Consider the following 72,089-nt stretch of genomic DNA (forward strand, 5'->3'; position numbering starts at 1 on the left):
CTGTGCAAGTTCTTTTTCAGTTAACACCACGAGACACTCCGTCTCCTTCACTACCTGTCTTTAACTCGCTTATTAAAAGTCCAGCCTCGCTAAGCCTCATGTAAAGAGAATGATGAACAGTAGCCGCTTCTTAGGTTGAATCAGAGCTGGATTCTAAGAGGTTTGAAAATATCCCCTGTAAGAGGAACACTTCTGTATGTATTGCTATATAATGAGCTTCTGGAGACGAGGCTGTCAAATTAAACACTCAGGTTTTGATGCCTAAATACATACACGTAAAAATACCTCATCCTGTGTTATGAGACTGTTTCCTGCCAGCTATAATATTGACTATCCCAACTACCTGCATCGTCATATATTCCACTAATTCCAGTGCCAGAGCTGTCAGATCTCACAGGCTACAAAATTCAGCTTCCAAGAAAATCAAGTAAATCTAGCCATTTGGGGCAAGAAGTGGACACACTTGACCCTGACTCTACAGGACTCTTCAGGGTGAAGAGACAGCTGCTCTGATGCAAACCAGATAATCTGGAGAAAAAGGGGTACCACTTAAACCAGGATAATATGGCACAGCCAGAAACTCTGTCCCCAAAAAAACCAGCCCCTCTAAAACCATGGGACATCAAACCCTTCCCGTGCTGCATGGTCAAGAAACTGCTGTCAGATTGGGTTGATGTCAAGTTTATTCAAAGTCATGGAAAGGCAAAATGGAGAGGAACTTATAAAGAATTAAAGGGTGGAGGTTAACTAATGCCAGGCAGTGAGGCTGGAGTGATAATAAATCTTGTCAGTCTGACTTTACATAATTTTTGTGATCGAGTCACAAGTCTGGCAGGTGAAGTCAAGTGGTGACATTGTCTTCTTAAACCCCTGCAAGATGTGATCCTGCTGAAAGGTGATATTGAGAGAGAAAATTGGTGCTACATAGTCAGTGTGTCTGTGTCATAAAGAAATTAAAAAATGATTAATTGGTATTTTGAAATAAAGTAGTAGATGAGGAACGTCCTTTGGTTGTGTTTTCTAGTGGATCCTCTGGGATCTCGTTTTTTTCAGTGCTGCTCAATAACTGTAACACATTATCTGGAAGAAACAGAAAAGTCATTATTCATAAAACTTGCAGATTGGACTGGAGATCTCATTAAATGAACGTATTTTAAAAGTATCCACTCAGCTAAAACCAGATGAGTTTGTGTACATTTGGGAACACAGAATTCGTACCACACTTCCAAAGAGGTTGTTTGCATTAAGGAAGGCAAAAATGGGCTTGAAAACAGCGATGTTGCAAATGTGTACATCTGAGCTGTAGAATTAAAGTGGAGAAAAGTCAAATAGGTGATAAAAGGTGCCATCAATTCTATATTCAGCATTAAGGCATAGGCTCACTAATGGATCCTGCTTCTAATTTAGCAAAGAGAAGGAAAATTAGAAATGAATGTCAAAAGTGTTACAAGCATGAAATCCTAAAAGCAGGCTCTACGGCAAAAGCCTTAAGGAGCTGTTTATTTATTTTGCTCAGAGGGTGACTGGGATGTGAGCTAATTATGGTGTGTGAATGTCTGCAGGGAGGTGATATTTGTTGTGCTTCCTGGTTTTTTGTTTCACAGGCAAAGGCGGAGTGTGAGCCAGTTGCAGGAAGCTGAAGCTAGACGTTAAGTGGGTATTTTTAATGTTGAGGGTAATTAACAATTGGAATAATAGATGTGGGAACATGGTAGATCCTCCAAGGCTGGAGCTTTTAATTAAGATTTGGAGGATGTGAAAAAAGGCTAACGCCAGTGTTGCCATGCTGCTCACTTTCAATTTTCTCTATAATCAGTGGAGATATGAGACTTTTCTGCAGGGAGAGTCAGAGCAGCAGCCAAGCCTGTTCCTTGTCTCCCTTTGCTGGCTGCAGAGGGTTTCCAGAGAAATCAGCTTTATTCAGTGGTACCCTCTGGTATAATGCGTTACAAAACGCGTATTATTTCCAGGATGCTTGAAGAGCTCAAAGGAGCAGCAGCTCCTGGGAGGCTGTTTGGCCAGGCTGGTGTGGGAGGTCAAACTGAGAGATTAGAGCACCCTCTTCTGCTCCAAACATTTAAAGCAAAGCAATGGAGCTGTGGCTTAACCTCCCCATGGGAAACGCTGTAGCTGTATGGATGTGTGCGCCGCTCACTTCAGTGAGTACGGAAGAGCGTTGGGGTTTGATCTGGCGGCTGTGCAAATAACACAGCCTTCCAAAGAAATCTTTGCTCTGTGGTGTGGTTGTTGCAGTAATGATGAACTTAAGATGTGAGAAAAAAAGCGCGAGGTTTGGAGCCATATGCAAGGTTTTAAAATTTAATATTAATTCCAACCAGAACTACTTTAATAACACTTTTTTTTTGGCCTCAGCTGCTTGATTTACCTTGCTGCTTTACTAGTGAGGCAAATCAGACAGTGCCAGGACCTGAGCTGGTTTTGCAGAAGTAGGAGTGTTATTCCCAGTCCTGAATACCCGAAGCATGGGACAGACATGGCAGACCTATTTGCGATAAACAGATTTCCTTATGGAGGGTGGGTTCCTGCCACGGTTATTACTTGATTGCAGGACGGTCTTTTCTTTCACTGTCCATCAAGAAGAAAAGGGAGAAAGTGATAAAAGTTTCAACCCACTTGGCTATGGGGAAGTTGTTAAGGGTCAGAGTAATTACTCTAATAAATAGATCTCCAAGTCGAACATTTTTTAATCTTTCATTGTTGGGTGCCTGAACCACATTTTTTTCAACATGGGAGATTTTAATGCTATAAACATCCTCTAGAAGTGAGTCACTGGAGTTCTGCAGCTGCTCCAGGAGGCAGCACTGTTGTCAATAGTGAAAGAAATGAGATAGCAGGGAGCATATGATATATGGATAAAGATGTAGGTATATTTATATATGGATAAATCAAACTTCTAAGTTCAGTTCAAAAAAAATCTGACTCCTAACTGCAAAACCTGTATTTAATTTCACGTTTTGATTAAAACCTAGAGTCAAAATTTAATGCACTGCTAGCATACAGAGCAGTGTTCTGAGTTTAGGCTTGATGTTAGCATGCTTTTTAGGCACTTTCCAAATGCAAAGCTATTTGGGGATTCCTGATAACTATCTGGAGCTGCACCAGTTTTCAATGAAGCATGTGTCCAGGAACCTTCCCGGGAAAACAAGGAAATGAATGAATGGAAGGAAATTAAATAAATTAATGGAGAGAGCTGCTCTCCCCACTGCATCTGAAAGACTTTGTGGCTTCCCTCAATCATTAGTCATGCAGAACTGCTCCTGAACACACACCAATGAGATGTGTATAATTTATATGATGTATTTGAATTTAATACTGCTAAAAGGTTGAATTGCAAATGATTCCCTCAGGACCACAAGTGCTGGACCTGTGACCTCAGCTAAATCACTGCAAGGGACTTCCTAGGACAGGTGTGGAGACATTTGAGGTATTTCCAGATTTGACAGTTTTATTGCCAGGTCCACTGGGTAAGAAAGGTGCCTGGGAGTGTGGAGAGGGTTATTGGAGGGCTCCTCTGTAGGGAGATATTTAGAGGATCCAGGGAAATAACCAAGATGACTTCAATGCAAGTGTAAAAAGCTCTGTGTCTGTCATGACGGGTACAAGGAAGAAACAGGGAAGAGGGGAATGTAACACTTCAGCAAATATTCTTCTTGCCCCAAACCTAAAATACCTCTTATGTCTGCTGCTTACAAGGCAGAAGAGGAGCTATCCCTGCTGCCGTGCAGAAAGACTTAAGGAGCTGTTCTGCAGGGGCAGATCCCAGGAGCTAAATCCCACTAATCCAAGGACAGAGCTTTAAGATGCCATCCCTACAATTGCTAAGTTAGATATGAATACGTCTCTGCACTGAGGCAGTTCAGAGTGAGACAGCCTTGGAGCTGCACAAGACCTTCATTAAGGAAATAAAGGCTTGGGAGAATGTACCCCAGATTGTGAAATCCTGGAGAAGAAGGATGGCCCTCACCAAAAGGGATATCAGAAGCTTTCAACACGGCGTGGAGGGTCACAGAGCACCCACCCAGTTGGAGTGATCCATGCAAGCAAGAAGTTGAAGGAGGTAGGCACCCAAGCACTCTTGCAGGTGAAGTTGACCATGCATCGCCTATCCTGGAGGTGGGACCCACATCTGAGGGCAGCCACTGCCACGGGTGAGAAGCTGCTCTGCTGGTGGGTGCATTCTGAAGGTCTCTCTCCATCAGGCTAGACGACCCGTGGGTTCATTTACAGTACAGGCTGCATTGCGGTGCTCCACGCTGCATGTCTTGGTGACTGAAGATCCAGGATAAAAATACTTCTCCGGTAATGAACAGGTAAGCTTGTGTAAGGGGCCTGCTATTTTTAGAGTGGAAACCTGCTTGGATCAGCAAATTTGCTAAGCCACGGGGTGACACTGCAAATGGCAGGGAGACTGCTGTGGGTTTGCAATTTCTGTGCTTGGCTGTGAAGGGTGAGGTTCTTATTCCAGAAAAAATAGCTATGGCTCCTAGTCTTTAACCAAGAGTACTTTAAGCCAAGAATGAACATGAAGCTTTTGCCCTGACAGTTATTTAACAGTTCTTTATCTAAATTCAAATCATAATCCTCCTTTCCCTCATTTTGTGATTACCTGTTTATCCACCTTTCATTTTGGCAGGTTTAAGAGAGTCTGGCATGAGCTGTCCTTGAAAAACCTTTTCAGAAAGTTTTACAATCATAGGCACATTCATATATTTCACTAAATGTATGTATATACGGGTCTATATGTGTTTGTGTATGTTTGTATGGGCTCTGATTCATATTCAAAACTCACTGAGAATTCTGGATTAACTAAAGTTGCTCTCTTAGCGCGCTTCACCTTTTTATTTTCTTACATGTATATTTGTCTGTGTGATTTGGGAATTAACCTTGCGAAGAACCAAACGCATAGTATATCCATAGGTTTTGTTTAATGCTGCAAACAAAGCAGACTCACTCTTCACTGCCTGATTTCACAGTATATTGCAAAGCTTTTTAAAATGTTGATGTAAGTGTGCACTTAAGGGCCATGGTACAACTAGCTGATGCTGGTGGATGCTTGTCTGCATGGTGCAGGGACTTGTGTGGTGCATGCCCACGTGTCTGTGCAGGGTTTTGGCACCTCATAGACCTGCACCTTGAGAACTGTTGTGTAATTTGGGCTGACTCAGCTGCATCTACATGGACGGAACAAATACGTATACAGGAAGGGAAATGTAATCTGCTTTTCTTCCAGCAGCTGGTAATGCACTGTCTGGCTTCCTGAAGACCTCGGCGCAGATCTACCCCCCTGTAAAACAATGCCATTTCTCCTACCGTGTCCTAACAGCTTGTTCTGGGTGCTGTCAAGGCACATTAGATTGCATCAGTTCAACACTGGACATTCATTCAAGACATTTTTCCAGGCTGTCTGGTGGCTGCTCTTGGGAATAATCCTACTTGGCTATCCAACACATGGTTCCGTTTTTAAAATTGGACTGGTCGGGCCCTGGAACTGTGACCTCTTCTTTTCCAAAGCCTTTCCTCATGTGGCTGCCAGGTTAGCACTGGGACGACTAAGCAAAGATCCTTCACTAGATCTTGGCCACAGACTGGATTATGTGGTCCTGCAAGAAGAATGTGAGACATCAAGAGCTCTGGTTAGATTCATTGACTTTGAAAAGCTTTCTTCAGCTTTCATAGGCCCTCTGAACCCAGGCTTCTGTGAGGTAGCTACACTTTTAGGGCAAAACTGGAATAAAGCCATCTTCTCATGGATGTGCATCAATTATAAACTGGATTCCACCATCCACCACCCTACATTTGCAAGGACCCTGCCCTCTCCAACCAGAGTTTTGTTTACAATAATGAAATATTTTAACTGGGCTCATGTTGGCATCATTGCTTCCAACGAGGATATTTGGATGGACACAGCCAGCAAGTTAGCAAGTGCACTCAGGAACCAAGGGCTTCCTGTCGGCATTGTTACATCCCTGCATGAAGGAGAAAAAGGCATGGAGGACACCTGGAATGAAATTAAAGGAATTGATGGCATTAGAAGTAAGTGCTTTGAGGATTTTTTTTTTTTTCTCCAGGGTAGGACTGCATTGTTATCCAATGGGCATAGCTTAGAGAATCAAATTTTTGAAGTCAAACAGACTTTTATCTTTGACCCTAATGGAGCCAGGGCTTCACATGATCACATAAAATAATGCTTGGCATTTTGTATGTGATGGAGATAGATAGGGCAAAACATTCTTCTACAACATGAAAGATTGGGTTCGGCTTGTCTGAAAAAATATTTAGTAGATGGGTGTCTGTGCTTGACCCTGTGAAGTGTAAGGAGGGGTTTATAGGAAGGGTTTATATTTATGGTCTTTTGGATTATGGATTATCAAAAATCTCATGCTTCTATGCTGTGTCCTTGCAACTTGTGTTCAGTGAAGGTATCAGAAGTGAAATCCAGTGTTATACACCACATACTAAAGCAGTGGAAGTGGCCTTGTTGGTGTACAACATGTAATAGAGAATGACCTTTTTTTTCTTGAAAAAATGCGGGAGAAATGTAATGTTTTTCTGGTTCAGAGCCTTGTTAGGAAGTCTGTGATGGAGCTCTAATCCTAGATGTACACCTCTGTGGTCAGCACTGTGAATCCAGATGAGGACGCATTTTAGCAAAGACCTTGACTTTTATGCCAAAGACTAACAAGGGTAGCAAAGTGCTGTCCAACCTGGAGTTTTATCAATGCTCAAATCTATGCTTGAGACCAAATTTGCCTTGGGTGGGTTCATCTCATCACCACTGGAGTTCTCCATGTGAGTTAGAGGTGGTGGACTCTTTTCATAGTCAGTGTGGAGAACCAGACCCTCTTCAAACATGTTTCACCTGACCAGCTTAAGCTCTCTGCTGTAGTATGGGATGAATCACTGCCTAGAAGTGCCCATTTCTCTCCTGCAATTCAGCAACTTGAAAATGCTCTTGTTCATTTCAGCTTCTACTTTATCGAGCATACTTTCCTAAGGAGAGACCACAGCTACTCTAGACATCCTGCTTCTTCCTGGTTTAGTAGGAAGCAGGTCTCCTTTGCATCTTTACTCCCCATCATTGCCCTGCTTTGCTCTTCTCACTGGCTGAGATTTGAAATGCTGTCTTTGATGAAAGATCAGTAGTGCTTCCTTTCATGAAGGGCCAGTGAGCACTGTGGAAAGACTGTTAAATCTGAAACACATTAGTGTTTCAGATCTCCCCACCAGACAAGGGGACAGTGTCCCCGTGGCATTTTGTAGGCAAAGGCACAGGCTCTGTGATGGCCAAGCATGGACCAGATGTTGAAACATCACAGTGCCCAACCTAAAAAGCTGTATATATGGTGACAGGGTGAACGGGTGGAACTTGGGCACTGCTAATGACTGTATGATGTCTGTCAGCTCAGGGCATACAAAGGGAAAGCTCAAATCTCTCAGCCAATGGCAGCACAAGACCATGACTTCCCATCATATTATACTGTGCCTCACTTTTGCCAAAATTTCTCTTTGCTTCTCCTACTGTATGGCTCCAGGGATGGGTAATGCCCACCAACTCCTTTGATAGATATTGCAGACCTCCAGAGGCTGAATGAAATGAGTGTAGCTCCCAACTTGCTCAGAACATCACTCTGGTGGGAGACCATTAGAGCCTGACCTGATACAGCAGTTCAGACAGCTCTTTCCATATTTTGTGTTGAAAATGCCATGTGGATTAAGAACACTGCAATCCTTGTGTTTCAGTTATACTCCTGTGCATGCATTCTATGCTCATTGGAGGGGAGAAGCAAGCCACCTTACTCACAAAAGCTCTGGAAATGGGACTAGCAGATGGAAGATACGTCTTCATTCCATACGACACTTTACTGTACAGTCTTCCTTACCAAAACAACTCATTCAAGATCTTTGATAACGACAGCAAGCTCCAGGAAGCATATGATGCTGTGCTGACTATCACGCTGGCATCTGGAGAAAGGACTTTCTACGATGCATTCAGGGAAGCTAAAGAAAGTGGTGAAATAACCAGGGATTTGGAAGTAACCCAGGTAAATATTATTTCCCTCAGGCTTTTCTGGGAGCTGGTAATGGGAAACATGAGAGAAGCAATAGTTAAAAAGTAGAGCTGAGAGACAACCCAGAATACATGCTTTTGTTCTGAGAAAAATATGGTGAAAACTGGATGTGTTTTGCATTCGTTTGGAAAGGGTATTTCTCCTGAATGTCTAGCAATCTAACTCAGATCAGCTGCAGGACTATGTTAAGATTTCAAGTGAATGGGGTTGCATAGAATCATAGAATGGCTTATGCTGGAAGGGACCTTAAAGATCATCCAGTTCCAACTCCTTGCCATGGGCAGGGACACCTTACACTAGACCAGGTTGCTCCAAGCCACATCCAGCCTAGCCCTGGACAATTCCAGGGATGGGGCATCCACAGCTTCTCTGGGCAGCCTGTTCCAGCGCCTTACCACCCTCTCTGGGAAGTACTTTTTCCTGATATCCAATCTAAACCTCCCCACTTTCAATTTAAACCCGTTACCCCTTGTCTTATCCCTATGGGACCTTGTTTACTCTGAGGCTCCCAGATTTGGTTTGCTTCATGCTAACTGCTGTAGGCCCAAGCTGAAGCAGTGTCCCCTAAGGTGAGTAAAGTCCACGGAGTTTTTAAGGCACCAGAATAAGATGTCCACATGCCTAAGAATTTGGGGGGATGCAGCAGGCAAATGAAATACTGGATGCTTCTAGAGGAAAATGCTTAGTATCATTGTTGCCCCATTCTTTTCAGCACTAGAGTCAAAGTTATTATTTGTCAGCACAATTATTTATATGTCACCAGTAACCTATAAAAAGGCCAAGTCAGTGGCAACCTTGTAAACATTGCAAGAAGAATTGGGGTATCTGCCATACTGGTGGAGAGAGGCAGGATTCAGATGAGCTAATCTTCATATCTTACTATGAACTTTCAAAAAATTGTAAGTACTTTTAAGGCATGATTTATCAGATCTGTATGGATGCCTACTTAGGAGATTAATCATGTCCTGAAAGCATTAATTTCTTTCCCTCCATTATAATGAGATCTCAGATTAACCATATTGAGTGTAGTGTTCTTCACTGTAAATGTCTACATCTGGTCAACAAATCCCAACACAGATGTCAGGTCAGATGCCATTCCATGGCTCCCAACAGCACACCTCATTTCATCACCAGTGCATGGCTATAATCTCTTTTCACCTGCCAAGTGTGAATGACCATGTGATTGCAAAAGCTGCCATGCGTGTTTTTAGGCAGCATAAATATATGGGTTCCTAAGTCAAATCTGGCACAAAAGGGAGCAATGGAAGGAGAAAAGGCTCTGGTACCCCAGAGAATGAGTTTGCTATGGCTCTGCTTTGTGGTTTTTACGTCTTAGGAATAAACAGTGTTTTGACAGGGGGGATCAATCCTTTGGGCATGACATTTTTCCTACCTGGGTAGGGAGGTGAGCCTCTGGTTTTGATCATCTCTTTGTGGAAAGTGTTTTAGCACAGTCCTCTAAGGCAGACTGTGATAAAATGCCAGCTGAAGATCAGGCTCAGAGTCTTGGCTCTTCCTATGATAAAGCAATTTTACATGGTTTAAAAAATATTTTAAAATAGTATTTTGGAAAGCAAGCGTAAGAAAAGACAGATATTCAAAATCACATTAAAACTCCAAAGTCCACAAAGTCCAGAGCTACCTTCAACCCAAAATTCTTCAAACACATTGCTCTGTGAGCCTTAATGCTCAGGTGTCTCCGTTCTTGAGATTACAGCTTGGCCAGTGGGACATCTTTTGCTACAGATCTCAAACCAGAGATTGGCAGCAGTATAACTGAACTCAATTTTTGCTGTATTTTTAGGTTTCTCCACTTTTTGGAACAATCTATGATGCCATTTACTTCATGGCAATGGCTATTGACAGTGCTCGGAAGAAAGGAGTCAGAATCTCAGGAGCTAACATGGCTGAACACACAAAAAACTTCAGTTTCCCTGGATTTAGTCACCAAGTAGAAACAGACAACTGTGGGAATGGGCTGAACAACTATGTGATATTGGACACAGATGGTCATGGGAACCAGCTCATCCCAACCCACTTGCTGGACATGTCTTCGGATTCTGTGAAGTCCCTAGGCCAGGCCATCCACTTTCCCAGCGGAGCTCCACCTCAGCCAGACTCCAGCTGTTGGTTTGATCCAGATGTTCTCTGCTCTGGAGGTAAGAAAGACAAAAAAACCACTGTGTCAAATGGCATTGGGTCCATGCTTCTTATTTATTTCATCTTTTCTCTTACTCCAGGGGAAAGCCCCCCAAAGAGAAAACTCTAAACTCAAAAACTTCATATAAATATGACCAGTCATCATCTGTTTCTAATGAGTGCTATACGTACTATTGATCCACAAGACTTGCTTGTTAAGTCAATAAGGTTGTTGCCACTGTTGGGTGCTGAAAAGAGTTTTCCAGGTCCTACAGTCAACATCTACCTGTACTGATAACAATCAATATATGCCAGAGGCTCCAGCTAGCACAGTGTCCATGTCCTTCGGAGGGACAGGGCACTAAGAGGATTTGTGTTGAAGACAGCCTAAGAGAGCTGCACAACAGCAGATGCTCTCACCATCTCTCCTGGTTAACCCCAGCTCCTTTACCCAGTTAGCTACACAGCTTTAAGGATGATCAGAGCTCACCTCATCAAGAAATTATAAACATTACTCAAAATAATTTGAGTTACTGTAGACAACAGAGGTAGTAATCAAAGACTCAGGGGCAGAGATCCCTGTGCTGCTTCTTAGGTTTGTGAGACTGAGCACTGTTTTTGCTTATTGTTTTTAATCTGAGGCAACTGTGGTGCAATTTGAAGACAAAATCTCAGGGTAGGATACTTAGCCTCCACTTGACATATTTACTTATAAAACTAAGCATTTACTCCTGCTACTCCAGGATATGACTTAAACAGACAAAATTAACCACATCTACAAAATATTGCATTCAGCAGCTGAGAAAAACATTTCCCTTGGCTCAACCATAACTGGTTTAAATCAGTGTTGCTCCATGGAAATTGGAGATAAACTGATCTTATGGCAGCTGGCAAGCTATAGACGAGTCAAGTATCATGCTACCATATATCTAATTTTGCACTGCCACCAAGAACAGCATAGCAATTTAACATCCCATTTCAGTCTATGGAAAAATCTCACTGATTTTCAGAGAGATCAGATTTTATGTTCACACCTTTACAAAAGCATAAAGCTCTAAGCATTTGTCAGCGAAGCAGTAATTTATTACTGCAATTAATATTTCAGAGACTGAATTTTATGAGTAGAATTAAATCCAGGCTTCAGTCTGGCTTTTGTATGGAGTTAGGGTTGGAGAGGGACTGGATGTGAAGCTGCCAGGCTGCTGTGGCTCCTGATCCTGGGCCACCAGGACCAGGCTGAGCAGGTGCTCTCAGTACGCATGCATACACACACGGTGCACACACAGCCAATTACTGCCAGACTAGCACACACAGGACAGCATTACCCACAACCAGCATTAACACAACATGGGACGACAGAAACGGCCTGATCCTGCTCTTAAGCACCACTTAATCAGGCTCCAAGCTTGCCACCAGATGTCATAATCCCAGCTCCTGCACACACAAAATGCATCCTCTGGTAAGTCGCCCAAATCTGTAATTCCCCCAGAGCCATCCCTCAAACCCTCTGGTCTTTGCAAGAGATGGTCTTCAGACGTCTGGTCTCTCATGGATTGCAGGCTCCAGAAATTCTTATCTTACCTGTTGGTTAGGTTGACGTGAAGTCTACTAATGTCACACGCAGGCAGACAGCACACTCATGCAGGAAAGAAAAAATTAGGAATAGGGGTTAAGAAGAAGGTAGGACAGATGGTGATGATAGGGTGAAGGGTTTGGCTGGAAAAATGTGCAGCATACTTATGCATAGTCATCATCCCAATCCTCTCCAGTATCCCGCACTTGAGCCTCTCCAGCTCACCCCCATCCCTCCCTTCCCCCATTTTTTTCCCTTCCTCATCCTGTAAGAAGTTTCATATACTCTCCCAGTCCCCTTAAAAAATCCCGTAATGAGTTTAACAACACAATCCCACAAGCCCCTCAAGTATGCCATAAATTTGCTATTCCCCATGAGCACAGGATAACCTTCATTCACTTCTGATTATCTATAAAGTTCTGGTTGAGCTTTCTCAAGGCTCTGCAATGTTCCCACAATGGCCCATCCATCAGTGAGATGAGCACGCTGGTCTTTGGTATTGCTTTCACTATCTCCTGTTCCTTAGGGTTTGTTTATCTGGGTGTTTATTTTTCACTTTTTTTGTCCTTTTACTATCTCTTGTTCACCCCAGTGAATTTTGTGCTCCAGCTTGTTCTTGCTCTCAGCTTATCAGATGCCATTTCAGTGAATTAAATTGGATTGGATGTTTTACAGATGTGTAAGTATCCTCATGTCAAGATGGGTCCATACTTTGAGCAAAGGGCATGATCAGGGACAGACCCTTTGCTATTCCTTGGTTTTCTGCACTGCCTTTCAAGTACCACATTGCCTCAGAGTCCTCAGAAGTATGGTCAAGCACTTGAGGGTTATAAAATGCAACACCAGTAAGCGGAATAATATCTCTGAGGCTATTTCTCAAAGATTTGTTCAGACAACAGAGTCTCTGGGACCTACCTGAAGAAGCTCAGGAGACAGCACCAGTAAAAATAAAAAAGACCTAACACCCTAATTAAATACAGAAGAGACAGTTAACAAACTCCACATTATTCCTACCACATTGTGGTCTTGGTTACAGATACTTTCTGAAAGTGTTAGGTGGCCATGCGGAAATGTGAGATGGGACTTCCATACCCCTGCACTTCATCACCGGTTTGTCCAGAAGGCATTTTGTCCTTTGTTGGTCAAGAAAACCAGTCCATGCCCCTGTGACTGGGCTATTCTGGAGCACCTCTGCTGTGATGAAAGGCTGAGAGAATTGGGCTTGTTCAGCCTGGAGAAGAGAAAGCTCCGGGGAGACCTTATAGCACCTTCCAGTATGTGAAGGGGGCTACAAGGAAGCTGGGGGGGAGTTTTTACAAGGGACTGTAGTGACAGGACAAAGGGGAACAAGATTGAAATTGAATTGAAAGTGGGGAGGTTCAGATTGGACATCAGGAAGAAGTTCTTCACGGGAAGGGTGGTGAAGCACTGGCACAGGTTGCCCAGAGAAGCTGCGGATTCCCCATCCCTGGAAGTGTTCAAGGCCAGGCTGGATGAGGGCTTGAGCAGCCTGGTCTATGGAAGGTGTCCCTGTCCATAGCAGGGAGTTGGAACTGGATGATCTTTACAGTCCTTTCCAACCCAAACCATTCTATGATTCTATGATTCTATTCAAAGCTCATTCTCTCTTCAGTAACAAGTTTCCCAGCAAGTCACCACAAGTTCAAGGCACTAGGTCTCCTGAAAATCTGTTTCTAAGATGATCCAATCACTCCTTTTCCATGGAGCTAGCATTGTGCAAGACCTTTTGAGGTGTGTTCTGGCTTCACACTCACATCAGTCCTGGAAGGAGACACATATTTTGCAGCTCCCTTGACTCCTAGGGATGAACATCACATTTCTGTTACCTGATCTTATGTGGACCAGACTCTCTGATTTTTTCTATGCATGAAGAACAAACCCTGGCCTTCTGGCCAGCTTGGTGTGGTCTTGCTTGTTCCTGTATTCAATGTGACTAGCTCCTGGAGAAAGCTGGCAGTGTCTCCACTGCAGTTTGGTGGAGTTAAACCTTGGTCTACATCCACCCTGTCTGCAAGGTGGAGAAATGGGTGTGAAGTATCCACTCTCCTGTGCCCAGATTTCAAAGAATCATGGGATGGTTTGGGTTGGGAGGGACCTTAAAGATCGTCTAGTTCCAACCCCCCTGCCATGGGCAGGGACACCTTCCACTAGACCAGGTTGCTCCAAGCCTCATCCAGCCTGGCCTTGGACACTTCCAGGGATGGGGCATCCACAGCTTCTCTGGGAAACTTGTCCCAGGCTATGCATGAGGACAACCGGGAAGTGGGGCCCTGCGCTGAAGCAGAAAGTCCAAATCCAGCAGGAAAATTTCAGCTAAATACTCTGTCTTTTTTTTGAAAATGACACCAACTTCCAAAAACGCCTGCAGCTTTCACTGGGAAACTCTAGGTTTCAGTGTTTCCAAAAGGGCCTGTGATTTAGGGGGAAGCGTAACATGAGAGTTATGAACCTTTTATCAACCCAGATTTCTTCATGCTTGTTTGTGTTTAAGGATGTCTGTATAGAGACAGAATAAACAGAAATAAACAGAAGACAGAAGAGAGAGAGACAGCAAACACTTCCCACTGGAATTTAGTTCATCCACTCATGTCAGCTTTCCTTAGCTCTCTAGCAAAGATACTCATCAGTGAAATGTCCCCAGTACTTTTTGTCGATGGGCCTGTTGAGGCAAACATCAGCCTTCTCCTTCTCTTCTGCCCTTTGCAGCATTCAAAATCTGTAGCAGGGAGTGAAAAATCCCAGATGGGCTGGTGACTCACACTGGCTGTCAGTGTGGTACCACATGATAAAGCTTTTGCAGTGTTTCAGTTCCTGGAGAGAAGAGGGTCAAATGTTCAAAAGTTACAAACTTTGCAGAAGCTGCCTTTAAAACTTCCCTTTAATTCTTCCCTATTATTTACTTGAAGAAAAACAATTTTTCTATGGATCCAGGACTCTAGATCTGGTATAGGAAAAAGTGCATGTAAATAAGTAATTGAAGTAGTTGCAGTCTCATGTAAATAGTAAGTATTTGTGTATTCACAAATTAACATCACATTAAAATTGCCGTCTAACGTTCTCCTGGCTGAATATTCAACTCTGTACTCTAATGGTCTGATACTGATATTTTCAATATTACTGCCTAAATCAAAGGGCTTTTCTACTTCACTGATTCTTTTCCCCTCTTTGCACAGGGATTGAGCCTACGGTCATGATTTTGGGAGTAATGCTGATATTCGCCCTGGTGCTTTGTGCTGTGGGCCTGGCTTCTCTCATCAGGTGAGAACTGCAGTACGTACTTGGTTCGGTGCCGCTTCTAGCTCCCGTGGGAGACTTGCATTTTAACCAGCAGTTTGGGGCATGAGAACACACAGCAGGTTTGAGTGTAGTCTTTGCTCTCCATCCACGTATCTCTTCACTTTACTAAGTGACAGTGGCTTGAGCACTGTGGGTGTGGATTCTGCAGTTTTAGGAGCCATTTTACCCTTATTCCAGTTCAGGTTTGGAAGAACATGGCAGTCTGTTCCTGGAAGGATTAACTGGTTGATGGCTCTGGAGCCTTAGGAGGGTGACTGTCACTTTGGAAGTGCAAAGTGTGCCATACCAACCAATGACAGAAATCTGATTTAAGAACGTTGTGGTGGAGACTGAGTGGGCTGAGATGTTGAATGTCTTTTTTCTTATTCTAGATCATTCTTTCCTGGATTTCTGTCCCTAATATAATCATGTTTCCTGTGAAGCACCTAAGCTGACACTCTTTACTTTTCCATGTACTAAAAATAGAGAAAGTATCTCTGGATAGAGTTTGGAACAATTAATTAGGATAACTCTTTATTACCAAGCTGAATTACTCCCTGTTTTATAGGCCAGTTTCCTGGTCATTTGCATTGCATATATATTGGTCTAGACATGGGATCTTTGGAGCAGATGAAGTACTCTGCTGGGGAAGGGACAGTTGCTAATAATTGCATATGTCACACTTGTGTCCTGACTCTATATCCAAGGTGGACGTGAGCCAGCATGGATTGGTTGGTCCAGGAGCTATGGGTTACTCTTTGACAAGGACACTATGGCCATAATCTAAAGTAATCCAGCCCCTGGAGTAACCTGTCTCTCATTAGTGATGTCTGTGTGGTGCATGCCTGGAATTAGAGTGAAATTAGAGTGAAATTAGAAGGCATGTTTAATCAGGAGCAATAAGTTCAGCAGAGCAGGGTTCCTGGATTGTTCCATCCACCTTTGCCTCTCAAATCATCCCAAAACAAGGTGGGTTTTTTTCCACTCCTGAATCATCCCTCCAAACCCAGATGATATAAGGCCACCCAGCAAGCAACAACCCAAACAGTTCACCCCCTTACAACACACAGCTGTTTCTCATACCTTATAACTACAGGCAACAAGGAAGTTGCCTCCATCCACCCGCTCTTTAAAGCCCTGCTCTATTCCTTGGCCACCAGCCTCTACAATTACATAAATAAAAGACAACCTTTCTGCCTACTCTACTTGTAAGCTGTTCCACAAGTACCAGATTGTGTTTGGGAAGGTTCAGTCATGAGTAAAGATGTATGGCCATCTGCAAGGGGAAAAAAAACTGCCTAGCGTGACTCAGAAAATGATTTATGTTAGGGAAGGGCATGTCTGGAACTAAATTTTAAACCACAGCATGGTCTGAGTTCAAACGTGGGAGCTCTGGTCTTGGCCCTGCCGGGGATCTGCTGCATGACCTTAAATGAGTCACTTCACTCTCTGTGCTTTGCTTCCAGCAGAGGGGTGCTTTCCTCCATGCTTGGGGGAGAGGATGTGATTGACTAAACAAGTTTCTCAGGAGGATAGGTGAAAAGTACCTAATTGATGAGATTTTTGCATCAAGCTGAATTGGGTGATTTGGGACAAGTGGTTAGAGAAAGACTATAGAAACTCACTTCGGGTGATATCTGTGGTCATATGGCCAAGGCTCCCTCTGAACTTCAGAAACCTGTCTCTGCTCTTCTAAAACATCTGGAGTGATACGTGCTATGGAAATCATGGTGATCTGTGGATATTTTGCAAAGTGGATTCCTTCTACCATACAGTTAGCAAAAGGCAGCCTATTGTCCACCTCGTCAGGAAAAGTCCCATGTGTGTGCAGATCAGATATCTGCTGTAGTGTAAAAGATCATTGAACAAAAAATGTGGCAGTGGGAGCAACTGGAGGAGCTTTCCTTTCCTTTTTCCTACTTGATGAAATTTTTCCTGTCCCATAAATACAGTGTGCTTTGTGCTTAGTGTTAGAACTTGACATTCATTGAAACAGTGAGTTCAGAAGTGTTGTGTGTGACTTCTGCCTCTTCCCTGAGTCTCTAAAATGGACATGTGTTGGATATTAGTGTCAGACGAATCCCAGCTAAAAACTAACAATGAAACTCGGGAATGTTTCGTATTGGTTTGCACGAAGCAGACATAAACCTGTTTGAACTATGCTGTGAATACGTAGTTCTTGACAGTGCAGCATTTCTTGCTGTGGTCCCTTCTGCCTTGTCACTCAGGAGAAGCTAGGAGAGTAGTAGGATGCAGTCAAACAACAGGGTCTTTACTGATCTGACAACTATACTGAATTTTCTCTCTCCCCTGTGGCAATTCTGCAAGTCTAGTAGCCTATCACGGAGTGCAGAGAGTCATCCCTTGGAAAATGGGCAGCAGCATCCTGTGGAGATGCCAGAAGCACATTTGTCCCATGTAACACAGTGTGTGGTAGACATCCCGTCTGGCTCAGGTCCTGGAAAAAGTAGATCTGAATCAGCGCAATCTTCTTGATCTAATTACTGCTGACCAAGAGGAACAGCACTGGCTCAGCAGTACTGCTTCCGAGATCTCCACGCTGCACTGCACTACACCATGCACACCAAACTGCTTCTCCCCTGTAGCTTTTGCCCCCGTATGAGCTTGCTGTCATTACAAGGGGGTATCTTGGTCTGTGCACCATGCTACAACACAGAGATCGACCCAGCATATTTTGTTGGTAAATTTGTGCCCAGGCAACTTTTATAAATTACCTGTGGTTCAGTTTCAGTCCCTAAGAAAGGCTGGCGTGCCTGAGAACTGTTTGCACACCAGCCAGATTGGCTGGTAGAATAAAACCTTGTATTCTTTCCTTACAGAGGATGATTTAGGATATGAAAAATAAAACCAAGAAAAACACGTTAAACTTCACCTACATATCCGATTAATATTTGTAACGAGATTCATGCAAGGTGTCTATTTGTGGTGAGACATTATAGCTTTTGTAGCCTGTGAATTGGATAACCCTTAACTTTGTGGATTTCAGTCCAAGTCAGGGCTTCATCAGCTGTCTACTGCTTTCACCCATGTCCATCCCCACTGCCACACCACATGCTGCCCTTTTCTAATACTGCAGGGAAGCCAGATGAGGGGTACTCAGAGGTGGTGTAAACTGGTTACCTACTTAAAAATTATAACTGTGACCTCCAAATCTTGCAGGCATAGTATTTTGAACAGCCAGCTATTCAAGGGACCTAACAAGATAATACTGACCTTGGATGACCTTGTCTTCATCAACCCAGAGCTGCATAAAAAGGTAAGTCCTTCCACTCATGAAAGTAATCGGGTGGGACACTCAAAGAAAAATTTGCTGTGCTGTATTTTCATACCCATTGAGATCTGGAAATGTCATTCACTTCTCCATGTCGCATTTTCCTCTGCATATCAAAAAATTTCCTATATGCTGAGTGTTTTTGAGTCTCAGATTAGATGCACATGCAGTGTCAGAGCTGTTATGATGTAAATTAGTATCCTTGGTTGTGTTTATTCTAACAATCAGGGCTTATTCTTGGTTCTTGAGGTTGGATGGCTGGAGTGGAGGTTTACATCCAAAGGTGGTAATTGTCTTGTACCTTCTTTCCTTGCTTTCCAGAGGCTGACCTTGGACAGTCTGACTGATGCAAACAGCGTAGCAGCTGACGGCAGAAGCCTGAAGTCTGTTACCCGCTCCTCTTCCTTGAAAAGTGCAGGTGCCACCCATGAAACCTCTAACGTGGCTTTGTATGAGGTAAGTAAGGACCTTGTGTAACCTCGTCCCATCACTTCAGTTCACTCAGCTGCTCAAGTGGAGGAAGTACAGTACAGTAGATCCCATGATGTGAATACTGCTAACAGACCATGAGGGTAAAAATAAGTTACTCCCGAGCAGGAACTTACCAGTGTTTAAGGTGTCTCTACACCAACCCTCACCCTGACACTTGGAGTCATGTGAGGTGGTGGTATTCAACATCCCTATATAGTGTTGCCAGGTCTGGTCCCTGTTAGAGATGTCCCCACCTAAAGGCACAGTGAAGAACCATTCTTACAAATTAAAGCCTTTATGTGGTGACATCTGTAATAAAGATCTTTCTTACAAGACAGGATCCAAATATGCAGAATAAAGGCTGTCAAATTCCCTTTTGTGACAATAGGATGGTGTGGAGTTTAGGCAGAGGCGATGGCTGAGAAAACTCACCCCATCCATCAGTTCTTTCCTAAAAACACAGCTCTTTGAAAAAATGGCACTGCGATTTTTCCTGAAAAGGAACAAACTAAACAGAATCATTAATGCCAGAGAAAATCTCTGGACAGAGTTACTTTCCTATTTAATGAATTTATCATTGTTTGTACAATACACCTTCTAGATGTGAAGTTGTGATTCAAGTGAAGGTCCCACCTTGCCCCATTTTTTGAGGGTTTCCAGTGGATATCATTATTTGTATACAGTATAGAAAGAATCTACTGCCAAGAACATTGAAAATCCCCAGCCACTGTCAAAGTCAAGGATCTGGAATTCAAACCTAGGTGCCAGTGTTAACTGTTGCTCAGAGACTTGCTCTGTCATTCACCCACCTGTATTGTGGACAGGGAGACTGGGTATGGCTGAAAAAGTTTGAGTCGGGAGCAGTTCACAACCTGCGGCAAAGCTCCACCAGCATCTTGAGGAAGGTAGGAACAGGGGATGGGGATGTGGAGGGAAGGTTTCTTGGGGGACCTTTGTGACTGCAGGGAATTTTTATTCTCCTTGACATCTGTTTATCCATTGAATCTTGCGTCATGGCTGTCAATTAGTCTCGCCCTGTGAAATATGGTGGAATGGACCATGCACGATTGCATCTGACAAACTTACCAATGACCCGTGTGCAATGATTTGCAAAAATCCACTCTGGACCTGACACTTCCAAGCTGATGAAATGCTGAACATAGAATGAGCCCTCTAAGCAATGCTGTCTGCAAAGCAGAGTGGTTTGGAGGAAATCAGCCCTGTCTGTGTCAGGACAGGGTGATGCACTGGTAGCTGTTTTCATGTGTTCCCTATTGGCTGCCTAACAGTGTGGCACAGACACAGCTGTACATTTCTCTGAGGTTTGTTTTGTGTCTCCAGTTAAAAATGCCTTAGACGTTTATTTTTAATCTTCACTTTATTATTATTACTAAATGACAAGCAAACACATTTATTTTCCAAATTCAAGGCCATTAGCTGTTTGCAGCTATAGGAGTGGCATTTTTATGCACATAACAACTGTAGCAGGGCACGTCTCCAAAGGCACCATTGATGGATGAATTTGGATCCCACAGGCATGGTATTACTTTCCAGATCAGACTAGAGCTGGAGCAAAACTCCACACACAGAACTCAGTTTACCTCAACAAAGCCATTTTGTCTTAGTGAGAGATTGAATCCAGCTTGTCTAAAGACAGACTTCTGTTAAATTTGATTTTGCTATCTTATTTTCGATATCTTGCTTTTTTTGTCTTAATGGATAGATTAAGGAGGGCAAAGCTTAAAAAGAGTGTAAGATAGCTGCAAGTAAGCAGCAGAGAGGTTGTTTGCTTTCCCATCCTTGTGTGAAAGACTCTTTGGGAGTACAGGAATGGTAAGGACATCTAATGATATAAAGAAGCTGCTGAGCAGATGTCTGGCTGACTTGGTCCTTGTGATTCACTGTCTTGTTTCAGATGAAAGATCTGCGTCATGAAAATGTGAATCTGTTCCTGGGCTTTTTCTTTGACTGTGGCATCTTTGCCATAGTGACAGAGTACTGCTCCCGAGGAAGCCTGGAGGACTTGCTGAGAAATGAAGATATGAAGCTGGATTGGATGTTCAAGTCCTCCCTTGTGATGGATCTAATTAAAGTAAATCCATTGCTCCCGCTGAGGCGTAACCTGCATGTGATTTTTATATTGACAGTGATATTTTAGCCAGAACTTCGGGATTTTTATAGTAATACAAGGAAAACCAATGTGAATGTAATTATACTGGTATACAGGGTCTTTAATGGAGAGCTCTTATTCCTGTTTTGTTACCACCTGAGAAGCACTCTTTGGGATAATAGAACTACATCCATGCAGCAGGATGAGAGGTTAAAACTACACATCAGGCTAGAACCAATCACCAAAAGTAATTAATTCTGTGACTAATTCCTACTTTTCAAGGGCCCTTGCTTCTCCTAAGTCAGAAGTGCATCCAGCATAGAACCAAATGGTAGACATCCCCTGTCACAGGATGGCTACACATATGGTCACTTTAGGAGAGTGTTCACACACTTGCAATCATGTCCCATGTGTTCCCATCCCCTAGTGGCAAGCTACCTTTCTGGGGCAGGTGGCCTGCAAAGGGTAGACTTCCAGAACCATTCACACAGCCCATTATGGGCTGTATGATGCCCACCTTCTGATCCTCCTTGAGGGAGATGCGTTGTTACCCAGCTCTTAATGGCTACCCTTGACCCAACCATTAGGTACCACCTGTATCCACATTCTTAACCTTGTCTAAAAGTATAAATCCTGAGTCCAGTGAGTCGTAAGGTTCCAGGGGGAGACATGTGATGTTCCTAAAGTTGCCAGTCCTTTCCAGTATTACTTCAGGGTGCAGATAGCTCAATTCTTGTTCCTAATCCATTTCTGAACTTTTCCTACTGTTTTTTGGGCTGATCAGCACTGCATTTGACAGACAGTCGATGCTGTATTTGTTGACATCCAAGGTGACAGTTTGGCTTGGTGTCTCTGAATGCTGACAGATCATATAATTCTTCAGCCACAGCCTCAATCTTTTCTGTGTTCTATAGGGAATTAGGTATTTGCATCACAGAGATTTTGCCCATGGACGTCTCAAGTCTCGTAACTGTGTTGTGGATGGACGGTTTGTGTTGAAGATCACTGACTATGGTTATAACGAGCTCTTAGAAGCACAGAAATGCCCGTATATTCAACCACCCCCAGAAGGTAGGTGTCATAAGTAAATATTTTGGGGAAATATTTGTCCATGTACATGACAGATGCTTCTCCTAATGCAATTGTGGGCCAGTGGCCATATAAGGATTTTTGTACTCAGTCTCATCACATCTAGTTACCTCTACAGAATGCATTGTTACAAGAAAGAATAAGCAAAGTTTTTTCAGGCTTCCTGAAAGCAAAGTGAATAGGAGAGTGTCAAGGTAATGGAAAGAATTTTTATTGTAAACAGTGACAAAACTTAAGCTGGAATCACAGAATCATGGAATGGTTTGGGTTAGAAGGGGTCTTAAAGATCATCCAGTCCCACCCTCCGCCATGAGCAAGGACTCGTTCCACTAGACCAGGTTGCTCCAAGCCTCATCCAGCCTGGCCTTGAACACTTCCAGGCATGGGGCATCCACAACTTCTCTAGGCAACCTGTTCCAGTGCCTCACCACCCTCTCCATGAAGAATTTCTTGATATCTAACTAAATCTCCCTGCTTTCAATTTAAATGCATTACCTCTTGTCCTGTCACTCCCTGCCCTTGTAAAAAGTCCCCCTCCCAGCTTCCTTGTAGCCCCCTTCAGGTACTGGAAGGTGCTATAAGGTCTCCCCGGAGCCTTCTCTTTTCCGTGCTGAACAAGCCCAATTCCCTCAGCCTTTCTTCATAGCAGAGAGGCTCCAGCCTTCTGATCATCTTCATGGCCCTTCTCTGGACTCACTCCAACCTCTCACTACAACTCACTAGTTATAGTTGAAGAAGGATTTAGTTGCTCCTGAAATCTGATCAATCCTGAATTTCTGTGACCAGTGGAATTGGCTTCACATCCTTAGCCTCAACCTTGTATTTGAAGTTTTACACTAATGCAAATGCAAAGACCCTTGCTTTGTAAAATTAGGCCATCTGAAACACAAGGGGATACAGGTCTCTCTGAAATAGGTCCTCTACATGCCAATCACCAAAGGGTGCCAATGAGATTCCCACCACTTAGGCACAGCATCCCATGGGACCAGGTTTTGGGACTTTATGGGATATCTTTCACTTGGCCATTGTCTTCAGTTTCCTATGATATCTCATTTTATTTTTGGTCTCTCTGGCTTGTTTTGGTTGTCATTGTCATATGATCATTGTAATATGATTTGGTTTCTACACATTTCCAATGTCTCAGACAGGGCAGTTGCCAGAAGACCTTCTCCTCCTCCCTTCCAAAAGTTATATAGATTGCAGTAGCTGTAATGTTCCTTATTCCCATTACTCAGAGTGCATGGTTACCTGGGTAACAACATCCCGGTTTGAAGAAGATTAATTTCTTGATGAGGCTGAGTATGTTTTACAACTGTGTCTTTCATCACTTGAACTACTGGATTATGAAGACTGATCATACTTCAGACTGCCACAAACTGCTTTTACACAAACTACTTTCATCTAAGAAGAAGTACAGAAAATATTTTATTAACTGCTGCTTTGTAAATGTGCAACAACAGTAACAAGAAATCCAGGCTTCAGCACCAACATTTTGTCTGAGTTCTATTTTCAAACAAAAAAAGGTGTTAATGCTTTTGTCATTGGTGAGAAGACTTCTTAGGCAGATGTTCAAGACTGGTGTTTTAGCATGTAAATTGCTAGCATAGCAATATTTTTTAAAAAGATAGATTGTAAATTTGGAAAATTTAATTTTTTTGTCAGGGTTTAAGTTTAGTATTTCTAACACACCACAAGAAACAGAAGTCTTGATCCAACTTTTCCTCAAATAACTGAAGTGTTCTTTTAAGCAGTTAATTTGAAATAGTCTGAGCTCAAGTGTAACAAACGTGATGCTCTTGAATGTTTTAGAATTGCTCTGGACAGCTCCTGAGTTACTGAGGGACCCGGACATGCGCAGAAAAGGCACGTTCAAAGGGGACATTTACAGCTTTGCAATCATCCTACAAGAAGTGGTTGTTCGGGGTCCACCCTACTGCATGTCAGAATTCTCTGCTGAAGGTAGGCAATGATTTCAGTACATTCTTAAGGCTTTACACAGAGCACTCACAAAAGGTCTGGCCAAGCCCCTTGGGTAAAATGTTTGTCTGGGAATAATATCTCAAACTTATGACCTTTCTCAGTGACAGAAGGCTGTTTTCAACAAAATATCCATATTAAACATAAAATTAGTAGTTCTGATCTCAGCTGCAGTACATGAGTCATCATTGCTATCAATGGGGTTGGTGCTCTGGGTACCCCCAAGATGCTTCAGAGCTGGCTGGCAGTCAGGCCACTGCAGCACCTCCAGATCCCTGTCAAAACTTCGACTTTTCTTCCTGGTGTGGAGTGAAATCTGTTGGCAGAATTTCCCATACCTTGGAAACTCCCTTGCTTTCCACTCATTGTCCCTTTTTTGTATAACATGGGGGTTGAGGTTTTTGAGCTGAACCCCTCCCTAACATCCTATTTTGTCCATCTGCTCATCTATTTTTCCTTAATTACTTCACCATTGAAAGAAGTTCTCTCTCTTCAGCTGAGATCAAAGTGATCTCATCATGACCCTGGTGACATATTGAAAGTGACTTGTATCAAAATAACTCTTTGGGAACTGCTTGTAGTGCAATTCTTGTTATTTCAAACTGTGTTGTGCACGCACAGGAGGAGCAAACACACTGCAGTCAGGGTCAGGTCACAAGCACTTGAACAGGGAGGGAGTGAAAACAATCCAAAAATTAACTGATTTCAGTGAAAGACCATTCTCAACACGTTTTAAGCTGCACAGTCACCGAGTGGGGTATAACTGCTCAGCATCTGCCAGTTCAGTGCCTGGAAAAATGGGGTCCTACCCTTGCTGTGCCCCAAGCTGCTGCAACAATACAATGGCAATGATGATTACGATGTAACCTGCCCTGTAATTCAGCTCTGGACCATTGATGTAGACTATGATGTAATTAGCAGGTGTCCCCCCATCTACTTCCCCCCGGGGGAACCTCCAGCAAATGTTGAACATAGTGCACCCCAGTTTCCTGACCTGAAAAAATGATGACTACTCATTGCTTCCTAATCCTCAGGGAGCTTGTAATCCTGGTGTGAACTTTAAAACCACCTGGGGAAGGCACTTCCCCTTGGCTGCCCCTGGAAATATTTGGGCCAGGTGCTTTGTTTAGTTCATTTGGTGGAGTTTGATGGGATGGGCCAAAGAGCTTTAAATTGTCAACACTGAAAAGCTTTGGGTATTCGCAGTAACAGCTGTGGAAATGCAAGGTTCCTGCCAGAGGGAGGGTGGTTTTCACTCCAGATGACTCCCCCTGTGCTACTGACTCTGATGAAACCTTCACTTTGGGGTTTTTTTTAAGGAGGAAGATACAATTCTACCTTACAAAAAACACCCACATTTTCTCCAGGATATTCTTACTAAGAAATATATATAAATTGAGGCTGGGTTTGGATTCTGATATCCATCTGTGTTTCAGCTGTCAATGAAATCTGCAGCTCTGCTCCTTCGCTGTAGGGCTGTTTTATCTAAAAACTGCAGGTTCACGGGCTGACTTCTCAGAGTCCAAAAGCCCACGTTCAGTTCCTTATTAGTCTTATTTCACCTCTGGGTAGGGAGACACTTGCCAGATGTTTTTCTGAACCCAAGCTCTCCCCCTTAAACTACTTTCCACTGTCTCCATTCCCATCAGTCTCCTATGTACGGGTTTCCAGTTAATAGTGGAGCATCAGAGGCTGGTATCTTTCCTGTCTGGGCTTGGCCATAGCCAGCTGCTCCCTTAGAGGATCACAGATCCCAGTGGAGAGAGTCAGAGGTAATTGTATCAAATACAAACCTGCAGGCTTACACATCCATCTGTCACACAACCTGCCCCCATTCGGACACTTTATTGCTCATAACCTGATTTTCCAGGGACAAGAAGGAAAATTAATCTTTTCTATTTAAATCCTCCAAGAGGCTCCTAACAGAGGAAAGCAGAAGTGCCCATATTTATTTGGCACAGCCTTTGGGTAGCGAGGAATAACAGTGATGGCTGAAGAATTGAGCAAGGGACAGGTGAAAAGGTCCGTGTCCTTAGACTCCACCAAGACCCTCCATCTCACAGTGTGCTTCCCATTCTTCTCTTTGTCACAGAAATTATAAAGAAAGTGAAGAAGCCCCCTCCCCTGTGCCGCCCAAGCATAGCCCCTGAGTTGGCCCCCCTGGAGTGCATCCAGGTGATGAAGCAATGCTGGGGTGAAGCCCCCGAACGACGTCCAACCTTTGAGGAGGTATTTCATAAGGTCAGTGAATAAAGCAGCAGGTGCAGTCATTCCTTTTTACTTGGCAGGAAAGTGTGGGCTTTTTCTTTAAGTGAGACCTTAAATTATGATGGAAGAATTCCCAGAGCTCTAGTCATGCCTTTGCTATTGGCTTATTTTATGGTTCTTGTTGTCTGGCTTACACCTTATCCTGAACTCCGGCTACCATGGCACCACCATGTGAGGTGTGAAGCAGAGTGGACATGGGCTTGGTGCCTTCACATTTGCAATTTATCCACATGGATGGGCTCATGGAAAGTAGAGATCTCTAAATTACAATGGCACCTTCAGATTAACATGTTGTTCGATCTTCTAAAATATTTAAAAGGTTATTAATTTAAAAGGAAAATTCACCAAAGGTTGTTAAACACAAAGATACAACATTTGACATTGGTATAGGAGGTCTTTCATCGGCAAATTGGTGGAGGTTGGGGGCATATCTCAGGTTAATATGACCGAACCTGAGCCCTGTTTGAACAGCTCTCCCAGACATCTGGTACTGGCGGGTCTGGTGCTGGCAAAATAAACCCCTTGTCTTATCCACCAGTACTGTTCCTATGTTCTTATAGGTCAAACTAGATAAACCAGTATCCGTAATTTTCAGTTTTCGGTTCTATGAAACTGGAGAAATTTACTCGTGTGACTCCATTGTTGAGTCTAAGGCAACATCTGAAGGAACAGATTATCCAAATGGTCCAGAGGCTCAGCTTCAGGTAAAGAGGAGAGAGCACAACTTAATGAAGAGTTGGGGTTGGGCACGGCTGAACACATAACTGCCAGTGTGCAAAGTTAGATTTAAGACCAGTAAGACATAAGCAGGTTTTAAGTGTTGCTAATGCCCTGAAACTTGCACCTCTGAATACAAAGGGTTGCAAGTTACCCTAAAGGTAACATAGGATACATGAGGATTCAGATTTGAGGCATGGTAGGACTCCATAACAGCTCACATACATGCTGCCGACTCATGGAAGGTTGTGTTTCACTTAACCCTCACTGAAAGTTCATAGAGGAGCAACATGCTCCTGAGTAGCTTCTATAGTTAGTGATGCAAATTCACCCTCTAGTTTGCCTTTATTGTTGATATCTTGCCACTGACAAAGCCAGTCTTTAGCACTGTGCCTTTAAAAACAAGTATTTGCTTTTCGTACCTTTCCAACCTTAGAGTGCTACAGTGGTGTCATGAGATGGAGAAATAACTCTCTAGTTTGATTTTCCAGTTCAAAACCATCAACAAAGGGAAAAAGACCAATATCATTGACTCAATGCTGAGGATGCTTGAGCAGTATTCGAGCAACCTGGAAGATTTAATCAGAGAGCGAACCGAAGAGCTGGAGATTGAAAAACAGAAGACAGAAAAACTACTGTCGCAAATGCTGCCCCCGTAAGTACTAGTACTTTAGATAGTAAAAAAGCCCCTTGGCAATATATAGCTAGATGGGACAAAAGAGTTTCACAGAAGTCAGTGAGTCTGCAGAGCTAACTTAAAATTTTGGCAAGCGCCATCCAATCAAAGTCATAAACTTTCATCAGTGTTTGTTACAGACATGGAGAACCTTCTATTTAGAATCATAGAATCACAGGATGGTTTGACTTGGAAGGGACCTTAAAGTCCACTCAGTTCCCACCCTGCTGCCATGGGCAGGGACACCTTCCACTAGACCAGGTTGCTCCAAGCCTCATCCAGCCTGGCCTTGAACACTTCCAGGGATGAGGCATCCACAGCTTCTCCGGGCAACCTGTTCCAGTGGAAGATCTTTTGAGCGCAGTAGGACAGGAGTGCCTGAGGTCTTGGGCATGCCCTCAACAAAGGGTTGTGCCCTGTCATCTTTGCTTCTGTTCTTATTTTAGATCAGTAGCAGAAGCCCTCAAGACTGGTGGCACTGTGGAGCCAGAGTATTTTGACCAAGTGACCATCTACTTCAGTGACATTGTGGGCTTCACCACCATATCAGCGCTCAGTGAACCCATTGAAGTAGTTGACCTTCTGAATGACCTTTACACACTGTTTGATGCTGTTCTTGGAAACCACGATGTTTACAAGGTGAGGAGTACCTGGGCATGAGGATTAAACTGCCTGTGAGTCAAACATTCTCAGTTTTATTCTACGTCTCTTTTCCATATTTTTCAATCTATTTATATATTTGTTACTATCCTGGTATTTGCCAGGTGGAGACAATTGGCGATGCCTACATGGTTGCCTCAGGGCTTCCCAAACGGAATGGAAACAAGCACGCAGCTGAGATAGCCAACATGTCCCTGGACATCCTCAGCTCAGTGGGAACATTCAAGATGAGACACATGCCAGACATCCCCCTCAGGATACGAATCGGGCTGCACACAGGTAGGCAGCGGCACTTGCCTGTGCCTGAACATCAAACAACTCCTTTGAAATTGTATTTCCAGATTTCAATGCTTTCTCCCTGCCTGCCCCAAAACAAGCACCCTTAGAAGATGGTTTAAAATCTTCCATAGAAACAAGGGCATTAAAATGGAAACACAAACCCCGAGCAGGAAAATGGCTTAGTACCATCAGAGGGAGAAATTGTGTGTTCTGTCAGTCAGGAACTACATCGGAAACATTAGTCACAGGGGTTTGGTTGTAAGGGTGGCTCTTTGATGTGCCATAGGACAACACTGGTGTGATGGAAACATGCAGTGATGTCACTGTAACTCTGTTCTGAAATTAAAAAGCACAGAAACCCAGGCATATCTACTGAAAGAATGAAAAGTTTGGGGAGATTTTTTACAGGTATAACTGAAAGAATACATGATACAGCTGTTAAGAAGATGGTATGTTATAAAGAAAGTGAATTATCTCTAATGTAGAAGTCCTAATCTATTCAATTAACAGAGAAGTGGCTTGTGTAAAAAGAAAAGAGGAAGTTCTGGTTTTTGTCTGCAAAGTGTAATTAAACTCCAAACCAAAATAAAACCCCCAGTACAACTGCAGTCATCATAAGCAAAAATATTACTGGGAATTTAAGTGGAGGAAAAGACATCTGCTGTTATCATAGAATCAATATTTTTAGAAGAGATATGAACCTTCATAATTTTATACAGCAGTCATCCATTAATTAATTCTTCCCAGCTGTTTATGTCTTGTATCTTCCTGTAAAGTACCAGGTACCGCCCACTGGGAGAAACCAAATAATGAATCAGATTGTCCAGGGGTCTGACCCAGTATCACAGGGGTTTTTATCCTTCTGGCTATCTGATAATGCTCACATTTTTACACCTTTGGCATGCAAGTGTTTTGCAGAATTCAACATCCTGGTCCCTATTGTGTACATTGGGAAAAAAAAGCAGAGAAAAGGAAATATCTCACCCAGAATATGCCAAGAACAAAGCTGTGACCTGAGCAGAGCTAGAATCAATATTTCATACCTCCTAGACCATATATGTTCTTTTGGGGTTATCTCTGAAAACCCATCTCCCAACTGTTTGCTTTGAGGTTGTGGGGTCTTATCTTCACAGAAGTTTAAAGCGTTAAGGAATGATTTTAGGAGCACTGTGTATTTCATATCTCCTAGACCATATATGTTCTTCTTTTGGGGTTATCTCTGAAAACCCATCTCCCAACTGTTTGCTTTGCGGTTGTGGGGTCTTATCTTCACAGAAGTTTAAAGCGTTAAGGAATGATTTTAGGAGCACTGTGGGTTTTATATTGTGGTAGAAATGAGACTGTGGCCTCAGCTTGTCTTGCCCACAGCAGGAGTCTCTAGAGTACCAGCAGCACATTCTCAACATGGAAAGAGAAGAATTTGGTGTGCAACCTCCGCTGCTGCCTAATGACATGCACCCAGCCAAAACTCTATCTCTAGGTGATGTGTATGGGGGTGTAGTTACATTTTTTCTTGTTTTTATGAACTCTGGGTATCTGGAAAGCAGTGTTGATATGAGCTGTTGTGTAGGGTGTGAGAGGAAGAGGGGGAGGAATTGATGTTTTCTTTCTAAAAAAGCAGAAGCCAGACTTGTTTTGCACAGGTCTGGCAACGTCATACTGTCATGGGAGTAGCCAGAAATGCATGCTCCAAAGCAAACCAGCCCTCCGAGCCACTGTGCTGACAGCAGAGTTTGATTAACCCTAGACCTTGTCTCTCATGAGGCAAGAAGCATGAAGTGGGAATCACCAGCATCATGAAAGCATTGAGGAAGCACTTGGGGGACAGGAGGGCTTGGCTAACACTTTCACTGTCCTGGAAAGGACGGACAATGGGTGTGAGCACCACATTTGTGGGCCAAATGCTTTCTGGAAACTGGTGCCAAGAATAGCTCGTGATTCCCTCTGTGAAAAAGCAGGAAATGCCATTTGGGCAGGGGCTGACCATGTCCCTTGAACCTCAGTGGAGACCTGCAGCTCTGGGAACTTCTGCTAGTCCATGCCCATGGTCCACTTGTGTCAATGCATAGGTGAGGTGAGGAGGACAAGATGACCAGTGCTTGGTCTTCAGTTTCTCCTCTGCTTTAATGAATCCCAGAGTCTTGGCTCTCCTCTCTCAACTTGTCTGCCTGTCCAGAAAAACTCGGCTGACTCAGCTGTTTCCATCTGGACTGCCTGTGTCTGGTCTGGGGCTGGATGGCAGGGAGAGGGGTGGTGAGAAGACTAGCTTTTCCATGGAGGGTGAAGATGATCTGTTTATCAGTCAGGCTCTATGGCAGGCAGCCCCACACTTCGACTGAGCTTATTAACTTCTGTGGCACCACTGATGGGTGTTGCAGAGTTGTAGCCAGCACAGCTCATTAACTGACCCTGCAAGCCCTGGCAAAGCGCCGTTTCAAAACAAACCAGCAAACTTGTATAATTAAACAACTCAGCCATAACATTCTCATCACAAGGTCTCGGTTTTCCTCTGAAACTTGTTACTGTGGGAGATTTATTGCTGGAAGTTTTTGTTAGCCCTTTGCTGAGGCTGTCTAGACAAGGGGGAACACACACAGGCAGCGAATTAACTCTTGGATTCTTTCAACATGGAAAAGTCCTTTGGCCATGCTTACACTGTAGGGTTGTTTTTGAACTAATTTTTTTTTTTAAACTGTTTTTGTTTGTTTGTTTGTTTGTTTTGGGGTTTTTTTAACTGTTTTTGCGACAGGAGGACAGGCTTAAAAGAAGTGTTCTGGAAAGACAGTGCTTCACCCTAAAAATCTTGTCTGTCTTAGGCTTTGAGCTTTGCAGAAATGATTGGATGATTGCACTGACCGAGTAGGAAACTTAAATTTAGGCACCAACATGGAGATGTTTCCAGGAGTGTTAGGGAGCCTGGACTCATTTTCAGTTGGTGGAGATCTGGTGGACACGTAAGTGGACCCTGGAGAGCTGTTTGGGTGCAGGTGTGGAAAGGCTCTCACGGTTCTGTTGACTGCGTTGGCTTGGCCTCCGCTGACTACAGCAGGAGCTCAGCTGCCTATATTTGTGCTTCTTAAAATGAAATCAAATCCTCCTCAGTGAGGGCTGTTTTTTGACAAGAACCATTTTTTCATGTCTTTGCAACACGTATTACAGAAGGAGCTTTGACCCTTTCTGAGTACCGCTGTCATGTCATCACCACAAGATGAAGAGAGGTGATGCTATGTGGGTCAGTGTTTTCTCAGGGAAAGCTGTTACTGAAGCATGAATTAAAATGTCTCCAATGAGACCTTTTTTGTGCATATGCCACATTAGTGTGCAGTAGGACAGGTCAGGTGAGTGTTAGGACCTTGACCCTCTAGTATCAACAGTGTCTTTCCATTGGTGCTACAGAAGTTCCTATAGATTAGACTCTGAGAAAACTTCCTCTAGTGGATATAGCTCCCCTCCTGAAGAGATTGAACCAAATACGTGAGTACTGATAAGGATGCAAATTAAAGTAGAAGAGATACTTAGGGACAGTGTCTTATCCAAGGTTGCATGGCACATTGGGAGTAAAAAACCCAACCATTAAATCAGCTTTTCCAGATCTCCAGCAGTCTCTGCATGCTGTGTTTGATCCAGACACGCTGTTTAAGTCCTTGTAACGTTTTTAATAAGAACCATTTTTCCTCTCTCTATTTTTTTAATCTTTGAGCAAGTGATGCCTCATTAAGCAGGAGTTAAAATCTCTTCCCTTTCTCTTTGCATCCTCCATAGACTACAGTAAAATCCTGTTGCTTTGTCAAAGGTCACAGCACGAGAGGTTGTTGGAAAGTTCCCCACAGCTTTCAGCTATGGAGTTTCATTGCCCTTAGGATGTATCTGAAAACTATATGAAGAATCAGTTTTTGTAACTAAGAAGACTAAAATCACAGTAAAATTATATTGTCATAAAACAAGTAATTGATCACTTCTAAATTAGGTGATAATTATATTTATTATTCTATTATTATTATTATTAAAAATAACATTTTAACCTACAACTTTTTACATTCTGCATCATTTCAGATACTGTTAATGGTGTTCTACGATGTGAACGTACCATTTTTGTAACATTTCATGGGAAAAGATTTCCTTGTTGTCAGTATTGCTTAATCTTAACCAGAAGGATCACAAAATTGAGAAGTCAGACACAGCCTGGAAAGACATAAGACATAAATACATCCAGTGGAAAATACAGGGCTTGTCTTTTCTCTGCAGGAAGCCCCACACCTCCTTACATAGCTGAGAGCATTCTCCTTTTTTTCCCTTTTTCTTTTTTGCTTTTTTGCATGTATTTTGTAAGCCTGATGTTTGAAATTGTGGGTGATGATATTTAGCATTTCATCCTTCAGAGCACAGTTCAAACATTAGCTAACCCAAGTGCCCCAGATGACAGTTGTCTGGGCTGTTTGGCTGTCACATGTTTTATCCTCTGTGTGTGCATGTTTGTGTGAATCCTGCACACATACCTCGCCCTGAGAACTTGGCACCGTCTCTTCGGGAGTTACTTTGGAAGGGAGTGGATCTCATCCAAAGAATGAGAGAGAGGGAAAATAAACAATTTTTGGCTAGACAGGCCAACTAATGATGTCTTCCTTTCCAAGGAGGGGACACAGGGTGGTCCAGCATGCTGCCAGCATCTCTTGATTTCCAAGGCTGATTTTCAGTCCTATTTCACTGGGACACAGAGCATGTCACAGGATCTGAACTTTTCACAGACGGAAAAGGAGGTCAGAGCTGACTTTTTAAAAATGAGATTTCAATAGTCCTTGAGCTCCTGTGAACCCTGAACAAATTTATCCCAGATGATGTTGAACTGAAGTCCTACCATACAAAGCCTTTCTCAGGCACAATATGCCATTGTGCAATCCAGAGCAATGCTTAATTTTTGATCACTTGTAGCAAGCACCAAGGCCAATGAGATCTTTAAAAAACCATCTCCTGTATTCCCAAGTGGTTTTTGAATATCAGAGGGTTATACAGATGACATGTCTTTCAGGCCCCTGCGTGGCAGGCGTGGTGGGGCTTACCATGCCACGGTACTGCCTCTTTGGAGACACAGTGAACACGGCGTCACGAATGGAGTCCACGGGCCTGCGTGAGTATCTGAGACAGTCCCTGGGGTGGGAGGTTGACAAACTTCTCAAGAGAAGAAATGCATGTCTTTAGTTATAGGCATTGCAAGTGAATCAGCTCTGAAGAAAGGGGCAAGTCAAAAGACAAAATTCAAAGCTGCCTGGAGGGGTGGGCATCAGGTTTGCCATTGTAGGTCAGCCTTTAAGACACTGCCTTCCAGCTACAGTCCTCTGATTTGATCCCATCAAGCAAAATAAACATGAATCTTACCCTAGATTTCTCTTACATGGGTTGAGTCATTCTTTCAGTCAGTCCTGAGGACCCTTAATTCAGAGCTGTTCTTGCACAGTAAAATAACGTGCTTGTCTGTCGTGGCCAGTACAAGGTGACGGTTGAATCACAGAATCACAGAATGGTTTGGGTTGGAAGGGACCTTAAAGATCATCTAGTTCCAACCCCCCTGCCATGGACAGGGACACCTTGCACTAGACCAGGTTGCTCCAAGCCTCATCCAGCCTGGCCTTGAAGACATCCAGGGATGAGGCATCCACAACAAGTGGGTTCTGTTTCCATCATGCTGGAGAAAGAGAAAAGCAGACCACAGGCAACAATGTCCTGCAACATGAAGGGCATCTTTTGTAATGGCTTCATTTATCAGCCATAACAAGTCCACGATGGAGTGTTGTCACAACATAACAAAATCCTTAAACTTCCCTTCCTTGATGGGTTTTCCTGATATCTTTCCCCTCAAGATTTTGTCCCTTATTTTTCTGAGGCTTCCAGTTATAAAAGCACAGTCTACACGCACAGAGCCAACAGCTGCAGCAGATATGACAGGGCCACCTCTCAGCTCATTCTTACTGTCCCATGGCTGGAAGCTTCTAGACCTGTAAAAAGAGGTGGTGGGGAAGGAACCTTTGCATTTCAGTCACACGTGTACACAGGACGGCTGTCTGTTGCTGTCCTTGGCTAAGATGTGGATATGTAAACCATAGTGGATGAACTGTGGATGACATAGTGGACAGCCAGGGACAGCAGTATCAGAGCCCTGGATGAATCTGGGATTTGCTTTTGATGTTCAGGTTGTCAGTACAATTTATTTTTTTTTAAAAGGCAGTATCTCATACATTTTAATCCTTGATCTCTGCTCCCTCTGCTATCCTATTGATATTTTCAATAGCTATAAGAAATTACCCATTATGGCTTGTTTACAAGCTACACAAAGTCTGTGATATTTAATGTTAAAATCTTGAGGTCTTGCCAGTCTTGAAATATGTTGCAGTGTATGTGTCACATTGGAACTTTTTCACTCTTTCATACAATTCTCGAGTGATTTTGATTAGACTAATGGAGACTAACAATTAGGCTAATCATTAATTAAGGAAAATTGCCTTTCTTGTGATTATGGCTGACTTATTTGAAGCAGCATGCACTGCATTTGGAAACTAGTGGAAAGGAGAAAATATTTTTGGCAACAGATTTCTAATGGCAAGACAGATATTTGAAGATTCTCAAGGTTTAGACCCTTGGAAATGCAAAGTCTTACTGAGACTGGGAGTACTGCAGATACAAGAGCATCATTATACCTTAATAGAAACATATAAAGATACATGGTAATAGTAATACTGTAGGTTAGTGTCTCAGACAATGTAGCTCAAAGCTGTATGGTCTTCCTCTGCATATTTGAACTGATTTTCTTCTTTCTGATTATTCTGCAAAAAAAATTTTAATTGGTTCATCCCCCATCCTTCAAGGGGGAAGAGAATATGATTGACAGATTTGAAGCAACAGCTCAACAAAAACAACAACAAAGAAAACTACTTTAGCGTAAATATTATACAAATATTCCCTGGCTTGTTCACACCAACAGAACAACAAGTTTCAGTGAGTTCCAGTGATGGCTGCAAAACGAACTGGGAGAAATCTGATAAAGATCTCTATTTTTGCCCTTTTTGTTCATAAAATGTTAATGGCAGCTCTGGATGGAATCGGTTATTGAAAAACCCAGATGGATCTCGATGCGTAGCCACTTATTTGTTATATCCCCTTGCAAACTCCATCTCTCTGCTCTTCATCTCAACTTCCATGTGACATTGGGCCTCTGGAGCAGGACTGCTGGTTATTTTTCATCTCTTTCTTGCAGCCTACTTATGCTGTGGCAATAGATAAAAATGGCATTCTTGGCTCCAGCCGGTAATGTTGCTGAAAAACCACTTACCATCTTTATTAAGAGCTGGACTTTCACATTTAGCATTTGGCATCCTTCTCCAGGAAGTCCCCAGCATAGATCTTTCACCCTGTGCTTGTTACAGCCATACCTGGAATGATCCAGCCATCATCATCAAACTCTGTGTAGAGGAGCACCACACAGCTACACCAGCTACACGCCTGCATGCCTTGGAGCGTTTTTCCTTGCCAGGAATGGGGTAGAAATGGGGAATTTGCAGTGTGTACACAGTATCGTGATCCAGTTCTTTTGCCTTCCATTCTCAGCTTACAGAATTCATGTCAGCCAAAGTACAGTGGATACACTTCGGAGTCTAAATGAAGGCTATGAAATTGTACCCAGGGGAAAAACAGAACTGAAGGTAAGAAGGCCAGGGTTGTGTGAAATGCATCACAGGGGAATCTTTCTACTTAAGAAATTTTCATACTAAGCTCTTGTTTGGCCTTAATCCACCACTATTCTGCTGGATCCTTCCCAAATTGTCCCCATCAGTTGTTTCAGTACATGAAGTAATTCTTGAAGTACTATGGGATTGAGCAATCAGCTATATGTGCTGGATCTAACTATTTATTTAGGAGTTTATTTTGTCCACCCTTGACAGAAGCTGCTACTTTTCACAGTGTCCAAACCAGACAATACTAAATAATTCAAAATCTCACTTCTCCCCTTACATGCTCAATGTAGGAGCTTTGTTTGCCTTAGGCACCTACAGTAAGAGGTCTGAATACAGCCCTCCACAATCTTTCGTGAAAAGTGGAATCATGTCACTTAAGTTCATATGTCTGCAAATGGACATCTGAGGTAAACATTCCAGGTTTAGTCAATGGAAGTAAACATTCACATAGTTAGTAAAGATAAATTGGCACTTTAGGAAATTACTAACTTTACTTTCAGTGTCCAGTTTACGTGAAGATGAATGTTGCCCTAGAAGTGTCTGTTTTCCTCCACAGGATGACTGACACTGAAAAAGATGCTTATATTTCATCAGGGGCAACACACCTCAAGCTTAATCACCAGTGGTGGGAGAGGAAGTTATTATTGTGATACTCAGCCCAACAACATTTGTAAAAATCTCTAAACTAATATTATTAGTGCTGCCATATAAGATGATTAAAGATCATGCAGTTTCTCATTTCTGTTAAGCTGTGTAATTTCAATGACCCAGATCAATGAGGGTCATTTTTAGATGGCAGTTTGAACAAGGTCTCTTCTTTTAGGATAGTGAAATTCAAATCATCCCTGAAACATTGTGTTGGAAAGCCCAAGATTTCCAGCCATGCTCTGCCTCTGGATATATATAAAACCCTCAGAAACCCAGTGACAAATTTATTTGTTGAGCAGAGGGTGGTCCAAAAGCTGTTCTTTATCTGGATTTTTGTTTTTATTTTAGGGTAAAGGAGTAGAAGACACGTATTGGCTAGTTGGGAAAAAAGGCTTTATGAAGCCCTTACCTAAGCCTCCCGAAATAAAGGCAGGGTAAGTGCGACTTCATCACCATTCAATATATTAATTATAAGGTCCTTGTTAGAGTTCACAGGCTGAATAGCTGTCTTTCCTTGGTATCTGTTTGCAAAGTCTACATCACTTTCCTTAGGTGACATACATTTTCAGGTATAGTACTGAGACTCGGAAGTGACACAGTTTCTTCAAATCCTCTCTTTGATCACCACTCCCAATAAGTGGCATGGAAACTTGCTGCTTCCACCCCCCATAATACATTGGAGATGGAGCACCATGGAGTTCCTTCCTGAGTCTCCTTCCTACTCTGTGTGCGTATGGGAGACCCACAGGTAGGGACACATTCATACCTCTGGTGTCGTTATTGTGTGGGTGACAGACTTTTCTCTCCTTCCATCCAGCTCCTGCAGAAAATGCCAGCCTCATTTACCATAGAAACATGGTTTTTTTCCTGTAGCACTGTTCATTCGAACAGAACAATAAGGAGAGACTGTGCTGTAAAATTATGGCACCATTATATAATTAAAGACATAATGATGTTGCCTCAATACAAGCAAAGATTGAGCACTTGAAAGTCATTAAGCCATTTTGTAGCTTTGCAATGCCTGACTTTGCAAATGGATTGTTCCCTGTTCAGCTGTCACATGCTGTATGCCTGGAAAGGATGTGGTGGTCAGGACATAAAATCCAGGAGTGGGATTTTTTTTTTACACAAACAGTGTCCCACATTAAGACTAGTCAATCTTGACTCCCTTTATAGTCAACAAATGATCAGGGGTCTGCTTTGACTGGCCTGCTTGTACATCTGTACTAGGAGATGAATGGACCCTGCAAGACGCCTGTTTTGTTGACTGTAAAGAGACCCTACAGTGAGAAGCTCAGAGACAGGTATCTGGCAGAAAACGGGGTCTGTTTTTACTTTGACTCTGATTTTCCCTGCAACCTAGGAAGCACCAAGACTTCCACCTTGAGAGTAGGTTCTTCTCATCCTGGTTTTACCATGTAGAAGTCATGTGTTAGGCCTCTATTGACTGTTGCAGTTCTTTCTACAATCCCCAAAGAGCCTGTCCTCTGGTCATGTGTGTGAAAGTCAGACTTACGCAAGCCTGAGATGTTTCTAAATATGGATTGCAAATGACAGAAAATAAATCAGGTGTAGGAGTACAGTAAGAGAAGGCAAAAAATGTGCCCTATTACCCATCTTGATCATTCTTGTGTAACCTTAGAAGAATCCACCAGTAACATTGCAGAGAGTAGATTTTTTGCTCTTGTCCCAAGGTCCTGATTTTCACTGTTATTTTATAGCACAGACTATTGTTATTGTTATATTGTTATATAGGCTGTGCTATTACCAGATAGGTATAAGATATTATGTCCTGGTTTTTCAAGCCTTGGATGGCTTGATAGTTCAGTTTTGTGCCAGTTTATGGGAGGTTATTTCTCTCTTATTGGTCAATATGGTGCTTTCAAATCACTGCCTTGCATACTTCCACGGGAATTTCCTTATCTGTAGGCCTTTGAGCTGAAGAAGGATGTACTGAATAAATTCCTCTTCTACTCATCTTTTCACCTCGTCCTGAAGCAGCTCATTTTCTATTTAGGGCTTTCCTTTCCACGAGCGCCACAAGCATTTGCTTTCACCTCATGCTTTATTTCGTGACTTGGGTGGTGTAAATAACTACAAATGGGCAGTTGTGGTGGTCTTGCTGAGAAGTGGTACTTATTGAGAGAAGGTTAATAAACTGTGCTTTGTCTCATGTCCATAATATTGAAATGCAAACCTGTGGAACATGAATTTAAGGGTCAGATCCTAGGGGTGGAATTTCAGTGTGAAGAAAGGGCTCCAAGTAATCCTAAGAAAAATTATTTTATCTTCATAAAAATCTCTGGATCTGTGTCTGACTCCATGAGTTTTCTCCTGGAATTCATATAGACCTGGACAACTAGATGAGCTTAGTTTCACTCATGGTCTGTTAATGTTTATTCCTGCCATGACAAGTCATAACCCGTGAGATATGGATTATTTCAGGCCTTCATTGCAGTGGTTTGTGGAAAAGACAGTAGGTAACATCAAAAAAGAGCGCTAACTTCCTATTATTTCCAATAACATAAAACCCATTGGCCAATCAAAGGTGTAAGCACAGTCCTTGGTAGGAGGATTTCTTGATATCTGGAGGCAATTTTCCAGCTCTAGTAGGCAGTCAGGAACAGTTTTATGATCAAGGAGCTCATAGAGCTGTTCCTAGGTGTCTGGGGGCAAATCATGCTTCATTACCCTAGTGTGCTTGCAGTAGTCTTGGCACCCTAGACCTGGAGAATGGTCTTTGACCTTACAAATGTGAGTTTATGTACTAGTTAGGAGCCAAACTTCAGCAAACTTAAAAATACGGGAAAATATTGAATTATGTGATGGGGTTAATACTAATGGTCCTATAAAATACTGTGATAACCCCTTCTGGTATTGCTGAAATTGCTGACAGAATACATCTGATTGTCTAGTAATAAACATCAAGTCACCATGAAATAACTAACAAAGGAACAATTACTGCACCTACATAATTTGAATTTAATTTATATTCATCAATTCCTCTGTTTAATCTCAATTACAGATTTATTAGAAGCATTAGTTGGATCATTCTCATTGATTTCCACTGCCTGCACCAGGTTTTCGTACCTTTGCAGTTGTGTAAGGACATTCAGATAAATGCACTTTACTCTTAAAACCTAAAAGTGCTGTGGGTGACATGGCTCACACATTATACAAATCATTTTAATTAGAAGAAAGGTAGTTCAATTAAAAGGCCTAATATGCTTCTTATCACCCCTACTTTCTTCCAACCACACATAAAATCAAATTAACTTAAAAGCTATTCTTAAAATTAACCTTATGTGAAGCTGCTCAGTGTCTGTATATCTGTTTTCAGAAGCAAAATCTTACTGAAAATCAAGTAAGAAACCCCTTCACATGCTCTTTTTATGGGATAGGGTGGAGGGTCAGCAGCAGTACCAGGACACAGGGACAGTGCAGGTTTAATGTGAAGATCACAGTGCCAGATCCTGCCCCAGAGAATTTTCCTTTTTGAAGGATAACCTCCTTATTTCTAGGTGTGGCTTACATGGGATCTTTAGGCTGACTTTGTTATCACACAGAGCAGGGCGGGCAGTTCAATAGTCTCCTTAATCCTTTCCTTGCTCCTGGGCAATTTTCTACACCTTCCCTGGCAGATGTCTGCCTTGTAATGAATATTATTTCTTCTTCTTCTATGCAGCTTTTTAGGATTTGTATTGCTGTATCTCAGGATCTTGTGGGTTGGAGCTCCACTATGCAATAGCCATAGAAGACAAAAAAAAAAACTTTCCACGAAAGCCTGATACAGCCACAGAAAATAATACCAGATTGGGGTGGACAGAGAAAAGGTGTAAAAAAATTATGAGCCAGCAACACCAAGCATGCTGAGCAGTTTAAGCAGCAGCTTACCTGTAGGGTATTTTTTGGGAGGTTCACAGTCAGATAAGTTTAAAGGAAGGCTGTGAGGTTGCTTTGAAAGTATACAAGGAGACTAGTTTTGTGGCTGAAGAGGAGCCACACAAAAATCACAAAATTGCTAGTTTCTAAATGAGGGATACTGGAAGTGAGCATCCTGTCATGCTCTGGGACAGGCAGCACTTTGTCAGCACTGGTGGAGCACTCCTCTTGTCCAAAAGAGCAGAAAAGAGATGAGGTTACACAAATCTAGCAGATAGAAGCCTGACCTGCACTAAATCACAGATGCGTTTGGCAAAGCATTGAAAAAAACCCATCTAGCACTAGGAAAAACTCAAAAATTCAAAATTCATGAAATTCAAGAAAAAACCTCCAAGAGCCAGGATCATGTTCATTTGCAGTTCCAGGGAGATGAGTGGCAGAGTCTTCTGACTTTCCAACTTTACCACCTTGTTTCGGAAATTCTTTGCTCTGGTACTGAATACATTGCTTTCAAGCAGTAGGAGCCCACTATCCCAGGAGGTACTTTTATCTAGAAGCTTTCCCTTTATAGCACTATTCTAAATTAGCTATGGAAAGTTAACTGGAAAAAAAAAACAAACCTACAATTCAGCAAAGATACAGATCATGAGTCCTCTCAAGGGTTTTCAAGCATGAACCCAGTGTCCAGGGAACCATACAGGAATTTTGGATTTCTATCATCGAACCCACATCCATTCTCTTGTATGAAATCATTTAGGGGGTCTTAAGCCCAGAGGTTCCAGTAGAGCATCAAGTCCACCACCATCCACAATGATAAGAACAACCTAACATGAGAAGTCACTAAAAACTGAAGATGCAGCCAGGGATAGGACGAAGTTTTGAGGATCTACTGTCCTCACGTAGGTGAGGATCAACCCTAAAGAAAGCACCAAGATCCTTGAAGATGAAATGGGTGGGAAGCAGTGAAGCATACTCAAAGAATCCATCTTCCAAGACCGGATGAGAAACATATTTTTATGAGCCACAAAAAAGACACCCATTAGCACAACTTGAAAGTTCTTATTGCTTTGTATATGTTGAGGCACCCTGGCAGGATGGGAGATGATCGGCAGAGAGTCTCTAGTGTTGCCATTGCTGCCGATGTGTCCCGAGGGTGGGGGTGGGGGGGATATTTCCAATCTTCTGTTTGAAGTTTTTCACCCAATGCACTTTTAAATCAGAAATTTAAAAAAAACTTGTAACAAGTAACAGTGAAAAACTTGTGTTGTCCTTACATAGGTGAAATTATACAACAGCATCACAACATTTCCTCAATAAACTTTATAGAAGATATAGCAAGAGTTACTTGGGGAAATCAAACGTCCTCTGGCTCATAGGCTTGATCACCCAGTATCAGGACAGATGCTTTTTGCTTCACATTCAATGCTTTCTTTACAAATTCTTTCTGAACCCCTAATACAACACAAAATGAAGAAAAATTAATATTCTGTTCATGACTATGACATAATGCAGGTGAGAAAGAAGAATTTTTCTCTGAAATCTGATTGAGGGGAGAATAGGGATGAAAGCTGGTGACTCATCTCCCTTTGAATAAGGCTCACTGACTTGGAATGTCATTGCTTCAGCTGATATATTTCAACAAGCTCTTTTTGAGCAAGCTGAGGTTTCTGGAAGAATTGGACAGGATATTAGATTAGAGAATTACTGCCGATATAAGAAACCCTAAATGCAGTGTTCAGAAGAGAAGCAAACAACTACATCTACCAGAAAGGAGGGTGCAGAGAGCTGGTGATCGGTCTCTTCTCCCAAGTGACAAGCAACGGGACAAGAGGAAACAGCCCCAAGTTGCATCAGGGGAGATTGAGACTGGATATTAGGGAAATCATCTTCCTGGAAAGGGCTGTCAGGGATAGGAATGGGCTGCCCAGGGAGGTGGTGGAGCCACCATCCCAGGAGGGGTTTAAGAGCCATGTGGATGAGGTGCTGAGGGACATGGGTTAGTGGTGGGATGAGCAGTGTGGGGTTAATGGTAGGACTCAATGATCCTAAAGGTCTTTTCCAATATAAATGATTTTAAGACTATATGATTCAAAGGCAGGTAGTGACAATGTTTGGCTGGAAGATGGGGTTCAGTGCATCACCCTTTCTTCCATGGATATGGCTATGGTTTTAGGGAAAGCTCGTTCTGAAATGCTCAGGACATGACTGATTTTGTGGAATGTGCTCTGGCTGGCAGCTACAACCTGAGACATTGCTGTGGTGTGCCCAGATGTGCCTGGATGTGCACAGTGTTATCCAGTCTCACGGAGACAGGCTTGGAGGAGAAGTGGGAGGTTAAGATCCCTTTGAAGGGTGTTTTTGCAGAGGGACAGAGAGCGAGCAGTAATCAGCATATCGACAGCAGGAGGGGCTGTCTGGGACAGGTCCTGGCTGCAGGAGTTCATAGAATCATAGAATCATAGAATGGTTAGGGTTGGAAGGGACCTTAAAGATCATCCAGTTCCAACCCCCTGCCATGGGCAGGGACACCTTCCACTAGACCAGGTTGCTCAAAGCCACATCCAGCCTGGCCTTGAAGACATCCAGGGATGGGGCATCCACAGCTTCTCTGGGCAACCTGTTCCAGTGCCTCACCACCCTCTCTGTGAAGAATTCATTTGAGGGTGTCTCTCCTTGGATCTGCCCACACTTCCCCTGAAAAGCAAATCAGAGGGAAGACCAGTGAGAAGTGACCTGAGATGTCTGAACAGGAGCCAGCTTGAGTCTAGGATTGTTTTTGCAGTGTTGCACCCACTGCATGGGCCAGGTGAGTTCTCTGTCCGATCAGGGTACGCTGCCCTCCCTTGTGCCATCTATACAGGCTTTTCATTAGGTAGCAGCCCAAAAGCTCTTTACTGAACAACAGTGCTGAGGGACAAGAAGGGAGAGTACCAAGGAGAAGACATCTCAGAGCCAGCTTCTGCTGCTTTTAATCACCTCCACTTCTCAACCAACCATTTCTACAAAGATACCAACCATCTAAAGTACGAAAAATTGGAGTATGATGAAACATGGGTTAAAATAAAACAAACCATCTCAGAAACAGGTAATGCCAGAGTCAATCCTGACTCATTTAAAGACAAAGGTGTGTGGGAAGCAGTCAGTCAAAGGGGTCCAGGGCTGGCTGGAGCAGGAGCGCAGAGCTGAGATGTTATGGGCTGCCCAGGATACCTGCACCTTTCAATAGGGCATGCGCTGTTGCAGCATACGGGTTTATCTGAAGTGGGGATGAGAGAGGAAAAGTAGGGCAGAGAAGACTATTTCTGGATCTGCGTGTCTCAGGTCTCAAGGTGATTTGAACAGCAGTTGTTCTCACCAAAGGATACAGAGCAGCCAAGTCATAAGGATGTTGTGCTTATGGGTATGAGATGTTTCCCTTATAACTGAGAATGAGAAGCTGTACTGGCTGCCTAAGGTTGAAGCTAGTGACTTGTGTTTTCAGTGCTTAGCAAAAATCATTGTAATGCACCATATTCAGAAAAGAGAAGGCAAATTCCTTAACTATCCAGGGAGCTGGGGCGCAGGACCTTACAGATTTTCTCCTCCTGGCTTCATAAACAAAGGTGGTGGGATGAGAGGACCATGGAAAAATAACCGCTGACTTTAGACAGTTTTGCAAGAGGTTGGGATGGAGTGTGCAGAATCAGCCCTCTCCAGTTGCTCAGATATTAGTGAGTTCAGGAGACGTCAGTGCTGTTTGCACTAGATCTTTCTTGTTATTGTGGTGTGGATGAAGGTCAAGTCATTATCAAACGCTTGTGTGAGCAGTGTCTGGATGTGGAGCTCAGGCAGTCTGTGCTTGATCCCCAAATACTCTGGTCAGGTCTTCACCTTCTGTGGGTCACAGCTTCACCTGCTGTACTATAGCGCAGAAACAGGCAGGAACCTCCTCCAGTCCCCTGTGGATGAAATCCTGTTGGGTGGACTCAAAGAACAAACCCCTCACACTTACCCATGTGTGGCTGCATTTTGCTACTGCATAAAGCGGCTGGAGACAAAGTATTCCTCTTCCTCTTCCAACTGGTAGGGTTTAATCTTATTAAAATGTATTTATCTCTAGTGTAGACACCTCCATGGGAGCTGGTCTTCTTACACATCTTTTAGAGTCAATGCAGAGAATCAGGCACTTCTATGCGCAGCTCCTCTGCCTCACAGAGGACATCTGCTTTGGGATAAACCCCCACTGTGGTCTAGCAGTGCCTGCTTCCATCCAGTGGCTCAGAAGAGAGCCCAAAATATCTGTCTCAGATGGATACATCTCTGTGGCAGACAGCTTAATTTCAGGGAGATGAATCCCACCTGAGTTGTAGATCCCCAGCAGAAGCCATTCTTCAATCAGCCCATCAAGGATAATATCCTCCTGGCTTCCTTGTCCTTGGAACCCAGCCCTAAAGTCTCCAGCACTGATGGGAGGGTTTATAAACAAGGATTGATGCTTTTATAAAAAGGAAAGGTGTTCCCAGAGCTGAGGATTGAGGTAAGCCATGGAAAGACAGCTTGGTTAGATGTTGCCATTTGTTAGGACAGAATTGGCAAAAGAACTGATATTTGATTCCTATCTCCCTGGGGAAAGGCTGTTAAATTTGTGCTAAGCTTTCAGGGAAAAATTTCTATCTCTAGGGATAGTTAAATAGGATTTCAATTTGGATATGTGCCTATAGTTGAAAACCGAGAGTTCCTGGAAGCAACACCCCTGGAAGACCTAAAGGCACTAAGGCAGGAGTATACCAAAGGCACAATCTTCACAGCAGTTTTGTTCTGCTCTTCCCTTTGATGTATGAGGGGGATGATTGGAGGAAAAATGCAATAATTCTCCTGGGATTCATCTTGTCTAATAGATTCAGGATACAGCCATGCTAGATATCTAGTTTGTGCTCCTCACTCATCGAAGTCATTCATCTCCCCCTGGGAGAAGTGTCGAAGTTGTGTCAAGAGCCCTCTGGAAACACCTGGATATACAAATTACAACAGATGCCTGTCACAGAGCAGGCACCTAACTTTGGGACATTTAAAATTAAATTAGTTAACCTCACCCTTTACAGTGAGTCAAGCTGAAGCGACACAAGAGAGGAATAAATAAAATCTGAACCAGACCCAATTTTAGTTTCCCTTTTTCTCACCAGAAGACACTCACCTTTCACTCGCTCTCTGTTACGGTCTGTTCTGTATTGCAGATGAAACTGAACTGGTTCTGTCTCTAATGGCCTACGTGTTCACTGCAGGTGTAGAGCTCATGGGTTACCCTCGGAAGAAATTGCAGAGTTCAAAAGGAGGAAAGCTGAAAAACTCCTTGGCAAAAAGGCCTAGATCTGAGGTAGTAGCTGTAGGACAATCCCAACGTAGCTCTGCTATTTAGTCTCTGCTTATGTGTTCGTTGTCTGCACTTTGCTGGTTTTAGTGTCATGCTTCTTTTTTCACCCTTTTTTTTTTTTGGTCAAAAAGTATGTATTATTCTTTTAAAGTGTCTCATTCAAAAGGTGTTCAGAACAGCAGCACAGCTATCTAAAGATAATTGTAGCCTTGGGATAATTTCTAGTAAATTTATGACTCGTTATCCCACTCTTCCTAAAAGACATTCCTTGTCCTGGAAGATGAAGGTATAACTGTGTTTACCTGCAGTGTATTATCGATCCACTGGATGTCGATGTGCACTGTGCCAGGAAGAGCCCAGTCTGTGGTGTAAACAGAGATAAAACTGGAGTTCAAACCTGGAAGAATCCAAGTTGCCTACTGTTGCTTTTCTGTAATGTGTATCTCCTGCCTAGTGTAACTCCATATCTCATGACATGAAACAGGATGCAGCTCTGTTATTTATCAGTATGGTATGAGAAATAAATGTGGATTTAGGATGATTTGGTTGGAATTCAAAAGTTACATGGAATATAACAGCATGGCCTGAGGTGCTACCAGAGCAAGGCTTGCATATAATCATGCACATCCACACATGCTCGTAGAGGGGCTGTCTCATGAAAATGCTGTACAGTTGGGTTTTTTTAATAGTATCTCTGAAAGCAGCAGTAATGTTCCTGCTTGGTGCCTCTGAACTAACTCTGACTTCATTTTCACTTTGTTAGAGAAAGGCAGAAGTGGATGAAAGCCCAGAATGCCTAGATATAGGCTGGTTACAAACCCCTAAGATGATACACCACATCAAGCTGATAGATTGCTCTAAAGACTAAAACTCCATCCAGTTTTCTCTCAAGGATAAAACCCATCAGGGATCTTTTGGCTGTGTTCCTCTTTCCCAACCACAACTTTTAAAGATTCAGGGTGTTTTACTAGGCTGTTTTATCTCCCTTAAGAGATTTTTAAATTTTTGTCTGAGGGTCCCCCTATTCTAGAAGCTGGGCAGAAATTCCTCATTTCAAAAAAAGGTTTAAATATGGGACACACTGTGCAGAAACCTGCGTAAGTGCTACCATATGTGTACACTTGCTGCTAAACATAAGTTCCAAGGCACAGAAGACTGCCCTGCTGTTCTACACCTATGAGCACAAGCTACTCCTCTGAGGCCAGAGACAGAGCCTCTCTCACTTGGGTTAGCCCTGCTTGACAAAAACTACACGTATACAGATAAAAAAACATTTAGTGCATATATCACCCACAGACATAGACTTCTGCACTGAAGCAAGGCTGATTAGGAATACATTATAGAGAACAGAAGGTACTCATTAGCCCACTTGGCTCAATACATGGGAAACAGAAGAAAAATCAGTAAGGAATTTATACCTGCAGCTTTTCAATAGTCCTAGTTCAATCCTTCTTGTGTGCATGAAGCTTTCAATGGAGGCAACAATATCCTCAACAGACCCTTTTTCCCACGTGCCTGCTGTTGGTTCAGTTATGTTTCCAGCTAATCTATCTTACACATTTATGATGAAATGGACAGTGGGATTGAGTGTACCCATAGCAATCCATGAAGATGCTCAGAGGGCTGAAGCAACTTTGCTATGCTATGAAAGGCTGAGAGGGTTGGGGATTGTTCAGCCTGGAGAAGAGAAGGCTCCAGGGACACTTTATAACACCTTCCAGTACCTGAAGGGGCCAACAGGAAAGCTGGGAGTGGGGACTTCTTTACAATGGCCTGTAGTGACAGGATAAGGAGTAATGGCTTTAAATTGAAAGAAGGAGATTGAGATCGGACATCAGGAAGTTCTTCCTGGAGAGGGTGGGGAGGCACTGGCACAGGTTGCCCAGAGCAGCTGTGGATGCCCCATCCCTGGAAGTGTTCAAGGCCAGGCTGGATGAGGCTTGGAGCAACCTGGAAGTGGAAGTGGAAGGTGTTCATGTCAGGAAGGTTGACCTCTCCCTTCCACCTAAAACCTTCTACAATTCTATGAGATTGAATATGCCATCAAGAACCATGTTTTCATTTGGTAGCAATAAAGGAACACGTACAGAGTTCTCGGATGGAGTGGTCTATAGTTCATTCACCCAGTTCATAGTCCCAATAGTCTGGTACTGTAAACTGTTAACAGTCTCATAGGGTCCTTGCTGTTATAAGATAGGGATGCCCATCTCAGAGTATTTATATATTTTGGAATATTTATCTGGCCTGGAGTCTAGAGGAAGGCCAAGACTCTGCTCCTCATGCTTAGAAAGCAAATCCTTTCACCTTGCAAGAGTGACTGTGGACTTTGGTGGACACATGTATTTGAAGAGAAGTGATGGTTCTAGTTTGATGTTGATAAGAATGTGCAGCAAATCATGAGGAACACCAAAGTGCACCTGCAGTTACCTGAAGATAACCATCATGGCTATACCACTAGTCAGCCCTATACTTTGTCCTGCAGTAAGGTCTGTGATCTTAACATAAAAGGCATCGGAACAGGTTGCCCAGGGCAGTGGTGGAGTCCCCATCCCTGAAGGTTTTTTTAAAAGTCATATAGATGTAGTGCTTACAGACATGGTTTAGTAGGGGGCTTGTCAGTGTTAGGTTAATGATTGGACTAGATGATCTTACAGGTCTTTTCCAATCTAGGCAATTTTATGACTCTATGAAAATCATAGAATCACAGAATGGTTTGGGTTGGAAGGGACCTTAAAGATCATCTAGTTCCAACCCCCCTGCCATGGGCAGGGACACCTTCCACTAGATCAGGTTGCTCCAAGCCTCATCCAGCCTGGCCTTGAACACTTCCAGGGATGGGGCATCCACAGCTTCTCTGGGCAACCTGTGCCAGTGCCTCCCCACCCTCTGCAGGAAGAATTTCTTCCTGATGTCCAAATACAGACCTACTAACCCACTCAGGCAAGTGGGGATCAGCAGAGAGCAACATGGTTGTCAGAGACATTTGTGCAAGGCTGGCAGATGAAACAGCAGCTGAAGACCATATAGGACAAACCATGGCATCTCAAATACTGCTAGAGAGTATCCTCAGACAGCTGAATCCCATCCCCAGCATCTTACAGTTCTTTTGATATGGGGAAGGGGATTTCTCTTCTTCCTACAAGGTCCAGCAGAGCTATCCTACAGAGAGGTCAATGACTCCCTGTGATCCCTAGACTGATCTCACTTTGGAGATGAGCCTTAGACCCCATGCAGGTCAGTCAGAGTTCATTGTGGAGTTCAAAGAGGCAATATTTCACCCCAACATGATTAGTAGCTCCTGTATTTATGGAGGGATCCATGGTGTATAAATCTTACTGTCACCTATATTGCTCTTTGCAGACCTTTAAATACATAAGCATACAGGTAGGGTGTCCTGCAGGGACAAAGGACCAGGCTGGGATCACATAAAAGTATTGAGGCTCAATTTTAAAAATTATTTTAACTCCTTTTTTTTCCCCTTAAGACTTTGTCTTTCCCTGTATTCTGACCTCTTGTCCCATAAACTCAGCTTAGTGACAGGAGATCCCTCAAGGTTATTTCTTGCTCAGGAAATACAGTAAACACCAAAATGCAATCATCTTGCTGTCCAAGCCATAGACCAGCAAGGTGTGTCCGACCAGCAGTTAAGATCTGAAAGCTCATTCAGGACAGGGGTTTTGATAAAGATTATTTCTGTCCTCGAAGATGAAACCCACACCTACACAGAAAGCCATACAATTACAGCTTACCACTTCAGCCCCACTGCAGGGATAAACTCAGATGATTTTGTCTGCATGATAAGATTTTAATCTCCAAAGATTAAACTGCAGCAACCAAACACTCATTTCTATTGATTTTTTTTCCCATCATATCTTTATTCTCTTCACCTTTTCTTCTACTCTGCACCAGCTACTTCTTCTGTCTTGGTATGCAGGGACATCTCCCAGCAACACACCGGAAGGCATATCTTCTTTTTCCAACACCAGAAAGGCCTAAAAAAAAAAAAGAAATTTCTTTTCCTTGTTTCCCTAATGGTTGCAAAACAATTGGGATCATCTTTGACAAGGGCATCCACTCTTTCTCATAAAGTTCAATGGATGAATTTCCAGGGAGAATCTTCCACTGAATCCTAAATTGTATTGGGTTCATACATTTGTGTGATTTATTAAGATTCAGCAATTTGTCTTTAGATACCTTTCCTGTTTTGTGCTTTTGGTTGTCCTGGTTTCCCACTGAGCATGAGTGTGAAGGGAACATGATGTATGCTGAGTTTGGAGGTCCTGGCTCTTCTCTCACTGCATCCAGATTTAATAGCCAATCCTCAGGCAGAGGTAACCAGACCCCATCGGCAGAACCTGAGGTCAATTAAAACAGAATTCCCTTGGATGATAACAAAAAAGCATTAGATATGTAGTGCTACAGTATGGGGTGTCAGAGTGGTCAACCTTGCACACCAGGTTCTGGTGCCAGTGCTATTACTTGACTTTGCTATAGTCTTATATATACTTCAGTTTATATTTGTGTATCTTATAGATACCTAATCGATACTTTAAAGACTGCTCCTCATCTGCTGTCATTAAGGGCAGTTTCAGTAAGGGCTGCTTAAGAATCCTGTATTAATAATTGGTCATTAGTGTGAATACTCCTTGGGGCTAATAATATTTGTTCCCTTCATTTCAAGACCTCGTATCTTACACTTTTGGGATAGAATCATATAATCATAGAACCACAGAATGATTTGGGTTGGAAGGGACCTTTCAAGGCCATCTAGTCCAACCCCCTGCCATGGGCAGGGACACCTTCCACTAAATCAGGTTGCTCAGAGCCCTGTCCAACCTGACCTTGAATGTTTCCAGGGATGGGGCATCTACTACCTCTTTGGGCAACCTGTTGAGTGTTTCACCACCCTCATAATAAAAAATTTCTTCCTTCTATCTAGTCTAAATCTACCCTCTTTTAGTTTAAAACTATTACCCCTTGTTCTATCTCAACAGGATCTCTACTTCATGTAGTCAGTTTTACATATATTTCTATGGTAAAGTAATTGCTTGTTCGTTGTACACAACAATGGCATTTTAAAGCCATAGGTATGTATATAGACAAGAATTTCTCAATTATTTCTTTTTCATAACTATATAATCACTATGGTGTTACTGGTGTGAGTCAGCATTTGTTCTTTTTGGTTTACAACAGCTGGAATGATGTTTTCTTCTATTATACACGGTAAATTTCATGTCATGTGATGCTTTATGTAGGGCAGGACATCTGCAGACTGGAGACCTACCTAAAGCCTTGCCATTCACTCAGCTTGTGGCCTTCTACAAGTCCTTGATGTTTGTTTTGTCTCTGAACCTCCCATTATGTTATGATAAATTGGTGCCCACAGACAGATGGTAGAACCAGGGCATCATGGGCACTTGAAGTATCATAGCAGGTGATCCTCTTCAGCTCCACCACATCAGTTTACTAGCCTGGATCTAGATGTAGTCTCTCAGCCCAGCTCCTAAGTCCTGGTACTCAGCAGAGCTTATTCTGTCAGGAGCAGTGCCAGGCTAAGGGAGCAAAACCACACCTGGATCTGAGATGGATGCCAGGGCTTTCTGGTTCTCTGCCCAACCTGTCTTGGTCCTGGTGAGATCATGGGGCTGCTGGAGCAGCTGGACCTTCAGATTTCTCATTGGTGGTAGTGAATGGCCTCAAACCCAGAGAAACCCAGCCAATTAACAGCGAATGTTTTATTACCAGCTATGGGCTTGACGAGGCTTGTGATGCACTGTTAGGAATGTTTTTCAGGAGCAGCTGAAGCCCTTTGGTTGTTTCTGTCCAAATGTAATTTACATTTGTAAAGTGGTTATCCTTGGATGAAAGATCTATGTATCCCATTAACCCATGCAACAGCTCCAGGGGTTGTATGGTCTACTGGGACCACCACATCCCTGCAGCTCCCTACCAACATCCCTCCTTGCCTGATGCTTCTTGGTGTCTTTGAGAATGTCTGATGTTTCTGCTCTGTCTGACACAAAGTGATGCAGAGCATGGCTGTTCCTTAGCGAGCAGGGCTGCTAACTCCTCCTCTCTTCTCTGTTTTACAGCAACAACTGGCCAGATGTACTGACCAGGAAACTCAAATCTGTCCTGAGGGACACAAAGAGGACACTGACAAAAGCAACCTTTAAAGATCTGAGGAGCACAAAGGAGGCTGGAATAAGTATGGAAGAGGAGGAAATCTGAGCAGAGCACAGCAAAGAACTAATAAATCAGGACGGACACCTTGAAGCCAACCCATTTAATTCCCTTCCAGCTAAAAGCAATATAATTGATGAAGCATCTTAGCTCTTGCAGAGTGTGAACCTCAGCAGGCAGATGAAACCTGGGCATCATCTCTTGTGAAAGTGGGCACCAGCTCAGAGCTGTATGTGTGTGGTTTTGGCAGGGGTCCACTCGGGAGGAAAGTGATGGTGATGGTAGGGCCAGCTCTTCATCCTCATCTGTCACAAGGATGAGCCCAAAGAATAATATTTCAGCTAGGTATGCATCGCAGCACAAACATGTCTGGCTGCACTTGGACCTGGATTTGAACAATAATGTCAAGTGCAAAAATGGGTTAACTGTTTTGCATTAAATAGACCTTTTGTTGTTGTTGTAGGAAGCTCTGGTTTCATGAAAACCAGTGCAATTCAGAAGAAAATGCTTTCAACCACAACAAAAAATACTTTTACTCCCCCATAAGGGGAAATTTTGAATCAAAATGTTTTGTTCCTGTATGTCAATTTAAGCTGAAACATTTTCTTTTCAATCGACATTTCAGCTGCAAATGCCATTTTAATGCTATTTTCAAAACTGAAATGAGAGTTTTGAAATGAAACATTTTGGTATGAATCAATATTTGTTTCCAAATGCCAAAATGTGATTCTGCTCAAAATGTCAAAATATGTCATCTTCACCATTCCAGATCTAAACTGGAAGAACATTTTGTTTTGCTCTATACACACACATATAGCATATTTAAATCGTTTTATGTTTTTCATCCCAAAGCAGGATGAAAGTGGAATGCCAAGATATTGGAAAACTGAGATGCAGAGAATGACACGCTGCGGTTCTTTTAGCTGAGCAATACTAATAAGATATGAATTTTCTTTCCTGCAAAAGTGGGGCTGAGGGAATGAAAAGTACATCACTTAAGCTGTGCAAAGCCTAAAGCACATCGATCTTTTTCCTTTCCCATCTCCAGGTGGCCTCAAAGGCACTTGTCTTCAAAGTAAGCCTCCCAGCGGGTAAAAATACCTTTCTGCAGAGGGCCAGCATTTGGCCTGCAGGCACTTCTCACAGAACACACTTAGTCAAGGGCAAATCATTTTGTTGTTGGCCACTTCTTCCAGGATTTTTACTCCTGTTCCACATCTGGCTTCTAACAAACTTCTGGGAATCGTCATTCTCTCTTCTGCAAGGCTGAAGAGAACAGCAGTTATGGTAATTTAGTTAATATTACCACCAGAAGGTGCTCAGTGAAAACAGAGTCCTTTCTCAAGCTCAGTTTGAACTCTTCTCATCAGAGCAACCAGAGCAGATTTTTATCATTCAGATGATGAATAAGAGTTAACAAGCACTCCACCAAAACCTCTTTGGTTCTTGCAAATACCTTTATGAATCGAGGCAAGCCAGACTCCGCAAAGCTAAAGAAGATACGGTTTTCACTAGTTCACCGTAGCAAGTATAAAACGTGTACTGTCAAAGTAAGAGCTGTTTGGAGTATAGACACTGGAAAAGTGAAAACAGAAGGGAAATTCATTAATATTATTTAATAATGAGACTTTACTCTGTGTCACCTGGTTTTGTGAAAGAAGCTTTTGCCTATTTAGTGATGAGAGGTGACATTCCAGGCGGGAAAAGTTGGCCCTTGAAAGACGTCTGTCAAAAGGCTTATACAACCCTGAACTATCAAACAGGGCTTAGGAACGCTTTCACCTTCTGCGCTATGCTCACCCTCTGTTTCCAGATTCATTCAGGAATGAAGTCCTGTGGAAGAGACATGGGCCAGGCAATTCTGACACAATAGACCTCAATATACAGTTCCGGGAAGAGATGTTACATGGATTAGTCTATGCAATCGTGAGTTTAAATTCAAAGGATTTCTGCATAGTTCACATATTTTCCATTATTTTTCCATGCTAAATACATTGATTGGTGCTGTTCTGTTACATAGTGGTGTGGGTTCAATCAACCTGACCCTATGTCTTGGCTAAAGAGAATTGCAAGATGTGTCAGAGAGAAGGCACATCCTCTTTGTGTGGGACAGAGGACCTTTCCCTCTGCTCTTGGTGTGATATTTCCATATAAGTGTGAGTTGCATCAATGGGTTTTGCTTGGAAAGGCCTATGTGTAGTCAAGGCTGGCCTCTACATGGAATGAAATACCCACAATGAAGTGCAAAAGGAGAATCATCTGGCTAAATACAGCCCTGTAATGAAAATGGGCACTTCCCAGGAGTGTTTCTTAGGCTCCTGCATTTGGATACTTCTGCGTGTCCCGGGTAACTCAGCTTCTGTTACAGTTAATGGAGATCAAGCCAAAAAGTCCAAGGAGCATAATGACTCAGCTAAGCCTAAAATGGGTGCCTACATCTGGCTAGCATGGTCACCCCTAAACTTCACTGACTATTGGGAAGGTCTCCATTCAAGCAATGGGAGCCTGGTGCACACAGAGATACCCAGATGGAGATGCCTGTGATGTAATTCAGCTGCCAAAACCAAGTGGTTAATGCCATTTAGGATGCCCTGAAGTACCTACAACATCCAGACAGAGATGGTAAATAAGACACAGGACCAGATCCTTTCGCAATGGCAGATGAAGGCCAGACAGCAGACATTAAGATCTGAAATAATTCTAGACAGATATGGTTGGTGAGATACACCTTTAAAGTTGGGTGTCCTAAACCAAAAGTGAAACCAATCCTAGATGGGCATTCAAATGGATGAACCATGCCCTAAAAGTGCTTGCCATCGACTCTAACAGGAGCAGCACTGGGCAGCTCAGGTGGAGAAACCTGCATCATAGATGACTGAAGTCAAGTTGGATGAACCTCACTCCCACATAGATATCATCATTGGGTCATAGGAGGTGCTGAACTCCCTCGCCTTTTCCCTAGGTCTGAAAACTCTGCCACTTGGCTCATCTAAATATGTTAACCCTCTCTAAAACACTTGTTCTTCCCAGCACATAGGCAAAATAGATGTAAAGGAAAATACATACGAGCAGAAAACAGAAAATCTATGAAGCAACTTGCTCACTGAAACAGTTCCCATCAATCTATGTAGCTGGCAATGTGTGCAGGAGGGACAGTGACCTTCTATTTCTGCTGTATATCAAATGAAACATTTGTAAATGCTTGAGGAAAACAAAACCCAGCATCACATCTCTTCAACCTACCACTATGCGTATATTCTCCCTCTCAACATCTACACATAGGTACAGATACATATATATTTTAATTTTGAGGTACCCATTTTTTAATTTCAGTGGTTTTTTTCTTTATTTATTTCATCACTTCATGCTTACCCACTAAGAAATAATCCTTTCAGTGTGGATTTTTGTTAGTCCAAGGAAAGACAAGTTTAAGAAAATGTTGGGTAGCCAAAAACTGAATTTCCCAGCTGAAGACCATTTAAACAAGAGGATTTCAATCTGCCCTTCCGCACATGGTTTTTGGATTCTTTCTTCAGCCTGTAGTCTTCTAAAATAAACAACATTCTTCGAATTTATTTTAAAAAAATAAAATAGTAAAACTGTGGGAAAGGGTAGCAGAGAAGCAAAGTTCTGATCACTGACAACTTTAGTAATCCCAGGATAATTCTTAATTCTCTTTGAAGCCAGTGGTATTTTTTTCCTCTTAATTTCAACAGGAAGAGGCCAAGGACTCATCCCTGAGTGTGATAACCTCTGCTGTTAGAAAGTCATAAAACATATTTATATTTTCCTGGCATTGTTCTGTTTAGACAGGTTTAGGTTTACTCATGAGATTTCTTCCCATACTAACTGTGATCAATGTATCATGCTCTTTTCTTGTTATTTTGCTCCTGAAACTAGTGTTTGGATGTTTTAATGAGGAAGATGGGGGCTGGAAGCAGCAAATGTGAATTTTGTAGCTCTACAGCAGACATCTCCGGTGATTGTGGACAAGTCACTTGGTGGATTTCTCGGATAGTGAAGTGCCCAGACTAGAAAGCACTATCAACAAGAACCTACCATGTTTTGCTGGAGGTTTTACCACTAATGTCGTAGAGTGAATTTTAATGTAATTGTGTAAACCCGCTGAGAGCTGTAGATGTATTTATGCACAATATCCCCTGTCTCAATATAGTTCATATTTCATACAGTATTTTTAAGAGGGAATTAAAACCAAATGCCAATAAAGATCCTCGGAGACCTATCCCTCCACCTGAAAGTTTTGCTCTTGTTTGTATATTTACATTCAGCTTACTTCTCAGCTTATTTTTCAGCTCCCTGCATCGATAAGGCACCTATGGAGACTCCTGATCACATACTCACTACACTATTCATAGAATGAATCATAGAATCACAGACTGGTTTGGGTTGGAAGGGACCTTACAGACCATCTAGTTTCAACCTCCTGCCATGGGCAGGGACACCTTCCACTAGACCAGGTTGCTCCAAGCCTCATCCAGCCTGGCCTTGGACACTTCCAGGGATGGGGCATCCACAGCTTCTCTGGGCAACCTGTTAAATTCAGTGATTCAGAGGCAGATCTCAAAATATGCAAGCCAGCAGCAGGGCAGTGAGGCAGAGGAGGTATGGGGAGATGCAGAAGAACCAAGGAAGGTGCGGAGCAGCCACAGCATGGATGGGTGTCCAAACAGCTGCAAGGACCTATGTCTGGGAAAATTTCCCATGACAGGGGATAGTAAAGCAGGGAGGGGGTAATACCATTCCCCACAGCACATTAGTGTTTGGAAAATATCAAGATGCTTCTCTAGGGTTTGGGACTGCAACTAGGTGAAGGCAAGAGCAGGGCTGAGGGTAAGTCTTCTGCAGCATTACCCCTCTTTGAACTCATGAAACTATGTTTTTCTGTCCTGACATCGTCATGCGAAATATCAGCACGCCCATCTTCCTTGAAGTTCCGGTTATTTACCTTGGCATTGTAGAGATGTGCCCTTCAGTGGTGAGGTCAGGGACAGCTCCACAGTCACTGCAGCAGGAGCCCTCTCTCCTCTGCATCCTTTCATCCTCACACCAGCAATGGATTTGCTCCTTTGTCTAATGCATAAGAAACATAAGGGCAACCTACTCCCTTCTGTCCATGCAATCAAGAACAGTGTCTGGAAAAGTCCTGTGCATAGGCAGACCCTTGCCCTGCTTCACCCACCCACTCACACACAGTAACAGTCTTCATCATCTGGAAGCAAGTCCATCAACATCACTGGTGAAGGCGGGCTAAGGATTTCCTTCCACACATCCTTGCATTCCCTTTCAGTCATGACAGAAAGTCCCAGAGTGATGTTCATCACTGACTTCATCTGTGTTAAAAATAATAATTTGAATAAAATAATAGGTAAGAGAAGGCAGAGAAAATACAGCTCTTTATGCTCAAACTGAAACCATGTGAAATGGGAGCCTCAGATAAAGCTCTTGCAGGTAAAACACAGTCTGATGAAGGATTGCTAAATCATAGAATCATAGAATTGTTCTGGTTGGAAAAGACCTTTAAGACCATCAAGTCCAACTGTCAACCCAACACTGCTCATCCCACCACTAACCCATGTCCCTAAGCACCTCATCCATTCGTCTCTTAAATCTCTCCTGGGATGGTGACTCCACCACCTCCCTGGGCAGCCCGTTCCAATGCCTGACAGCCCGTTCCATGAAGACCTTTTCCCTAATCTCCAATCTAAACCTCTCCTGGTGCAACTTGAGACAGTTTCCTCTCATTCTAGGCCAGATGGTGAGGACAGAGCTGTAGGATACAGAGAGCTTGAGGTAAGGGGAGGTTGGGTTAGCACACCGAGTTGGACCATACCTGCCAGAATTCTCAAAAAGCTGATGCATTCAGGATGATTTCCAGACCCGGGGTCATTGCAACCCTCTCCTCCAGCCTCCTGGAGCTGGTGGGTGAGCAGCAGCACACAGTGATAATTGAGACAGGCAAGCAGGTGAAGCTTTGCAGTATTCATCCCACACCAGGATGTGTACCCCCCAGTATTCTTGCAGTGACCACAGGAGAGGGTTCTCTGAGCTAATGAAGCCACATCCATGTTCTGTGTAGCAGAAGGAGCACCTAACACTTTTTCTCTGATGGTGGTTGATTTACAGCTGTTACTGCATTTCATTCACCATCTTTTTTCCTCATTCGCTAGAATCCCTGACAATCCTCCCCAAGCTTGACTATATGGTATCTGTAGATGTCAGTACCCCTTGGCTCTCCTTCCTTTCCTGACCAATGCCCCTGAGCACCTGTAAATTCTGCTAAACTGCACAGGACCTGGTCGGGGACCACGAGGACCACCCAAAAAAAGTTGTTGCACAACGAATCCTCATCATGCAATTCTCCTGTCCGCTTCCTGCCTCCACATCAGCCTTGTTCCATGATGTTTGCTCTTCATTTTGTCAACACTTGGTGCAATAGTCACCTTTGATATTTAGGACTCGGTTAGGATCTCCTGAAAGTCAAGAAAAAAGTTATCAGCTGGTTCTCTTTTACTGACTGCTTTCAACGACCCATTACATTTATTTTATTCAAAGGAATTAAATCCCCCTTTTGCCTTTAGCTCTTCTCAACTTGGAGCTGCCCAGGAGCCAAACTAGATAGTACATACTGCAGACACAGTTAAAAAAATAACATAAAACAGACTCTGAAAATAAATATACTCATTTTCACAAAGCTATATGTCTGAAATATTTTTCATTAACGCATGCAGAGAAGCTCAGGGGAAGTTGATATAGGGCCAAGGACTGATGCTGAAATATCTTATATCTACATAGGCCTGATGTCCAAATGAAAACCACACTATGATGCATGAAATTCCAGTTGGTCTTAAACAGAAGGCATTTATTAGTGTTGAAGATATTTTGCTATTGTTGTTAGAATTTGCCAAGTTGCAAATGTTCTACAGTTTTCAAATGGAAAATGGTTTGGTTTTCTAACAGCCTGTTTGCCAGACACCTCAGCTGTGCGTCTCTCTCAGTCACCGATTCCAGCCTCTCGCTGTAAAGCAGCCTTGGAGGCAGATGTCTCAGATCCAACATCCACATCCAATTTCCTTCTTTATTTATTTTTTTCATTCAAAAGCTGGAACTGAAATAGCAGTTCAAAATATTGAAATCCTGCAGGAAACCAACTGACCTTTCTCCACACTCATCAGAAAACTGTAGGCAGGAAGAGAAGGCAGCAAACAGACTCTGCACCGCTGAAGCTCCAGTCTTGAGGTCTCTGCTCACCAGGAGCAACGCACTGTTGTGCAGCACAGGATAACATCTGATGGCAGCTGTACCACAATTAACTGCTTTAATAACCGTGGCTTATTGAATATTTCTTCTGCTGTAGAACTGGAGGGCTTTAACCATGGATTGAGAGTCTGGTGCTGTAGAAATTGCTTACACTCCTCTGCATGCGAGCTCTGCTCTGTTAGATTATTGCTTTAAAGAACAAACCTGAAAATTGTTAATCTGAACACTTCTGATTTTTAAAGGAAGCTCAGGTTTGGCTCTGAACATGCATTTTGTGTCTCAGGGCTGTTTGCAATAAGAAAACATCACAGGAGTAGAGCATTCCTTGCCAATCCTTGTTTTGAGCTGTCTGTGAAATCTTGGCACTGTATCCCGAGAGCACTGTGTGGAAATAAAGCTTTTGTTTAACCTACTTGTGTGGGCTCCCTGCAGCGGTGATTGTCTGCCCAGCCAAATCTGTAACTCTAGCTCCCCAAACACCATCATCGCATGGAAAGCTCTGGGGGGGGATAATCACAGGTTGTTATCCAAATAAGGTGCCAAAGTTTGTTCATGGAGAGATATCATGGAGGTTGCTCTGGTTGGCTGCACCTGCCAGAACTGCAACACAGTCAGGACTAGAGGGAAATATGACCTGATACTCATGGTACGTCCAAGCTTCAGGCCCAGTCTGCAGGGTCACCCAGGGAACACTGTTCCTCACATTATGGAGGGAAGGGATCATCCTGAAAACCTCCTCTCCACCCCTGCTGCCACAGCTGAGCATTGGGAAGGGTGCAGACTGTCCAACACTGGTGTGTGTGAAGAGGGACAGGAGACATGGAATAACGACCTCCTGACCAGTGAGATCTTTATTTAGGTGGGATGAACCTGCTTTGGTTGTACCTTCAGGCACCGTCGTCCACATGTTCCCAGCCAGCAGGAGAGGGCCAGGTGGAAAGGAACTGAGTGAAGAATCTCCCCAGATGAGAGGTTTCACATCCTGAGAAGTCTCCAGCAAATCGTTCCTCATATCTGGCCCTAAGTATGAAGAACAACCAACCTTGCATGGTGCTTCCATGGACTTATAGCAGGAAAAGCACAAACGGATACTCCTCAGAAAGCAATGGAGGAACCTGCATGATTACATTACATGTCTCTTACACCCTTTCTTGTCATTGGAACCATCTAATGAACTTCCTTCCCCTCTCAAACAGCCTGGCTACATGGTGGGAATATTCCTGATCCCAGACATGTTCCAAGATTGTTTGGGGTGATGCTTGTTGGCCTAGGGACCACTGGTGGTAGCAATTTGACAATTGACTCCAGCACCCAGGAACTGGTCACTGGTTCAGACGGAGTCACCATGAGACAGAAAGGCAGACAAGTACTGCCACAACCACTGGACAGTGTGCTATAAATGGTGGGGTTGGACACTATGGACACCACCTCCATGTTGCCTAAGGCTACATGAGTCCAGAGATGGTGTGCTTATCCCTGTGCATGGCTTCAAAACACAATCCCAGGCAAATATGAAGTCATGGTAATAATCTATAGAAGGGTTTGCAGACCTCAAGGGCTCTAAGGGTGGTTTTCCCAAAGAGGGAAGACTGTAAACTCCCATGGAAATGCTGACTGGTGAATGAAGGTGTTGAAATGAGAAGTTTCTCTAGCTCACTTCCCTCTAGTCAGAGGCAAACCACACCAATATGGATACAGCCTGAGGAGCCACCTTTGCTGCCCTTCCCACTGTAATAGGTCATCCAAAGAGAAAAGACTGAGAACACCAAGTTTAGGCAATACCACTTAGAAATGTAAGTCCTGAGAGCTGCAGCCTTGAGGACACATCCTCGCTACTCATGTCAGGTGCTGAACACGTTTGTAGGAGGTGTGAAGGGCTGCATGGCAAATCCCTCTGCCTCTTGCAGCTACAAGGGGAAATGACTGGAAATGAGATGTTGAACCCTTCCTGAACTAAAAATAAACCCCACCAAGGAGCTGAAGGAATATACCTGCTCCAAGCTTTCAGCCCAGGACACCTTGCTTTGTGCCCTCCTGCTAACCCAGACCAGCATTGGGTAAGGAAAACCACACCCACGCTGCGGCAGTTATTTTTATGCTGTCCTGTATTTGCTATAAGAACTGGTCCTGGAAAAACATTTTGCTCTTGATTTTGTGCAGCTCACCCAGTTTCAGCAGAGTTTATTTATAGAGAGGAAAAGGACACATGAAGAGCTCACTGGTCTCTCCAAGCTGGAATAAATATTTAACTTTACTCCTATTATTTTCATGCTGAATTATTTTAACTGAACTGAATTTTAACAGACTCATAATAAGGTGGAAAACCTTCAGCATTAAAAAGACCAACCACAGACAATGACAATAAATAACTACTATAACACTTCTAACATTCAGATTCAAGTTACAATTCAGATGAAAGCATTTTCTGCCATACACACCAATATACATGCATATATGCGTACATATACATGTACATATACATGTATTGGGTTGGATGTGTATACATAAATATATAAATATATGCATATGCCTACAATTAATCAGCAGCCATTCACCACCAGAGGGCAGGCAAAGAATACGTACGTCCGTTGTCCTGCGTGTTCCCTGCACGTCAAGGAGCAAATTGTTCAGTGGCCAGAAGGGTATCACAAACGTTTTCTTTTACCATCTCCGATGACTTTCTTATCCTGAAACACAGAATCACAGAATGGTTTGGGTTGGAAGGGACCTTAAAGATCATCTAGTCCCAACCCCCTGCCATGGGCAGGGCCACCTTCCACTAGACCAGGTTGCTCCAAGCCTCATCCAGCCTGGCCTTGGACACTTCCAGGGCTGGGGCATCCACAGCTTCTCTGGGCAACCTGTCCCAGTGCCTCACCACCCTCTGCAGGAAGAATTCCTTCCTGATATCTAATCTAAACCTCTCCATTTTCAGTTTAAACCTGTTACCCCTTGTCCTGTCACTACAGACCCTTGCAAAAAGTCTCCCCCAGTTTTCTGGTCAGTCCCTTCAGGTACTGGAAGGGGCTCTAAGGTCTCCCTGGAGCCTTCTCTTCTCCAGGCTGAACATCCCCAACTCTCCCAGCCTGTCCCCATGGCAGAGGGGCTCCAGCCCTCAGAGCATCTTCGTAGCCTCCTCTCGACTTGCTTCAATAGCTCTGTGTCCTTCTCATGTTGTGGGCCCCAGAGCTGGATGCAGAACTGCAAAGAGGGGGTCTCCCAGAGTGGATCAGAGGGGGACAATCCCCTCCTTTGACCTTCTGGACATGCTGCTCTGGATCCAGCCCAGGATATGATTGGCCTTTTTGGAATCTCAAGCCTTACAACAACCTCGTATTGCACAATGTGCTGGCTATACATTTTTTGTTGTTTGTTTGTTTCTTTGTTTAGAAATTCTCTGCATTTTTCAAGGATGAAATGGGCTAGGCTGGGAACAGTCCACCATGGGGTAACCACAGGGAGTGTTGCACGTGAAAGGTGAGATGCTTCCTCAGTGCTGCAGGTGAAAGGGCAACGGACATTGGCATGTGTGTGTCTGGGAAAGGGAAAGGACATTAGGAGCTGTATGTTTTCATTGGGCATAAGATATTATTATTCCTTTGCAATCAGTGGATATTCACAGATGTACCGTGAAAGGGCTGGTCCCTTCCAGGATGTGTTAAACATTTATCAAGACTGTCTTACCCGACAACTGAAAACAACTGAGATCTAAATCTAGCGACATTGATATGTATCAACAAGCACCGTGGCCACTCCCATAATCCTGAGTCCCAGGACAATCTTATTTCATCCATTAAGATGTGAAAGATGTCAGACCCACAAAGCAGCAATAGAATGGCAGAATCACTTAGAATGTTTGTACCACATCCAGAAATACCATCCCAAAGTGCCTTCTCCCAAGGAAACATGGAAAGTATTTTAAGAGATTGAGATGTCCAACCAGGGCTGGAAAGCTGGGATTTACACCAGCAGGAGGTATACCCACAAAGGGCAAAAAAATCCAGTTGTCTGTTTCCTGACTGCGAGAGGGACTCATTTCCTTCAATTCTGATCTGTGTCCGCGTTAGTCACTCACCACTCCCTTTGTGTTCACAGGAGAAAGTAGGAGCTCCTTGTGGGTGACTCATCTGCCAGAGAATGAGATGAATCAGGAGCATGAAGGGCTTCCATTTCCCTCCATGAGCTGCGAGGGATTATCAAGATCAGCGGTTCATTTGATAGATGTTGACCTTGCAGACGTCTACATTTGATCAGAGATATCTCATCTTTTTCACCTATGACATCATGCTGCAGTTACAAATTGGTATAAAAAAAAAGAAACCAAGAGTTTACTCAGGTTGTCAATGCTGCTGCTTGTGCTTGAGAGGGGGCTGATGATACGTGTGTGAGCGTAATTATCTGTGCTTCTGTGGTCTCCATATTTCACCACTCCAGTGCACTGAACTTGTCAGTGGAAATGTAGCCTGTGCAATGGCTCCAAGGTTTTTCTTGAGTACATCCCACCCCTAAAATCTAGAAGGAGATGTTCAGCATCAAATTAAATTTTCAGTGTTTGGAAAAATCAGAGACTGCTGCGTGGGATTAAAAGCGCATTTTTTCCTTCAGGTTGTTGCCCTATGTCTCTGTCTCCACTGAAATACCTCTAGCATTCTGCCACGTCTCCCAGTGAATCCCCTGCTCCATCATTTGGTCCAGAGGGGTTGTTAGATGGTGCAGGTACCTTTTTCCTGCAGGAGTATGTTCCACCTGAAGCACTGTACACAGGGACTACCACGATGTATTCTGTCAGTAGAGCAAGGAGGATGCTTGGGGATTAAACCAGGGTTTCAATATATTTCCTACATGCAAAAAAAGAAATTCCAAAATACATCATTGGGGGTGGGAGTTAGATTATTCAAGAAAAGCCAACACACTGCACAGGAAGCAAAGGCATTTTGGAAATAAGCCAGAATCCAGCTGTGGCCTATAAAAAAAAATAATGCTTTCAATAAGTGGTGACGTAGTGATGGATCAAGGGGCTATGGGAAGGATCAAAGGGTTTAAGGAACATGACAAAAATAGAGCATTTCTAACTCATTTCTTGTCTCCCTAGGATTATGATTGCAACCTTTTTTTCAGTGTTTGGCTAAAAAATGAACATAGGAGAGGCAAAATACGAGGCAGATCACACTCTCAAGCAGCTCTGAATCCCTTTTCCACAAGAAGTGAAAATTACCTGCTTCATGATCACCTTCAAGGCCTTACAGATATAATGCCAGTGATCCCTTCACCATAGCTTCCCTGCAGTAAGACACCACCCACCTACACAAAGTAAACACAGTAAAGAGGTGGAAAGAGAAGGGACAAAAAAAAAAGAGGGAAATCAATTGTTTTGATGATGGTTGACAGCTTCAAGTCATTTTTGCAAGGTCTGAGTCAATATCAGGGATTAAAAATGCCAGGCAGAGACCAACTTTCATCTTCATTCTCCCACCCAAAAGAAAATGAAAAAAAGGAAGAAGAATGGATGATACTTCACATTTTGAATGGAGTAGGGGATCTAAACAGAGAAATATGATCTTTAACCCCATTAATACAGATGACAGCAAACTGTTCTGCATCTTGTTTGGCACCACCTGATTCATAGATCCTCCTGCTATTGCAGCAGCAGGCAGAGATACAAGAAATACTTACAAACCACATCAGCCTCGTCTGGTTTGCTATTTCAAGATAAACCAGATTTGTCACATGGAGCGTAATTTCCTGAATCTATTGATAAAGCTTGGGATGTTTCAAGCACATCCTTGGAGATAGTGGCGGGGGGGGGGGGGGGGTTGTGTGTGTATGTAGACAAAGCCCAGAGAGGCTTGAAAATGTCTGGGTTGGATGCAGGCTGCCTCCAACCATCAGAGCTGTCAGGAAAATCACAAGACAGAAGGTCTTTGCCCTTATTTCCGTCTATGTTCACCTGCCAACTTTCCCTGCACACCACACCTCAAAGTCTCACTAGGCAGTGGTGTAAATCTGAGGCCCAAAGCCATTGGAAAATAAAACCAGAGAACGATGGAGACAGTTTTGGCCCTCCACAATCTGAACATAAATTCCATTTTCCCAATTTCAACCCCTCCAAATATGATGGCACTCTCTGCAGCTCCTGTGTTATGCTTTTTCTAGACTGGGAGTTTTCATAGAATCATAGAATGGTTTGGGTTGGAAAGGACCTTAAAGAACACCTACTTCCAACCCCCCTGCCATGGGCAGGGACACCTTCTTACTTGCTTTGCTTGCATGTTTTCCCCCTTCTTTTTCTCTTACTGACTCATGTCCCAGCAACCCCCCCATATGGCCACCATTTCCTTCACAACTGTGTTAGCTTCTGTGGTCTCTCACTTTGCAGAAGACCCTTATCACCAAAGTCACCTCATCTAAATCCTTTGGTGATACCCGCCCCCTCTGGGATTTTCAACTGTGTCTGTCACTCCAAATGATGTACAACATCCCTCAAACACTCCACGAATATCTCAAGCACATTTGTGCATTTGGCTTTCTTTTTCAGTTTCCTAGCACTGTATTCCTAGGCATCAAGCAGTGCCTGGGGACTGGCAGCCACCCAAGTGACAAGGTGAGCCAGACCTATGCTTGTCCTGCAATTCACTGCATCATAATGTGGACACAGCTGACCCCTTCATAGTTAGTCACATCTGGGTGGGTGAATGCAGTGAACCAGAGAACCAGACATGCTTTTTTTTGCCCCAAATTTTGGGTTAATTTCACAGCTATTTGGGTTACTGACAGGTGGTTTGGAGCTCGCTAAGGTGTGTCTCCTTTGCAGTTGGAAGTGGAGCTCTCTGCATGTTGCAGTGGCAATGTCTTCATGGTCCAAGGCCAGGTGGACCTGGGGAAGGTTATGGTTGGCACTAGAGGAGACTAAACCAGGCTTAGTCCAAGAAGATATCAAGAGCAGCATCTTCCTCAAGTTCAGCTACAGACACAGTGCATGTCTTCAAGGCCAGGCTGGATGAGGCTTGGAGCAACCTGGTCTAGTGGAAGGTGTCCCTGCCCGTGGCAGGGGGGTTGGAACTGGATGATCTTTAAGGTCCCTTCCAACCCAAACCATTCTATGATTCATGATACTTGCAGACACCATATGATGAGGCTGAAATGAGACAGGAACCACAGCTGAGCAGGACAAGCATCTCTCATCCCTCCACCCCCACTCCCCCATCCTGCTCACCACTAGCATGAGCACCAAGGCAAGCCAAAATCCCAGTGTGTAAAGCAGCGTCATACTTCCAGTGGCAAACTTCCCTGAACAGCATTAGGAACAGAAAAACAGTGGCCAGTGCAAAATTCTTGGCCCTCTTGTTCTTCATGCATTTTTTTAAAAGAACAGGCTATAGTTGGAACTGGAGGAAATGGAGCATAAATATCAAACTTTGTTTAGTCTGGGGAAATATCATTTATAATTAGAGATGGGCATCCTGTTGACATGATACAACTTATTTTAAGCATGAGGTGAGCACATGGTCAATCTCTAATCTTTTTCAAGTGATTAAAAACTGCCAGTTCATCCCTTCCTGGATGGTTTCTTTTCTTTTCTGTTTTTAAGCATAATTTCTAAAAAGCAACTGGGCTAACGTCAGCTCAAGATAATGATGCTTATACTGGCAGTGATGTCTTGGAGCATCTCAGTAGCTGGGAGTTTTGCTTTCTATTCATGCACTTCTGCCTGTTTCCCTGCCAGCCACACCAGCCAAGCCTACTCACCTCTCCCATGGAAGAGGGGGAATCCCGTGAGAGTTGAGTCTGTGGCAAGACGTGGCCTTGGGTTGACCTTGTGTGACCAGTACTGACCTGTGGCCCTTTTTTTGATGTGGGATTTGCTGGTTGCCACATCCTCCTGCCTTAGTGTGGAGGCGTCCAGGATTTGTGCACCACAGGTACCAGCAGGGTTGGTGCTTGTAAGCAGTTTTGGAGGCATGATGCTACAAGTCTTCAGGGTGTGGCATCCCTCCTCGTGTCCTCATGTTCTTTCATGGGGTATGCATGGGTACATCAACGCTGTCAGATAACCCGGCTCCCCACAGTCAACCACATTGTGGGTTAGCTCTCTCATGAGTGCCCTTCCTCACTAAACCAGCTTGTTCCCTCCAAGCTGAGTGTAGATCTGGGATTTCCTTCAGGGCCTGCATCAGGTTTGGCTTCTGCTCCACAAAGTCCTCCTGCATTATCCCAGCGGGATTTGCACAATGTCTCCACATTATTCAAGGCACTTTGAAAGAAATGTTAAAATGAAACAAAGACCTTAGAGCTGTGGGGACACCACCCAGAGCTAGGTGTCTGAGGGATACATACCTGGACATAGCCAAATTGCCCTAGAGAAGGGCCATGTCTGTGCACATCAGGCCAGCAACCACTTCTTGGGAGAGATATCTTTAGTGGGATAAATGTAACTGGAGAAACATCAGCACACAGGTGTCACTGGGAATCAGCCATAGGTTGACCCATGTCTTCTGCAGCTCATACACCAGAGGTGTAACGACAGCAGGATCTGTGGGAATAATTTCTTTTGCTTCCATGAAATTTATTGTTAGAAGACAATCCTTCCTGTGATAGGTCATTTTCCTCTTAGCAGCAGGTCCACAGGACCGTCTGCTGTGACATCAAGCTGGCCATCAGGTTGGCACCGTGTGGTGACAGGAGGAGATACAATACGTCCTTGTGCCTCACTGAATGCTCTTTGTGGGTCAGTCCCAGTCAAACAAGGTAGAACAGACCAAGAGGTGAGTTTCAGCTTGGGTAGGAGGCGTACATCGACACATCAATGTCAAGATCATGCCAAACCAAACAGTGCAGCCTTATTCATTAGGCATGGTGCCACAAGGTGAAGTGATAGTGTGCAATTAGTTCAGACACTGAGGACAAATACAACTTTCAGATCATAAGCTCACTCCTTGGTACTGCTCTGTATTCTTGGGTCCACCAATATATCTTGAAAACGCTAAGCTGAGGACATCAATAAGTTTCTGGGACTGCCGCACACATGCAAGCTTCTCCACAGGATCTGCTTCTGGTGCCAAGAAAAGTCAATGAGAGATCATTTACTTACTAATTGTTTAGCCATTTGGCCTTTAATAAATATACATATACAGCTATACATGTACACTGGCAATAGCTATTGCAGTAATAAAATCATTATTTACTTCTTTATCATTATTTACACACTGCTATTAAATTTATTATCCTTGTTACATACTTATTAGAATCATAGAATGAATCATAGAATCATAGAATGGTTTGGGTTGGAAAGGACCTTAAAGATCATCTAGTCCCAACCCCCCTGTCATAGGCAGGGACACCTTCCACTAGACCAGGTTGCTCAAAGCCTCATCCAGCCTGGCCTTGAAGACATCCAGGGATGGGGCATCCACAACATCTCTGGGCAACCTGTCCCAGTGCCTCACCACCCTCTCTGTGAAGAATTTCTTCCTGATATCTAATCTAAACCTCCCTGATTTCAATTTATACCCATTCCCCCTTGTCCTATCACTACAGGCTCTTGTAAAAAGTCCTCTCCCAGCACCCTTGTAGGCCCCCTTCAGATACTGGAAAACTGCAATGAGGTCTCCTTGGAGCCTCCTCTTCTCCAGGCTGAACAAGCCCAATTCTTGCAGCCTTTCATCATAGGAGAGGTGCTCCAGCCCTCTGATCATCTTCTTATTGCAACAACATGCTCAAAATGTATTTACTACGATATTTAATGAACCCCATCTTTCACATCTGTAGATGTTTTCATCTGGCGTCTCTCAGTGTGCTGCAGCTCTGAAGTAACTGACTCACGGGAGATGGTGTGCTACAGAAAATGAGCAGTAACCTGTTGCGTAGAAGCAAAGGCTGGGAGCCGGCAGATGTTTAGTAGAATCCGCAAAGCTGCTTAGCACATGGTATAAAAGGACATGGCTTTTATGTGATTTTATTAAGCAGATCCAGGAAAGTGTGACATAATTGATGCTGTCCAGGAGAAGGGAGTCAGCATCTCATTTTTTTGGTGAAAATGAGACTCATAGAATGGTTTGGGTTGGAAGGGACCTTAAAGACCATCTAGTTCCAACCCCCCTGCCATGGGCAGGGACACCTTCCACTAGACCAGGTTGCTCCAAGCCTCATCCAGCCTGGCCTTGGACACTTCCAGGGATGGGGCACCCCCAGCTTCTCTGGGCAACCTGTTCCAGTTTTTCACCACCCTCTCCAGGAAGAATTTCTTCCTGGTGTCCAGTCTAAAACTCCCTCATTCAGTTTAAACCCATTACCCCTTGTCCTGTCACTCCCTGCCCTTGTAAAAAATTCCCTCCCAGCTTTCTTGTCAGACCCTTCAGGTACTGGACGGTGTTATAAAGTCTCCACGGAGCCTTCTCTTGTCCAGGCTTAAGAATCATTAGTCACCATTGCACATCTCAGTGTAAAGGAAGGAAAAATACTGGATTCTGAAGCCAAACCTCTCCTCCATGTGGGAGGTCACCAAGTGGAAGTGCTTCGCATGCACCCAGGGGAGAAGGTGCAAGGTTTGCAGTGGTCCTTGGTGTCTGTGGGAGCTCCCTGGTGCTGTGGCCTGGGGGAGGTCAGGTCCTGGCTAGTGAAGCCAGGACTGGGTTTGGTCCTAAGACACCCACTCAGGAGCTGGCAAAACCCTGTCAGAGATTTGTACTCCTTCAAAATACCATGTGGAGCCTGTGGACACCTGCAAAGGTAGCAGGACACTTCTAGGCAGAAGACAACATGGACAATGTGCAGGTCTCCCACCGATTTACACAAGGGCACTGCTGCTGAAATAAACGTGAGCCTCACACCCAAGAAAAAAGAAATAAAAATCCATCTCATTGCCCTTTTTAGAAGGGATTTGTGTTATTACCTATTCAAGCATTAAATTGAATTTATCCTTTCCCCCAAGGGTGCGTTCAGCCCTCCCCCTGCTGTGCCACAGAGACATACCTGAGCTGTTGGGACACCACACACGATGCATTTGCCCTACTGCAACACTCTGCCCTATATACCTTTTTCCTGCACACCCCATCCTGCATGGACTTGGAGCTCGGGGTTTGCAGCCAACTAGGTGCCCATGATTTACCCCAGCCCTGGCGAGCGCTGGTCCCGAGAAGCTGCAGGTCCAAGTGTCTGAAAGCACACGCTCACATCTGTGGGACAGGCACGGCAAACTTCAGAGACAAGCACGTGTCCCAGAAGAAGCCCACAGAGGGGACTTTTTGTGGTATTCACAGACTGTTTCATGTGTCAATATGAGAGGAGCGTAATTACCAGCTGAGAAACTGCAGGAAATAAGCCAAGGTTGAATGAACGAAATGGAAAATAAAGAGAAGCGCAGAGGACACACACATTTTAAAACTATTACGGAGGTATGTATTCACGTGCTCGTGGGAGCCTGGGAATATATAAGAGCTCATGACTGCGAAGGAATGAATTCAAGGACCAGTCTATGGGGAGTATTTTTTTTCCCTGTGACTTCAAACTTCTCTCGGAGCTCGCAGAGTTTTAGTCAGCTGGCATGCAACAGAGGTACGACTTCCCCAAGGAAACTCTTCCTCGACTTGCGCTGGAAAGGCTGCTGGGAGAGTCCGGGAGGCAGAAGGCTGCAAGCAGAGGCGAAACCTCCTCCTCCTCCTCCAGCCACAGAGCAGGTACGTGGAGACGCGTGCGTGTCCGGGAGCTGCTGGAAAGTTGAGCTTTTCGACTGCGGGAGAGACAGGGGCTCCGGTGACTTAGAGCTGCAGCCTGTAAAAATAACACAGATGAGGAAGGTACTGTATAAATAAAATATACTGTGTTTATGAATAGGCTGAGGATGGCTCTATCCACACAGCTGTATATTTAATCCATCAGGGACTTGCACTGCAGCGAGTTACATCCTTTACATTAAGGAGGCACCGGTTAGTTTATAACAATACAGTTGTCATATGCTTGCTTTGTTATTATTCTCTGTGTTTACAGTAATGGAAGAGGAGGAGATGGCGTTTGGTTTTTTTCTTTCTTCACAAGACTTTAGTCTATTTATGGTGTTACTGCATTATAGCGCTCTGAACCAGGAGTGCTGCAGAGATCAGCAGCGTGCGCTGATTAAATGCCGCTTGCCCAGCTCTCCGACACTGAATCCTAATATAGCCTTGGGCAAATCACACAGTCCCCAGGTAAAATGGGCAAAATGCCGTTTAGCTCATCTGCTCTTTTTACTATCAGCCCTGTCATTGAACTCTCCCTGATGGAGCATGAGGTGTGAGATGGCAGGGTTGTTTTTCTACTCTTAAGATCCTGACAGCTTGAATGTCACCTTGGGTGAACGATGACTTACTGGTAGTGTTTTGCTGCATCTGGACTGTTATCACCAGGAATTAATG

General features: G+C 43.5%; 1 protein-coding gene across 1 annotated transcript; it reads left to right on the plus strand.

The window, feature by feature from the left end:
• Positions 1-5,315: 5,315 nt before the first annotated feature.
• On the plus strand, positions 5,316-52,473 carry GUCY2F (guanylate cyclase 2F, retinal). Its single transcript, XM_010157406.1, has 18 exons — positions 5,316-6,054; positions 7,762-8,063; positions 9,895-10,249; positions 14,997-15,081; positions 18,280-18,376; positions 18,713-18,847; positions 19,687-19,767; positions 20,778-20,954; positions 21,887-22,043; positions 23,871-24,020; positions 26,131-26,279; positions 27,515-27,678; positions 28,146-28,338; positions 28,464-28,638; positions 33,665-33,763; positions 36,235-36,329; positions 37,359-37,444; positions 52,335-52,473. The coding sequence occupies exons 1-18, from the start codon at positions 5,316-5,318 to the stop codon at positions 52,471-52,473; spliced, it is 3,378 nt and encodes a 1,125-aa protein (XP_010155708.1).
• Positions 52,474-72,089: the final 19,616 nt, after the last annotated feature.

Source organism: Eurypyga helias, unplaced genomic scaffold (assembly GCF_000690775.1).
Source record: "Eurypyga helias isolate BGI_N326 unplaced genomic scaffold, ASM69077v1 scaffold448, whole genome shotgun sequence".
Lineage (NCBI taxonomy): Eukaryota > Metazoa > Chordata > Aves > Eurypygiformes > Eurypygidae > Eurypyga > Eurypyga helias.

Bases quoted from the DNA above. Each gene is read 5' to 3' on its own strand.
- GUCY2F (XM_010157406.1), top strand. From the start codon at position 5,316: ATGCCATTTCTCCTACCGTGTCCTAACAGCTTGTTCTGGGTGCTGTCA. The intron at 28,339-28,463 runs GTGAGGAGTACC...GGTATTTGCCAG, and splicing joins GAAACCACGATGTTTACAAG to GTGGAGACAATTGGCGATGC. The intron at 28,639-33,664 runs GTAGGCAGCGGC...CATGTCTTTCAG, and splicing joins ACGAATCGGGCTGCACACAG to GCCCCTGCGTGGCAGGCGTG.